At 43.1% G+C, this 71,333-nt stretch overlaps 4 protein-coding genes and 1 long non-coding RNA gene across 7 annotated transcripts; 1 reads left to right on the plus strand and 4 right to left on the minus strand.

Annotated features, from left to right (window-relative positions):
* Positions 1–7,630: 7,630 nt before the first annotated feature.
* Positions 7,631–17,325, minus strand: LOC120035258 (zinc finger protein 883-like). Its single transcript, XM_038982052.1, has 4 exons — positions 17,086–17,325; positions 13,069–13,488; positions 12,226–12,406; positions 7,631–10,070 (listed from the first exon to the last, which is right to left on the minus strand). The coding sequence occupies exons 2-4, from the start codon at positions 13,477–13,479 to the stop codon at positions 8,638–8,640; spliced, it is 2,025 nt and encodes a 674-aa protein (XP_038837980.1). The 5' UTR covers positions 13,480–13,488; positions 17,086–17,325; the 3' UTR covers positions 7,631–8,637.
* Positions 17,326–21,529: 4,204 nt separating this feature from the next.
* Positions 21,530–33,166, minus strand: LOC120035253 (zinc finger protein 708-like). Its single transcript, XM_038982045.1, has 4 exons — positions 32,993–33,166; positions 24,418–25,147; positions 23,953–24,157; positions 21,530–23,749 (listed from the first exon to the last, which is right to left on the minus strand). The coding sequence occupies exons 2-4, from the start codon at positions 25,141–25,143 to the stop codon at positions 22,014–22,016; spliced, it is 2,667 nt and encodes an 888-aa protein (XP_038837973.1). The 5' UTR covers positions 25,144–25,147; positions 32,993–33,166; the 3' UTR covers positions 21,530–22,013.
* On the plus strand, positions 26,324–28,296 carry LOC120035267. 2 transcript variants are annotated; one of them, XR_005474133.1, is made up of 4 exons: positions 26,324–26,373; positions 27,044–27,188; positions 27,498–27,680; positions 28,038–28,296. It is a non-coding gene; the product is annotated as an uncharacterized LOC120035267 (long non-coding RNA). The 2 variants fall into 2 exon arrangements; XR_005474132.1 differs by having other exon boundaries at positions 27,044–27,680.
* An 8,938-nt stretch (positions 33,167–42,104) lies between the features above and the next one.
* On the minus strand, positions 42,105–45,394 carry LOC120035257 (zinc finger protein 431-like). Its single transcript, XM_038982051.1, has 3 exons — positions 45,102–45,394; positions 43,648–44,433; positions 42,105–43,432 (listed from the first exon to the last, which is right to left on the minus strand). The coding sequence occupies exons 1-3, from the start codon at positions 45,250–45,252 to the stop codon at positions 42,339–42,341; spliced, it is 2,031 nt and encodes a 676-aa protein (XP_038837979.1). The 5' UTR covers positions 45,253–45,394; the 3' UTR covers positions 42,105–42,338.
* An 11,880-nt stretch (positions 45,395–57,274) lies between these two features.
* LOC120035263 (zinc finger protein 239-like) lies at positions 57,275–68,998 on the minus strand. Of its 2 annotated transcripts, none has more exons than XM_038982059.1 (3): positions 68,757–68,998; positions 59,166–59,559; positions 57,275–58,962 (listed from the first exon to the last, which is right to left on the minus strand). In XM_038982059.1, the coding sequence occupies exons 2-3, from the start codon at positions 59,551–59,553 to the stop codon at positions 58,187–58,189; spliced, it is 1,164 nt and encodes a 387-aa protein (XP_038837987.1). In that variant the 5' UTR covers positions 59,554–59,559; positions 68,757–68,998; the 3' UTR covers positions 57,275–58,186. The 2 variants fall into 2 exon arrangements, with proteins under 2 accessions (XP_038837987.1, XP_038837986.1); XM_038982058.1 differs by having other exon boundaries at positions 59,166–59,562.
* Between the last annotated feature and the right edge of the window lie 2,335 nt (positions 68,999–71,333).

The raw sequence follows: 71,333 nt of genomic DNA on the forward strand, positions 1-71,333 counted from the left end.
CTATATCCTAATCTGATTTTGGTGCAAATTATCTTGTTCTTCACGTTACCATCTCTGGTAAACACACACTATATCAAATTAAATCTATGTTTATTTGTCACATGCGCAGGATACAGAAGGTGTAAACGGTACGGTGAAATGGTTACTTGCATAGTGGATTCTTTTGTTTATGCATGTAGTTAGCTAGCTAGCTAAACACTGAACCATAATCCCAACTCATAATACCACACACCCAACTCATAATACCATACACCCAACTCATAATACCATACACCATGCTTGAATCTGCAGGTAGCTAAAGCTTACCAACCAGGTTCAATGTTAGTGGTGCATTAGCCAGCTTCTCTCAAAATCAGGCAAATAGACCTTCTAACAACGTCAAAGCGGGGTGGTTGGTCAATAGGAATGTCCAATACACACAATAGACTGACAGGGAAGGTGATTTACCACAGTTACAGTTCCACAATAAGATCTACGACGCTGATATATTTTGCAAACTCTCCATAACTGTAATCTGTGGGCGTCACTGAGTGGGCTGATACCCCATTTCATGGAACAAATCAAATCAAATGTATTTATATAGCCCTTCTTACATCAGCTGATATATCAAAGTGCTGTACAGAAACCCGGCCTAAAACCCCAAACAGCAAGCAATGCAGGTGTAGAAGCACGGTGGCTAGGAAAAACTCCCTAGAAAGGCCAAAACCTAGGAAGAAACCTAGAGAGGAACCAGGCTATGAGGGGTGGCCAGTCCTCTTCTGGCTGTGCCGGGTGGAGACTATAACAGAACATGGCCAAGATGTTCAAATGTTCATAAATGACCAGCAGGGTCAAATAATAATAATCACAGTAGTGATTACCGTTACTGTATTAGGTTAAAGCATTCAGACCAGCCTTACTGATTGAACTTTCAGAAACTACAATTCTCTATCACTGTGTTTTATTATGTGGAACTAAATAGGTAAATATATGGGGGGGGGGGATAGGTTGGTAGACGTTTTTCCATCTACTCCTGGTTGAATGATGCCTGAGGGCTGTTCTAACAATATGTTCACATGTTTCTAATGTATCAATACACTGGAAGACGAGTCAATACATATTTGTTTGCAACTTTATTTTTTTAATTATTAGAATGATCTGTATTATTTATTATTAAATTAATCTAAAAAGCTCCACAAAACGGTGATCGATAAAATCTGAGCTTTTACACGAATAAAAATGAGCCGTATTCCAGGGTGGGGAAAGGGAAGTCATATTAGACCTATGTTGGGTTTATTTATATAAATATATACTCGACTGCTCTGGCGGGGGGGGGCAGAGTGTCAAAGCAGACGTTATTGCCTCGCTAAAAAAGTATAACCTTCTCTACCGGAGGACTCAGCTCTCAAACTACAAAGTACAGCTCAAACTACAAAACCCAGGACAACTAACTGAACGTCGTGAAGGATCTAGCTACGCACGGTAGTTATTTGATACGTGGAACGTCGGACAGACTTGCTAGTAGCTACATAGCTAAATATAGCCATGGATCAGGTGAGTTAGCTAGCTTGCTGTCTAACCATAGCTAAATACAGCCATGGATCAGGTGAGTTAGCTAGCTTGCTATCTAGCAATGTTACTCGTTTATTCTGTTGTGGGTTCTGCTCTGACGATAGATTTACTTTAATGAAAAGTTGCAGTGTCAAAATAATCACCCATAGTTAGGGTAGCTATCTTATCATTAATCGCCATTTTATGCATCCGACCGATTTACTAGTTATCTCGGCATTTAGCTTATACCCCTGGAATGTGGAACAGATCCTCACTCACTGTCTGGCCTAGTGGCAAAGACAGAAGCCCCATTTAGTTCAACTATTTATTTTCTTAAAATCAGAAAAAAGCCTTAACCACACTGCTAACCCTAACCTTTAATTAAAGGCGCTACACCTAATGTACCCCCTATGTGGAAGTTAGGTGAATTACAACAGCACGAGGCTTCATTCAAAACAAATCTCCTCCCTTTTCCCCTGTAACATGGCGGAGACTTGCTCTTGAGCCTTTTCTTTTCGGTTTTGGTCCACCAGCTTCAAACATCTGTTATTGAAAATATATTTCACAGCGATTTCGATGGTGCAATGATTCCCTACGTTATTCAGTGCTTGTATTCACGCACAAACTGAAATTGAGTAAACAGTGTTGAATTTTACCAACCAGGAAATTACTATTTCTACACATTGGGCGCTTGACCCGATTTCCACTATATAACACAAACACAAAACAGCTTTCCCATTTTGACAACAGATGCAGGACGGGTGGGAGAAATTAATAGGCGAATATCACAGCCAATCACAACACTGGCGGGTAAGTAATACTGTGAAACACAATCATTCCACTATTACTGCAGATATACGAAGGACGTTTTCAGAAATTAGAATGCAAAAAAATAAATATGCGTAGCTCCTTTTTAAAGACCAAAACACAAATGTTTGTTTTCATACATTTCTATGATCTACCCTTTGACTTTGCAGCTTGGCCATCTAGTGGGAAAGGGAGAGGCTATACGGACACGCCTGCTGGCCCAAATTAATGACGTATGTCGTGCAGCTGAAAAGTCGTGGAGACGATTGGATTCCGGTTCAGTCAGGCGTCCTGAAGAGCCCTTCCCCACTTCCCAGCAAGCTAGTTTCTGCTCGCTAGCTGGCAACAACAACAACAACAGCAGCAGCATGGCGCTAGTTAAAACTTGTCACAGAAAGTTATGTTTATTTTGATGGGTGAGGGAGAAATAGCTTGTGGTAGTAACCATCTGGGTGTCACCATGACCAATTAGCTAATGTAATGGCAAGCCGGTGTGAATCAGTAGCGCAATGGAGGTGCTTGATAGCAGCTTACATGAGAAATAACTTGTAATATTGGTAGTAAACCATCTGTATATCACCGTGATAGTCTACTGCGCAGTCGGGAGAGTTTGTGTTGTCGTGCTACCGGCTTGCAACGCGTGTGAGAGTGTCCTGCTGACCGCAGTAAGGAGAGGGAGGGAAGTAGTTAGATACTGTAGCCAATATCAGGCCAGGGTGAAGTGCATTTATTTTAATGATTTTCACAGAAAATGTAAAACTACGGAAATAACGTCTTAAAATAAATAAATGCTAACAATTACTCCGATTAAAAACGGAATGATCCTGAACACGCTGCCAAATCCCAACTTCAACAGACAAGTTTCAAATTCTGGCAGACGTTGCTACCCACAACTATAAACTAGCTAGCTGGGAAGGGCTCATCAGGACGGCGGACTGAACGGAATCTGTTTGTCTCCACTCAAATCTCGCAGTAGAAACGCGAACGTCAAATAGACTTTTGTATAACTCACGACCACTTTAGAGCTCCGTTTTGTCCCACAGTGCTACAGTCAGTAGAATACCCCTAAATGGCCGCTCGAAAAATGACTCTAATTACAACCAACCTTTTGTTTGGCTACAGTATCATCAAAGATGGTTTCGTATGAAGATATGTAGAAACTGCTTCTCCACTAGAAATCCCTGATCATGCTTATAGACGACGTTGGCTACCTAAGCTCATGCGCAGAAGCACATCATCAAAGCATTGAGATGCAGTAAATTCTGTGGTGAGTGTCCAGTGGGCTGTATGGAATGTGAATTATCGTTAAACATTCGTCCCCTCCTGTGGTTTCCAGGACAACGCTAGCCCGCACCCCTCCGCCCTCCCGGAATCCCCGGGTCGTGCCTCTCCTGGTAGCGCCTTACTGATGGGTCTGAAGAGGGTGTCTGTGCGGTTGGTCGACTGCAGGAAAACAACGGGGCTGAGTGGAACTACGAGACAAGGAGGAAGAGGGAGATTTGACTGATCAAAGTAAAAGACTGCTGGGTCTGAAGAGGGTGTCTGTGCGGCTGGTCGACTGCAGGAAAACAACGGGGCTGAGTGGACCTATGAAAGGAGGAGGAGGAGAAGAAGATGACGAGGGAGATTTGACTGATCAAAATAAGTAGGAGGTTTATGTAGCCACAGAATGTGTTTACTTTGGACTTCAACCTACACATTAATACTATGAAGAAGAAGCAGCTGCAATCCTACCAGGAGCATGAGAAACGACTCATCTCCTGGCAGCATGCAACATTTAAAATAAAATGTTTTTATAATAAATATTCTGCACTAGCATTTGAACAAAATACAAATATTCTGACCATTATGAATAACTTCATTGTGTAGTAGATCTTAAATAATCCTTAATCGTGATTAAGCTGAATGGTGCTCCTTTAAAACTTCTTATGGCTGAAGGGGCAGTATTGAGTAGCTTGGATGAAAGGTGCCCATATCAAACGGCCTGCTCCTCAGTCATAGTTCCTAATATTTGCATATTATTATTAGTATTGGATAGAAAACACTCTAAAGTTTCTAAAACTGTTTGAATTATGTCTGTGAGATTAACATAACTCATATTGGCAGGCAAAATCCTGAGTTGAAATCAAAACAGGAAGTCAGAAATCTGAGCCTGTGTGTATTCACCAGAGTCCCTAAAGAAATCCACTCGAGCTATTAATGATGTTGCACTGCCTAGGGGTTCCACTAGATGTCAACCATCAATAGAAATTTCAATGAGACTTCTATGATGTTGTGGGAGAGAATGAGAGCAGAATCAGTCAGGTGTCCATCAAGCAGCCATTTCCTGATCATGCTTTTTCTTCATGGGAGCCACTGACGTTCCATTGCTCAGGAAGAGAACAAAGAATACTCCGGTTGGAACTTTATTGAAGCTATATGTTAAAAACATCCTAATGATTGATTCAGTACTTAGTTTGAAATGTTTCTTCGACCGGTAATATCACATTTTGAAGTTTTTGTCCGATATAACGCTGACCAGAATTAGCGTTTGGATATGTAAACCAGACGCGCTAACAAAAGAAGGTATTTGGACATAAATAATGGATTTTTTCAAACAAAACAAACATTTATTGTGGACCTGGGATTCCTGGTGTGCTTTCTGATGTAGATCATCAAAGGTAATGGAATATTTATCATGTATTTTTGTGTTTATGGTGACGCCATCTTTGCAGCTGTGGTATGCTATTTTTGAGCGCCGTCTCAGATTATAGCGTGCATTTCTTTTTCCGTAAAGCTTTTTTGAAATCTGACATAGCGGTTGCATTAAGGAGAGGTATATCTATAATTCAATGTGTATAACTTGTATTATCATCTATATTTATGATGAGTATTTCTGTTGAAACGATGGGCTATGCAAAGTCACTTGATGTTTTTGCATTTAGTGAATCTAGTCGCCTCAATGTAAACTCAGATTTTTTGATATAAATATGAATTGAATCAAACAAAACATGCATGTATTGTGTAACATGAAGTCCTGTGAGTGTCATCTGGTGAAAATAATCAAAGGTTAGTGATTCATTTTATCTCTATTCTGGTTTTTGTGAAGCTATCTTTAGCTGGAAAAAATGGCTGTGATTTATTGTGGTTTTGTGGTGACCTAACATAATCGTTTGTAGTGCTTTCGCTGAAAAGCCTATTTGAAATCGGACACTTTGGTGGGATTAACAACAAGATTACCTTTAAAATGATATAAGACACATGAATGTCTGAGGAATTTTAATTATGAGATTTCTGTTGTTTTGAATTTGGCGCCCTGCACTTGGACTGGCTGTTGTCATATCGGTCCCGTTACCGGGACTGCAGCCATAAGAAGTTATTAATTAATGAAGATAGATCACAGCTGAATGGTGCTCCTTTAATAAAGTTAGATCACAGCTGAATGGTGCTCCTTTAATAAAGTTAGATCACAGCTGAATGGTGCTCCTTGATGAAGTTAGATCACAACTGAATGGTGCTCCTTTAATGAAGTTAGAGCAAAGCTGAATCCATGTCTGCAAGATCACATTATGATACACAGCAGTAGGCTTTGGTACAGTAACACCATCTGCTCTAAAATTCACTGTACATAATTTAAAACACCACTGTACATAACTGCATGGATGTTTTACCCATAAAACTTGAAGAATTATAATACCAAATATACACAGGCTGAAACCAACCATCTTGTCAGTTCCAATCCCAGTTACAACGTTTGTTTTCCAACCATATCGAACATTCTTATCTAATCCCATGTCAAATCTACCTCTGTTCTAATCAACCTTCTGACTGGCGCTGGGATAGGGAGGGTAAGGTCACAGGTGTGGAGCCTCCCTCGTGCTAGGAGGTGGACTAATCTACCTTCTGACTGGCGCTGGGATAGAGAGGGTAAGGTCACAGGTGTGGAGCCTCCCTCGTGCTAGGAGGTGGACTAAACTACTAATCTACCTTCTGACTGGCGCTGGGAAGATCACAGGTTATAATCTTGCTGATGCCCAATCTCAAAACGATTTGTCAGACACATTTCACTCATATTGTTAGTCAATGTCTTTTTTTTATTGACAACTTGGGAGTAATAGATAACTGAATAACTCTACTTGTACACCGGCACAGTAATAAAGAAAATGTTGTCTTTTGATGAAACCCAAAATGACAAGATACTATTCCCATAGGACTCTGGTCAAATGTAGTGCACTATATGTCCTAGAGAATAGGCTTCCATTTGGGACTACAACTGTAGCTTTGTATATATGTCCTGGAGAATAGGGTTCCATTTGGGACTACAACTGTAGTTTTATATATATGTCCTAGTGAATAGGGTTCCATTTGGGACTACGACTGTAGCTTTATATATATGTCCTAGTGAATAGGGTTCTATTTGGGACTACGACTGTAGCTTTATATATATGTCCTAGTGAATAGGGTTCTATTTGGGACTACGACTGTAGTTTTATATATATGTCCTAGTGAATAGGGTTCCATTTGGTATTACGACTGTAGCTTTATATATATGTCCTAGTGAATAGGGTTCCATTTGGGACTACGACTGTAGCTCTATGTATAAACATACACTACTGTTCAAAAGTTTGGGGTCACTTAGAAATGTCCTTGTTTAAAATAACATCAAATTGATCAGAAATACAGTGTAGACATTGTTAATGTTGTAAATGACTATTGTAGCTGGAAACAGCTAATTTTGTATGGATTATCTACATAGGTGTACAGAGGCCCATTATCAGCAACCATCACTCCTGTGTTTCAATGGCACGTTGTGTTAGCTTCTATTCTGGTTAGGGCCAGAATAGAAGTTCTGTGAAGGGAGTAGTACACAGTGTTGTACGAGATCTTCAGTTTCTTGGCAATTTCTCGCATGGAATAGCCTTCATGTCTCAGAACAAGAATAGACGGACGAGTTTCAGAAGAAAGTTTGTTTCTGGCCGTTTTGAGCCTGTAATCAAACCCATAAATGCTGATGCTCCAGATTCTCAAATAGTCTAAAGGCCAGTTCTATTGCTTCTTTAAATCAGGACAACAGTTTTTAGCTGTGCTAACATAATTGCAAAAAGGTTTTCTTATGATCAATTAGCCTTTTAAAACGATAAACTTGGATTAGCTAACACAACATGCCATTGGAACACAGGAGTGATGGTTGCTGATAATGGGCCTCTGTACGCCTATGTAGATATTCAATTTTTTCTTGTAACAGCCGTTTCCAGCTTCAATAGTGATTTACAACATTAACTGTCTACAGTGTATTTCTGATCAATTTGATGTTATTTTAAAAATGGACAAAAACAAGGACATTTCTAAGTGACCACAAACTTTTGAACAGTAGTGTACGTCCTAGTGAACAGGGTGGCATTTGGGACTACGACACAGATTTGTTGTATACTTGGTTCTAATATAACTCTGATTGTGCCCACATTTTCAGACATACGTCTACACATGGTATTAAAATGTGTCTCTTATCCGTCCACTGTGTCCACATTCTGACCAGATTTCCTGGCCCCTACCTGAATGCAAGTTATTTGACAGGTACTCTTTCATAATAATATTTTAAAACACATCGATGCTGCCTACTTGAGTTATTTGACACATTGATGCTATAAGTCAATGCTGACACCGGTCAATGATTTTAGAAGGTCGGAATAATTATGATGTTTTAAAAATGGTTCCACTGTCCAGATCCAACAGCACAATGTGTGCTTGAATACCTCCGGGGGTAGGCAGGAAGATCCGATCGCAATGGTGTCCTTTGATTGTTTACACCCGTCTTAAAATGTGGTCACAATCAGAATGTGGACAAGATCAGGACAAAAGGATGCATGTCAGAACCTGGTATAAAACAGATATTTAGAAACATCCTAAATGTATAATCAAGTCAACAACATAACAATTCAGCTTGTAAATGCTGGGAGCGGGGGAGTATCTAACAAATCAGGGTCAACACATTCTGAAATCATTTCAAGAAATATAGCACAAATACAACACTCAGCAACGAACCCATAATAATAACAATATAGAATAATAATACTAACAATATTATTATATGCCATTAACCCTTTACACTCATACCCGTATACAGGTTGAAATTGGAACGCAATGGCTGTTCAGTAACATGTTATCAATGTGGCCTAAAGTACAGAAAATATCAAATCAACAGTAATATTTGGATTCAGTCTTGTGTCAGGTGAACTGTTGTGCCCTCAACGTTTTTCTTTCAATTGCTACCATGCTGTTCATATTTTACCCTAGGCCTGGTGTGATTGGTTGATGGATAGGTCATTCAACCCCGAGGGCTAGGGTGATTGGTCGCTCGAGGGCTGGTGTATCTCCTACATGTGTTTTCATGTGTTTCACCAGGCACCTATGATAGGAGAACCTCTCACCACATGGATCACACCTATAGGGCTTCTCTCCTGTATGTGTTCTCATGTGTGTAGCCAGAGTATCTGACCTGGGAAACCTCTTCCCACACTGACCACAGCTGTAAGGCTTCTCCCCAGTGTGTGTAAGCTGGTGCTTCTTCAGTGCCCCGGAGCGAGCAAAGCTCTTCCCGCACTCAGAGCAGTGGTAAGGTTTTTCCCCGGTGTGCGAGCGCTGGTGTAGAGTCAGGCTTCCCGATTCGGCAAAGCTCTTCCCACACTGGTCGCAGACGTACGGTTTCTCTCCTGTGTGTGTCCGCTGGTGTGTTTTGAGCTGAGTCAGGGTGAGGAAGTTCTTGGGACAGTCGGCGCAGTGGTGAGTCTTCTCCCCGTTGTGTGTTCTCATGTGTGCATTGTAGATGTCTAGAGAGTAGTAGCCCTTACCACACTGCGGGCAGAGGTGAGACCTCACTTTAGCATGCGTCTGTTGGTGTACTTTCAGGTGGCCCATTTGGGAGAAACTCCTCCTGCACTGGGAGCATTGGTAAGGCTTCTCTCCAGTGTGAGTCCGCTGGTGTGCTTTAAACGTGGCCCTGTGGCTGAATGTCTTCCCACAGTGGGAGCACTGGAAAGGTTTCTCTCCTGTGTGAATTCTCTCGTGGCTTTTCAAGCCCGATCGTTGGCGGAAGCGCTTCCCGCACTGGGAGCAGAGGTGAGGTTTCCCTCCGGTGTGGATTCTCTGGTGAGTTCTGAGGTCTGCCGACGAGGTGAAACTCTCCTCACACTGATCGCAGTCATAATTTGTTTCTCCAGTGTGGACCCGCTGGTGTAATTTCAGACTATATTTTGACGAAAATCTTTTCTCACACAGTAAGCAGCTGTAAGGCTTCTCTTCTGTGTGGGTTCGCTTGTGCAATAACAGCTGACTTGAGGTACAAACGCTTATGCCACAGTCTGAACAGCTATAAGGCTTCTCGCCTGTGTGTCTCTGCAGGTGTACTTTAAACTGGCTTGAATAACAAAAACTCTTTCTACATTGATCACAGTTATAAGGCTTTTCTCCTGTGTGTGTTCTCTGGTGTACTTTCAGTTCTTGTAACTGAGCAAAACTTTTCCTACACTGGGAACAGCTATAAGGCTTCTCTCCTGTATGGATTCTCTGGTGTTTTTTTAGTTCTGATGAAGATTTGCAACTCTTCTTACAGTCAGAGCAGCGGTGATGTTTCATCCCTGTGGGTCTCCATTCATGTTTCTCAAGGTGTTCTGATCTGGAGAGACTTTTCTCTGCCTTGTCAGCATCAGGATGTTGTTGAGGCGCCCCAGAGGATCCAGGATAGTCATGTCTCTCTCCTGTGTAAACAAAACCATTTATAAAACAGTGAATACAGTGTAAGTCTTCATCATAAACTATCAGTCCTAGAGAAGTTGAATCACACAGCTGTGTTGTCAAAACAATATTACTTCCTCCTACAGACCACATTATTAACGCACCAACACACCCCTTAACCCTCCAGGCCACATTATTAACACATCAACACACCCCTTAACCCTCCAGACCACATTATTAACACATTAACACACCCCTTAACCCTCCAGACCACATTATTAACACATCAACACACCCCTTAACCCTCCAGACCACATTATTAACACACCCCTTAACCCTCCAGACCACATTATTAACACATCAACACACCCCTTAACCCTCCAGACCACATTATTAACACATCAACACACCCCTTAACCCTCCAGACCACATTATTAACACATCAACACACCCCTTAACCCTCCAGACCACATTATTAACACATCAACACACCCCTTAACCCTCCAGACCACATTATTAACACATCAACACATCCCTTAACCCTCCAGACCACATTATTAACACACCAACACACCCCTTAACCCTCCAGACCACATTATTAACGCATCAACACACCCCTTTACCCTCCAGACCACATTATTAACACATCAACACACCCCTTAACCCTCCAGACCACATTATTAACACACCCCTTAACCCTCCAGACCACATCAACACACCCCTTAACCCTCCAGACCACATTATTAACACATCAACACACCCCTTAACCCTCCAGACCACATCAACACACCCCTTAACCCTCCAGACCACATCAACACACCCCTTAACCCTCCAGACCACATCAACACACCCCTTAACCCTCCAGACCACATCAACACACCCCTTAACCCTCCAGACCACATCAACACACCCCTTAACCCTCCAGACCACATTATTAACACATCAACACACCCCTTAACCCTCCAGACCACATTATTAACACATCAACACACCCCTTAACCCTCCAGACCACATCAACACACCCCTTAACCCTCCAGACCACATTATTAACACATCAACACACCCCTTAACCCTCCAGACCACATTATTAACACATCAACACACCCCTTAACCCTCCAGACCACATCAACACACCCCTTAACCCTCCAGACCACATCAACACACCCCTTAACCCTCCAGACCACATTATTAATGCATCAACACACCCCTTAACCCTCCAGACCACATTATTAACACACCCCTTAACCCTCCAGACCACATTATTAACACACCCCTTAACCCTCCAGGCCACATTATTAACACATCAACACACCCCTTAACCCTCCAGACCACATTATCAACACACCCCTTAACCCTCCAGACCACATTATTAACACACCAACACACCCCTTAACCCTCCAGACCACATTATTAACACATCAACACACCCCTTAACCCTCCAGAACACATTATTAACACACCCCTTAACCCTCCAGACCACATTATTAACACACCAACACACCCCTTAACCGTCCAGACCACATTATTAACACATCAACACACCCCTTAACCCTCCAGACCACATTATTAACACATCAACACACCCCTTAACCCTCCAGACCACATTATTAACACACCCCTTAACCCTCCAGACCACATTATTAACACACCCCTTAACCCTCCAGGCCACATTATTAACACATCAACACACCCCTTAACCCTCCAGACCACATTATCAACACACCCCTTAACCCTCCAGACCACATTATTAACACACCAACACACCCCTTAACCCTCCAGACCACATTATTAACACATCAACACACCCCTTAACCCTCCAGAACACATTATTAACACACCCCTTAACCCTCCAGACCACATTATTAACACACCAACACACCCCTTAACCCTCCAGACCACATTATTAACACATCAACACACCCCTTAACCCTCCAGACCACATTATTAACACATCAACACACCCCTTAACCCTCCAGACCACATTATTAACACATCAACACACCCCTTAACCCTCCAGACCACATTATTAACGCATCAACACACCCCTTAACCCCCCAGACCACATTATTAACGCATCAACACACCCCTTAACCCTCCAGACCACATTATTAACACACCCCTTAACCCTCCAGACCACATTATTAACGCATCAACACACCACTAAAACCTTCTACTTACTTTGATCAGTCAAATCTCCCTCTTCCTCTTCATCTCCTTCTCTCACAGTTCCACTCAGCCCGGGTGTTTTCCTGCAGTCGTCCAGCCACACAGACGCCCTCTTCAGACCCCGAAATAAGGCACTCCTGGGAGAGGTACAACCCAAGGACTGGAGGGAGGAAGGTGGCGAAGTAGGCTTGTCCTGGAAATCCAAAAAATAGAGACAGAAATAGAGACTAGATGAAGCAGGGAGGGAAACACTCCTACTTGTAAAGCAGTGGTCACCATGCCAACGATAAAGCCTTGCACTCCTATTTATTTAAAGAAGTGGTCACCATGCCGGTACCATCAGTCAAGTAAAATAAAAAAAGCACATTATTTCAATTTATGCTCAGCTCTGCCTCGCAAGTAATACATCAACTGATCTATTTTATCATAGCTCAAGTTTTGAAATATGATATGGTCTGAGAAGAACAATATTGGCAGGCCAAACATAGCCAATATTCTGTGATAATGTATTAAGTCTACTGCACAGACTACAGAACTGGTCTTACTAGGTTCATGTTGCACAGGCGGACATTTTTCTTGGGTATGTTTAAAAAAAAATCTGAGCGCTATTTCTCGGCTGGCATTTTAGCACTGAACGTGATCTTGACAAACTGAATTTTGAAATCTCAAGTCTTTCCTTGATTCCTCAATCGGGCTATTCTGCCTCCTCAAAAAGCATTGGAGGAGAAAGTCCAAGAGAAGGAACCTCAGATATTCTCCTCCAATGTATGTACAGTATAGAAGGAGTCTGAATCAAGAAGAATCCAAGACAGACTGTTGAGAACCAGAAACACTTTCTGACTGGGATGTACTCACACCACTCTCCCTCTGCTCTGGGGTGTGGCTCTCTGGAGATGACTCCGCCTCCAGCCCGTTGCTAGGAAACCAATCCTTGTCCTGCATGTCCCATTCCTCGCCGCAGGTTGTAGCATCGTCATCATCAGACTGGCTGGGACTCATGGGTGCCACAGTAGATTCTATATGTATCTTTCTGATGTCATCTTTCAGTTGGAGTAACCAAGACATTCCATGCTCCTCCGAATTGACTGAATCTGCATTTACCCACATTTCCTCCATGATTTTACGTCGCAATGAGCGATGGTGCTTTCCTTTAACTTGGGAGCCATCAATTCCACAACGTTCACACAGGTAAAGTATATTGTCCTTAGTTAGAGTAAATAAACTCTGTTCGATTTCATCCAACAATGTTTCCCTCTCTCCACTCATGTTGTCCTGCTGTTGGGAACAACAACAATGCAGTCAATGGCAAGACAGCAGTTAGTCCATACACTTTAGATGACCTGTAGTAGAAGAAGACAGCAGGAAGTCCATACACTTTAGATGACCTGTAGTAGAAGAAGACAGCAGGAAGTCCATACACTTTAGATGACCTGTAGTAGAAGAAGAAGATAGCAGGAAGTCCATACACTTTAGATGACCTGTAGTAGAAGAAGAAGATAGCAGGAAGTCCATACACTTTAGATGACCTGTAGTAGAAGAAGACAGCAGGAAGTCCATACACTTTAGATGACCTGTAGTAGAAGAAGACAGCAGGAAGTCCATACACTTTAGATGACCTGTAGTAGAAGAAGACAGCAGGAAGTCCATACACTTTAGATGACCTGTAGTAGAAGAAGACAGCAGGAAGTCCATACACTTTAGATGACCTGTAGTAGAAGAAGAAGACAGCAGGAAGTCCATACACTTTAGATGACCTGTAGAAGAAGAAGACAGCAGGAAGTCCATACACTTTAGATGACCTGTAGTAGAAGAAGATAGCAGGAAGTCCATACACTTTAGATGACCTGTAGTAGAAGAAGACAGTAGGAAGTCCATACACTTTAGATGACCTGTAGTAGAAGAAGACAGCAGGAAGTCCATACACTTTAGATGACCTGTAGTAGAAGACGACAGCAGGAAGTCCATACACCTGTAATAGAAGAATGATACATTACAACACAGTATTGACAGTGTAATATGATTATTTACGGCATTTACCAGTGTTCTCTTCTCATCACCTAATGCAACTACTGTAGATCTAGGTGTAGGCTGATCCTAGATCAGCCACAAGAGGCTTCCACTATTTGTGAGATCCAGATGTTTGGTTGGAATTTTTTGATGGCGTCGCAAAATGACAATTAAGAAGAAATTCCAAGTTTGTCGACTACACAACGAAGGGACTTGTTTAATACATTTAGATTCTTCATGTCAAGGTAAGTGAGTGTCCAAGGCCCCTTTATAAGAGAGAGCAGTATTTCCTTAGTCTGTATGTTTATGTAATGTTTTCATTATTAACGTTAGTCTCCTAGTCCACAAGAACCGTTCACCAGCTACGTTGATGGGATCCTCCTCTTTTTAATAGTCCATCAAAACTGTTTTCTCACGCAATTACATAGCCTATAGAAATGTTGCTCAACATGAAGTGTTTGATTAGATTTTCGATCACATTTGCATTGATGTCAGAGTGATTAGAGGGACAATAGAGTGCTGAGTACCAGGGAGTTCAGAAGTTTGGTAGGCTACTAAATGACCCTCAGCAGTATCAGAGCTCGGAGAAGCCTAATTACTGTGACTAAACGGTCACGTGGAATTTAACTGGCATCGTGACCACCGGTGTGGGGGTAATAAGATCACCGTAACAGCCCTACTCACACCCATCTGTTCGATGTCTCAGGTAGCCCCGGCGAAAGCCAGCATGGATAGAATGCACTCCCATAGATCTGAAATAATTGGATGGTGAAACTTGCATCCAGCCAATCAGAAAAAAAGCAAGGTAAAGCAATTCAGATATTCTTGAAAGTCAGGACAATACTTATCCTGCAAAGAAAATGTTTTATTAGTTACAATTAAAAATGTGGAGTGGAGCTTATAGTTACACGATGACATCACGTACCTTTAAATGTATACGGCAATCATCAATTATTCATCATCATTTGTCACAAATAAAGTTAGGCAAAAGACAAATCCTATATCTGCAGTTTCCATCACGCATGTCAAATCCTATATCTGCCGTTTCCATTACGCATGTCAAATCCTATATCTGCCGTTTCCATTACATGTCGCAATGATTTGCCTACTGTTGCGAAATTTAACGACTATGTGGCTATATTTAGGGAGTGTTCAGAACCCTCCAGTTGACTTTTATTGGTAAACGGTGCTAGCGACAAATTCAACTACAGTTCAGGCTGACTTTGAAGATTTCTATGGTTGGGATAGCATTTAGCGAGTTCTCCCACTCAATTCTGCCGCAAACGATAGCTGGAGAAGCAGAAAATAACAAATGGGGTTGGGTAGAAAACGCTCCGTCGGGGAACGCAGTTGTGCTGCAATAAGGCAAATTGGTTCTGTGACGTCACCGCGGCAACGTTAAAACGCCATCTAGCGACTAATCAAAGAGCCAATAGTCCGGCACAGTGGACACGTTAAAATAACCATAAAAACACAGAAATGGCTCCAATAGTTTTTCCGCCATTCAGTTTCCATATGGTGAATAAAAAATAAAAGGCTCAACTTGGCATGACGCTTTGATAGCCGTGTAATTATCTTAGGGCAAGGTGAATTTTATCAAAATATTTGCCTCAATTTGCTCTCCAAAAGTAGCAATGCTAATCATTGATAAAAGTGACTTTGTCCATTAGAGATTTGTGAGGTTATAAAAGGTCACGCAAGGGTAAGACTACACAAAGTAGTTCTAAAATCCCAGATGCACAAATTCATGGTGAAAAAAATATTAAACCATTTCCGGGTTTTATGACTATGAGTGCCACAGTATGAGTCATAATACCCAGAAAACCTAATTATCAAACAGGGAAATGGTTCCACTAATTTTCCCCACAGGGGATTTTAGAACCACTTCAAATAAGGGTTGTGTTTGTGTAGACTTACCCTGACGTGACGTTTTGATAAGTGTAAATCTCTCTAGGACAAGGTGACTCATCAATATAGTCGCCTGTATTTACCCCCTAAAAATGTAACGATAAATGTGGCTATCATAAGGAACTATAAATGCCATGATGATCTGGATGAGCCTGCCGAATTGAGGCAAAAGTAATAATATTTGGATTAACTAATGCTAGCTAAATGTAGTAATTAATCAATTGTAATTTCTTTAAATTGACAATTCTGTGAACTGTCTTGTGCAGGTTTTAAATTGACACAATACCTGTTGGCAGAGGAGTCAGCTAGCTATGACATGAAGTTAGCTTGCAGGCACTTGTAGTCCTGCATATCTACTTTGATACAAATTATTATTTGAAACTAAGAGTAAATAGAGCAGAATATATTGATAAGTCATCTTGTCCTAAAGAGAGTTACACGGTTATCAAAATGTCACGCCAGGGTACGCCTACAAGAAACAAAGCCCTTATTTTAAGTGTTTCTAAAAATCCCTTATGGGAAAAGTGAATGGTGGAAAAACTTCCTTGTTTGACCGCTAGGTTTTATGTGTATTGTGACTCATACGGTGGTACTCTAGCTAATCTTACTTAAAAATAGTTGGCAACACCCATGTCAGGTCAATATTGCCGCAACCAAATCAACTGCTTTCGGCATTTCACAACGTCGTTTAAAGGCATCGACATGAAAATAAAACTGTATGGTTGATTTGACCTACTCGTCTTTGCAACGGCGCATTATCTGGCTAGCTAACGTGTAAAGCTAAGTTCACCAAGGACTAGTTAGTAACAACAATGTTTGTGTGACAGTCACACTGCCGTGTTTATTTGCGCGTCACAAAACTGGAATTAGTATCGTCATATGAACGCTGAAAACCCAGCTAGGTCGTTCATAGGTGCACAAAAACATCCGCTTGTAGAACATAAGTTACCAACTTACCAGGTACCTTGTAGAAAACAGCTAACGTTAGGTAGCTACCAAGCGTCTGCCCACCGTTTTTTTCAAACATGGAAAAGATAAATAGCTAGCTACCCATATCTCTTCAGTTTCAGCTAATGATCCTTTACGTCAAAACAAAGTTGACCTGTGGATATTGTATTTAGTTTATTAAGAGAATAATATATCGCTTGAAGGCTACATGCGTAGCACGACTCTGTCAGCTACCATCTTTAGCAGCCACTTCCGCTTTGACTGACGTTATTACGTTCAGTCACGCAGGCCACAGCAATCGAGTATCGACATAGTTTTTATATTCTATTTTGAATAAATACATGGATGACGCTTCGTGTAACTGTAATCTTACACTTCAGGTAAAACTTGATGCATTTTTATTTGTTCACTTAAGAATTAGTGAAGTAAAGTAAAAAGGAATTCCAAAGTTCATAAGAGATTTGTATTTGATCTTATTATAAAGTGGTATGTATTTACTATAATCATATGTAATCCATTTGAATTAAAACATGGACTATTAATATAACATTGCTAAAACACTGGCTCCGTTCAAGTAAAAGAGCCGGCTCATTTGGCTCGCAAACAGCTCTTCTCTCAAAATACTTAAAAATCAACCTAGAACCATAAGATTTTTTTATCTCCAACGTAAAGCGCAAAAAAAGTAGGCTACCATTATGTCAGATCATGAAATGCGCCTTCAAATACATTTTTTCCCTGGACTAATTAGATCTCTTTTTAAAGCACTACAAAAATCAGCTTGTCGCACTCTCCCCACTATTTGTTTCTGCATTGAGGATTCACCCTCTTTATATAAATATTTAGTAAATTATCTGCAGATAATTGTTCTGAGCTCCTAAAGGAGTAGCAGCAGTATGCAAACCAGGGAGCCAAATGAACATATCTTTCACCTATGCGATTCGGTTCCCGACGTTCATCATAATGTTGCATGCGTCAACCAATGGTTGTGTGCATGTCATCGACTGGAAGATTGCTGTAGAGTGGAGTCTACAGTGTCCAGAAGCAACTTCACCATTCATTTTCTAGATTCAGGTTCATTTAAAACATCGGTTTAAAACCTCTTAAGGATCGGACCCTTTTTTTTTTTTTTCCTAAAATGACATACCCACATGTAACTGCCTGTAGCTTAGGACCTGAAGCAAGGATATGCAAATGTTTTGTATAATTTAACTAGGCAAGTCAGTTAAGAAGTATGCGTGTGCCGAGCCTTTCGTCAAATCCTGAGGTGGAGTAACTCTGCAAGATCACGGTCGAACCAGGGGCTGAACCGGTTTTTAATTCTAATTTTCTTTATGGGGACATGTTTGTTAACAATACCACTGAAAATATAAAAAATGTCCAAGCGTCTTCAAGAGAGGGGATCAAGCTGATTCTATACCATTCCACAGAGGCCAGTTCATGAAGGAAGGCTTGCTCATTAAAAGTTTTTTAGCAAGCGTCTATGACAACTCAACACAGGTCGTTTCACTGAGCAGCCATTACAAACACAGGCTGTAAAACAGTGATCACTAAGGTCATTACAGAAAACACCAGACTGATACCTATCAGGATTATTTGTGAGGACAACGTTGAGTAGAGTAGCATTTTCTGGGTGTTTGGAGTCATACCTTGTGGGATTGGTAATAATCTTAGAAAGATGTAGGGAGTCCCATTGCTTTAGGATTTGGTCAGGTGGTTTAAGCATGACCCAGTTTAGGTCAACTAGCAGGACAAATTCAGACTTAGTGTAAGGGGCCAGGAGAGACCTTAGGGCAGGTAGGGTACAGGCCGGTGCTGATGGAGGATGATAACACCCAGCAACAGTCAACAAAGAGCTATTTGAAAGTTTAATGCTTAAAACCAGCAAATCAAATTGTTTGGGGACAGACTTGATGGAGACAACCGAGCACTGAAGGTGATCCTTGGTAAAGATTGCCACTCCCCTATCGTTGGAAGATCTGTCGTGCCAAAAAAGGTTATAACCAGAAAGGTTAACATCAGTATTCAAAACACTCCAACTTTTTTTTCTATTGTGTTATTGACAGTATGTTTGTTTATTCCATGTGTAACTCCGTGTTGTTGTTTGTGTCGCACTGCTTTGCTTTATCCTGGCCAGGTCGTAGTTGTAAATGAGAACTTGTTCTCAACTAGCCTACCTGGTTAAATAAAGGTTAAATATATATATATTTTAAACACATCTGGATTGGAGCTGTGGAACTGCACTTTCAATTGATCCATTGTAGGTAATAAGCTTCTAGTGTTAACGTGCAGAAAACCCAGGCTTTTACGAGAGCAGAAATCAGTGAATCAGATATCAGAGCACAAGTCAGAATTGGGCCTAGCAACAGTAGAGGGGCCAGGCTGTACATGCACATTTCCAGATATCATCAACAGTAATACAATCAAGGCACCACATAGTACAGGGAGAGCTCTGCAGTGTTGATTTATAACATTTGAATGTGCATCAGATGGCAACAAGATCATATTGAACAGAAATTTCATCAGGTAACATGAATACAAAGCCGGTGAGAGGTGATTAGAATAGGATGGGAGGCCAAAAGTCTGTGTAACCAATAGAGAGTCAGAGTCCTGAGTGTGGGAACAAACAGCCTGTCCCACAGTTGGGTAAAGAAAGTTTGTAGTCAACAAAGTATGCAGGAGTCATGAGGCAAATAGCAAAATGCACAATAAAAAATATATATATATAACGACTTGGGGCAGATTCAAAGAAAGTTGAAAAGCATTTATTGTTTTGTTGAATAGTCATGACTGGTTCGAACCATCCGTCGTGTTTTATTGCAACTTAAAGCAGAGCTAAGATCAGTTTAAAGATCCACCGGCGTCATTGACGTAGGGGTTTAGCTGGACGTTACTGACTGGTCTTGGAACTGTGACAACGGGCAGCCTCTCCCTACATGGCACGATGGGATATGCAGTGATTTTGCCAACACAGCCACCAGATATGTAAACAGTCTTGGACCCTTAACCTTTAAAAAAAAAAAATGGACCATCGTATTTGTTGATTGAATCAGACTTCATTAATATAATGAGTAATCCAGGAATGTCAAGTTCATTGAGAAAACTTGAGAAAATAGCAACTCTACAGAGTGCGGCTAAATTACTTCAGGACACGGTCTGCAGAGCTTCTCCTCGCCAGGCTATAACAATATGTGGTTAGCTGATAGGTGAAATACCTATCCAGGCATTGTAAGAGCTGATAGGTGAAATACCTATCCAGGCATTGTAAGAGCTGATAGGTGAAATACCTATCCAGGCATTGTAAGAGCTGATAGGTGAAATACCTATCCAGGCATTGTAAGAGCTGATAGGTGAAATACCTATCCAGGCATTGTAAGAGCTGATAGGTGAAATACCTATCCAGGCATTGTAAGAGCTGATAGGTGAAATACCTATCCAGGCATTGTAAGAGCTGATAGGTGAAATACCTATCCAGGCATTGTAAGAGCTGATAGGTGAAATACCTATCCAGGCATTGTAAGAGCTGATAGGTGAAATACCTATCCAGGCATTGTAAGAGCTGATAGGTGAAATACCTATCCAGGCATTGTAAGAGCTGATAGGTGAAATACCTATCCAGGCATTGTAAGAGCTGATAGGTGAAATACCTATCCAGGCATTGTAAGAGCTGTCAGTAGTCAGCAACGTCTAAGCATAGGAACACACCCCTATTGCATGTTTCAGCCATTATAGATCACCGATGTCATGACCTCATCTGGAATATATTGCCCCTCCCCTCCCAACAGAGTTCCCAGTTATCTTGAAAGCACCATGTTGATCCGTTTGTACATGTTCAGGTATGTCACACACGATCTCCGACACCACTGGCCCGATTTTGACAAAACTTGGGTGAATGATGCGTCCTGCCCTTTAGAGATCACACTGATTGACCAGACGGTGGCGCTATAACAAGAGATTGAAAATGCAAACTTTGAAAGATCGCGCCCTTCACCCCGTTTGACCTAAAGTCATGAAATGCAGGATATAGATCCTTCTACTCACAAGGAACACATTTGCGGGCCTCCCGGGTGGTGCAGTGGTCTAGCTAGCTGTGCCACCAGAGATTCTGGGTTCGAGCCCAGGCTCTGCCGCAGCCGGCCGTGACCGGGAGGCCCATGGGGCGATGCACAATTGGCTCAGCGTCGTCCGGGTTAGGGAGGGTTTGGCCGATGCAGTCTCATCGCGCACTAGCGACTCCTGTGGCGGGCCGGGCGCAGTGCACGCTGACCAGGTCGCCAGGTGTACTGTGTTTCCTCCGACACATTGGTGTGGCTTCCAGGTTGGATGTGCGTTGTGTCAAGAAGCAGTGCGGCTAGGTTGAGTTGTGTTTCGGAGGACGCATGGCTCTCGATCTTCGCCTCTCCCGAGTCCGTACGGGAGTTGCAGCAATGAGACAAGACTGTAACGACTACCAATTGGATACCACAAAATTGGGGAGAAAAAGGGGTAAAAAAAAAAAGGAACACATGTGCCTCAGAGAACCATAAGGGCCGCCATGATGGATTTTCTGCCACTTTGAATTGAGTGAAAAACCCTTAAAACGTTACTCCTCTGCAACCGAATGACCGAATCTGCAGGAAACTTGATAATGGTGTCCCTCTATGGACAAAAGTCTCATAAGGCAATATATTCTAGGCTAGTAATTTAAAACATGGCCACTTTAAAACAAAACATAGCCACCAATAAACATTCCCGGTGGACATGGTCAGGCACAAACGCATATTAAAATCACTTACGGATATTCGTATTGTAACAAAATACTAACCAATATTACTTGAGGGGGACTGTGTCATACATATCCAGCAGCACTTCGTCCTCTGCCGCCTCCATGCAATGTACACTGTATATGGAATACAAAGTGGGCTATTTTACCCAGAGTCTACAGAGGGATCCTGTGATGTTTACCCAGAGTCGACAGAGGGATCCTGTGATGTTTGCCCAGAGTCGACAGAGGGATCCTGTGATGTTTGCCCAGAGTCGACAGAGGGATCCTGTGATGTTTGCCCAGAGTCGACAGAGGGATCCTGAGAACTGATGCCTGAGAGGATGGAGGTGTGGAGGTGATTCAGTCCTCTGTCTGAATGACTTCTCTCTCCACCTGTGCGGGTTCTCTCTCCGCCTGTGCGGGTTCTCTCTCCGCCTGTGCGGGTTCTCTCTCCGCCTGTGCGGGTTCTCTCTCCGCCTGTGCGGGTTCTCTCTCCGCCTGTGTGGGTTTTCTGATGACTCTTCAGGTTTCCTGACTGAGCAAATCTCTTCCCACATATGTCACATTTATAACGTTTCTCTCCAGTGTGTGTTCTCTTGTGTACAGTCAGCAGTCCTGACTGAGCGAATCTCTTCCTGCATAGATCACAGCTGTAGGGTTTCTCTCCAGTGTGCACTCGTTGGTGCATTTTCAATTCTACTGGCTGAATAAAGCTCTTCCCACATTGATCGCAGCGGTAGGGTTTCTCTCCTGTGTGCCTACGCATGTGTACATTCAGGGATCCCATGTGTGTGAAGCTCTTCCCACATCGATCGCACAGGAAAAGAGAGTTCTCTCTGGGGTGTACAAGCTGGTGGGTTCTCAACTCTCCTTTGGAAATGTATCTCTTCTCACACTGTTCACAACTGTAAGGTTTCTCTCCGGTGTGTATATGCTTGTGTTTAGTCAGGAATCCCGATGAAGCAAAGCTCTTCCCACATTGATCACAGACATATGGTTTCTCGCCTGTGTGTATACGCTTGTGTATATTCAGGTTTCCCGAACTAGAAAAACTCTTTCCACACTGATCACAGACATATTGTTTCTCGCCTGTGTGTATACGCTTGTGTATATTCAGGTCTCCAGAACTAGCAAAACTCTTCCCACATTGATCACAGACATGAATACCCTCCCACATGTGTTTTCTCTGGTGGTGTCTTGCTAGGTCTTCTGAATGAGCAAAACTCCACTCACAGTGCTTACAGCTGTATATAGCACAGCTACGAGGTTTCTCTCCAGTGTGTGTTGGCTTATGTAAAGTCAGTGTTCCTGAGTTAGTAAATCTCTTCCCACATTGATCACAGACAAATGGTTTCTCTCCTGTGTGTGTTAGCTTGTGTTCAGTCAGGGAATAAGCTCTCGCAAAACTCTTCCCACATTGATCACAGCGATAAGGTTTCTCTCCTGTGTGCGTTTGCTGGTGCCGTTTCAACTTCACTGATGTAGGGAAGCTCTTCTCACAGTCTGAGCAGTGGAACATCACGCCAGTGTGTGTTCGCTTGTGTTCAGTCAGGGAACAAGCTTGAGTAAAACTCTTCCCACATTGATCGCAGCTATAAGGTTTCTCTCCAGTGTGTGTTCGCTTGTGTATAGTCAATTGTCCTGATGTACGGAAACGCTTTCCACATATAGGACAGCCATATGGTTTCTCTCCTGTGTGTGTTCTCTTGTGTCTAGTCAGTGTTCCTGACATACGGAAACTCTTTCCACATATAGGACAGACATATGGTCTCTCTCCTGTGTGTACTCTTTGGTGCCGTCGTAGGTTTCCTGATTGAGTGAAACTCTTCTCACATACATCACAGCTATAAGGTCGCTGGATCACTTTCAACCCTGGAGCCTTCCCAGATGATAAGTCCTTCCCACTGAGCGAGCGACAGTTAGGGTTGTCCCCTGTGAAACAAAGACATGAAGTTAAGGTTCCTCACATGTACCAAAGTATTTCACAATGACCTAGTGTTGAAGTATCTTCCCCATCCAACACAGATGAGCTGCTATACAACACTGAATAGTTACGTTTAGCAAATATGGCTCAATAAATAAATATTGATCCATCAATGAACTGTTACAGAAGCAGATTGTAGTCTAATACACACCATTGTTCCTACTTGATGACATCGAATCTGAATCTCCATATCCCTTCTCTTCTCCTCCTACTCTCGTAGTTCCACTCAGCTCCAGTGTTTTCCTGCAGTCAACCAGCCGCACAGACACCCTCTTCAAACCCAGTAGTAATGTGCTAGCGGGAGAGGCAGGACCTGGGGACTCGGGGAGAGGGGAGGCGGGTGGTAGAGACGTGTCCTGAAAACCACAAAAAAGAGAGCCAGTATAAAATCAGGAAGGAAACACTCTCCTACTGGTCAAGGAATTTAGAATCCTCAAAAGTCTCAGCAGTATTTCCGTGATTCCTCTCATTCTCTGGACCTCCAAATATAAAATGCATTAAGGAGACTACCTGAGCTTCCTCCTTGGCCTTTCTCCTCCAATGAATTTATAACATGAGGTCCAGAGAATGAGAGGAATCAAGGAAATACTGCTGAGACTTTCTGGGAAATACTCACACCCCTCTGCCTCTGCTCTGGGGTGTGGTCCTCTGGAGCTGCCTCCAGCCCGTTGCTAAGAAACCAATCCTTGTTTTCCATGTCCCATTCTTCATCACAGTCTGTAGCATCATCATCAGACTGGCTGTGACTCATGGGTGACACAGTAGATTCTTCCTGTATCTTTCTGATGTCATCTTTCAGTCGGAGTAACCAAGACATTCCCTGCTCCTCCGATTTGACCGAATCTGCATTTACCCACATTTCCTCCAAGATTTTACGGCGCAACGAGCGATGGTTCTTTCCTTTAACTTGGGAGCCATCTATTCCACAGCGTTCACACAGGTAAAGTAAATTGTCCTTGGTTAGACAGTTTAAACTATGTTCGATTTCATCCAACAAAGTCTCCTTCTCTCCACTCATGTTGTCCTGCTGTTGGGAACAACAACAATGCAGTAAATGGCAAGACAGCAGGAAGTCCATACACTTTAGATGACCTGTAGTAGAAGACAGCAGGAAGTCCATACACTTTAGATGACCTGTAGTAGAAGAAGACAGCAGGAAGTCCATACACGTTAGATGGCCTATAATAAAAGAAGACAGCAGGAAGTCCATACACTTTAGATGACCTGTAGTAGAAGAAGACAGCAGGAAGTCCATACACTTTAGATGACCTGTAGTAGAAGACAGCAGGAAGTCCATACACTTTAGATGACCTGTAGTAGAAGAAGACAGCAGGAAGTCCATACACCTGTAATAGAAGAATGATACATTACAACACAGTATTGACAGTGTAATATGATTATTTACCAGTGTTCTCTTCTCATCAGCTAATTCAACTACTTCTAATCAGCGAGAAAGAATCTTTCAAATAAAAAATGCTACACTTCCTGTAGCAGTTTGTCACAGATCCATACGCTGTTTGTGCCTCCAGCTGAACTACACTTCCTCCCCAGCTAATTAACACAGGTGTTCAGAGCACGTTAGACAGCTAATTAACACAGGTGTTCAGAGCACGTTAGACAGCTAATTAACACAGGTGTTCAGAGCACGTTAGACAGCTAATTAACACAGGTGTTCAGAGCACGTTAGACAGCTAATTAACACAGGTGTTCAGAGCACGTTAGACAGCTAATTAACCCTTTCATGCGTGAGTTCCAAATATCTCTAACGGTCGCCCCAGCGTGAGTTTTTTTATGCACGTGATGTTAGAATGTTCTCTCCATTCCAGAATGTGATTGATACGTAACAGTACATTTTATCCGCGCTGCCCTCAAACCAAAGCACGCAGCCTGTTTATATTTATAGGCTGTTTCAACTTCAATTTCAAATTATTTTCTAAAAACAGTTTGAATTTAGGTGTGTTCCGCCTCCTCATTCATTCACATAAAAATAGTAATTTTTACTTTTGCGGACAATTACATTTTTGGGACATTTCTGACACGGACAAAATTCCCCCAAGCACTTCCCAATTGTTTGTGCAGTTCACGTCTGCAGACATTTGCTCATCTCCCGTCAGAACATGATCTGCACACGTGTTCACATTTTCTATCTGTTGCCCTCATTGCAGTCATTGTTTTCGTTAATAATAATAACTTTGGAAATGTGTGCGTTTCTATCAAAGTAAGTGCATTATTACGTTGTAATAGTTTCTGTATGTCGTTTCTATTGTAGCGTACTGTATGTATGGAGCGTAATATATTTGTGTATATTCTTTATAACCGCGGACACGTGAGGTAACGTTACTCATTTTATAACCTTTATGGTGTTATAGTCAATCGTGCTTATGTAGCTACATTATTCTATTAGCTCTGTAAAACAATGCTAATTGCGTCAGAAGTACTATCTTGTGTTGTATTTTGAAGCTACATGGCCTTATGACTCCCAAGTGACGCAGCGGTCAAAGGCACAGCACATCAGTGCTACAGGCGTCACTACAGACTCCCTGGTTCAAATCCAGGCTGCGTTTCTATCAAAGTAAGTGCCTTATTACGTTATAATAGTTTCTGCTGTAGCTCACTGTATGTATGGATCATAATATATTCCTTATAACCGCGGACACGTGAGGTAACGTTACACATTTTATAACCTTTATGGTGTTATAGTCAATCGTGCTTATGTAGCTACATTATTCTATTAGCTCTGTAAAACAGTGCTAGTTGCGTCAGAGAACTATTAGCTTGTGTTGTATTTTGAAGCTACCCTGACTTTATGACTCCCGAGTGGCGCAGCGGTCTATGGCACTGCATCTCAGTGCTAGAGGCGTCATTACAGACACCCTGGTTCAAATCCAGGCTGTATCACAACTGGCTGTGATTGGGAGTCCCATAGGACAGCGCACGATTGGCCCAGCGTTGTCCGAGTTTGGCCGGTGTAGGCCATCATTGTAAATAATAATTTGTTTTTAAATTACTTGCCTAGTTAAATAAAATAAAAAATATGACCATGGTTTGTTTATTTGGTCTATTCAGCATAGCTCTGTTCTGCCCTGCCTTGCCCCCCTGTGGAGCTCAAAAGTTAGTTTCTTAATGCAATAAACTATTTTTTATAGCAGTGTTTATTATGTTACTTCTTTGTAGTATTGTTTTATTGCTATATCCTTATATTGTATTCTAATTAATAATTCCTCTTTCTTCTGTACTTTCAGAAACCACAAACATTATTTGCCAATATCATAACTGGAGCTGGACATCTTTGGAGCAGAAGAATGAGGACAGCTTTTGTATGCTAACGTACACTCCTTAACAGTCTTACTGGATGAAAAGACAGCAAGAAAACACATATGCCAATATGTAATAGTCGTCTATTTTATTGCAGTATTGGTAGTTGGTTCAACAACATACTAGAGGACAAAAAACTGAAAATGCATAACCCATATTTAATATTCATGCAGTGACTGAACAACAACTGCATTTCCACCCCCCCACCACCTCTGAAGGCATAGTATCATGGCAGTCAGTCACTTATTGCTGCAGATGTGCTCAATAATGCTTGAGCATGTGATACTCCTCAAAGCATGGTGAAATACATAGAGGTGTATCACAAGCTAAACACATGTATTTTGTCATCTTCCTCTGCTTACTTCTCCTGGTGCCAGACAGGCAGACTTTGCAGTGCCTCCTTGTGCGACTACCTTGAGCAGCAGTTTGAGGGACTTTGCAGGGAAAATGCCGTGCAGTAAGGCGTAGGGGATTGTTTACAGCAGGACGACCCCCAGTGGATGGGCGCCGAGGGGTGTGGTGCTCCTCCAGCAGCTCTCTCATTAGGTTCTCTCTGTATTTTTGGTAGGTAATTACTTTACCTAAGAGGGAGTGGGGAGGATGAAGAAAGTTAGAGGATGATGAGGCAGTGGGTTGGTGGGTGAGATATTGTCACTATAATTGCATAATGGATTTGTATGTGAACTGTACATCCAATTACAAAAATAGCTTGTTCAGTAATCAACTCACCTGTTAGTTGGCGGTGAACTATGCTGCCATTGAGGGCAGCAGTGTCGATCAGATGGAAAAATATCTTCTTGTACCACTTGGTTGTTTTCCGAGTGCATTCCACAAAGCTGTTTATCATGTCTGCCTTATCCACTGCCCCCATTTTGAGGTTATAGTCGAGCACACAATCTGGTTTGATCTTTCTCTCTCCAGTCAGGTGATCCACCTTCCCTGTGGCCGACATGGTTGCTGTATGGACAGTGGAGAGGACATGGACATCTCTTTTGTCATGCCACTTTACTGCCAGCTGTTGACCATTCTCCTGGAACTCCACCTCCCCTCTCTGCATCTTCCTGCATCCGAATACTGGCATCCCCTTCCTGTTCGACCTGACTGTGCCACAGGCCCCTGTGCTGTTGGAGAGCAGATGCTGGAAGAGTGTGGGACTGCTGTACCAATTGTCCACGTACAAAGTGTGTCCCTTGCCGAGATGAGGAGCCAGCATGGTCATCACTACGGACCCGGACACCCCAAGCCCCTCATAATGTTTGATGTCAGTGGTGGACCCTGTGTAAACTATAATATCCTGGACAAATCCTGTCTTCACGTCGCACATGACAAAGAACTTGACTCCAAACCTGTGCCTTTTGGAGGGAATATATTGACGGAACGCCAGCCTACCTTTCCATAACATCAGGGACTCATCAATGCATAGGTCCTTGTATGGCACAAAGACCCGACCAAATGCTGATGTCAGGCTGGTTAGAACATTTCTTATTTTGTATAACGGGTCACTTAAGATGGCAGTAGCATTGTTGACGAAATGCAGGCATCGCAGCAGAACTAGGAAGCGGTCTTGGGAAAAGAGGGTGGCAAAGAAGGGAGTTGCAAACATAGGATCTGTGCTCCAGTATTCTCTTAGGGAGTTCTTCTTTACTATCCCCATGAGGAGGACTGTCACCAGGAAGGTATACATTTCACTAATTGTGGTTGTCACCCATTTAGCGAGTTTCCCCCTCACTCCTGGCTCTCTCTTCTCCTGTAGCTCCAAGGCATAGCGATTGGTCTCCTCTACTATGTCTCCCACCAGCTCCTCTGTCAGAAACAACTTGAAGCACTCTGCCTCAGTTGGAAATGGCAAGGGGCGTTGCACTCCAGACTGGGACTCGTCAAAGCAAACAGCAGGGCCAGGAGGGGTGAAATTACTGGTGGCCTTCCAGCTACCACAGAACTCCTGTACTTCATCCACTGTCGGTCTGCCTCCATCACCACCAGCATCTTCAAAGGGAACTGGTACTTCGTCAGTGGACAAGGGAAATTCAGATTCAGGGTTCTCAATGGCTACAAGGTTGGAGGGCAGCTCCTCACTGTCACTGTCAGAATCTGATTCCTGACTTTCATACTCAGACTCATTGTCAGAATTTAAAAAAATCTCCAGAATTTCCACATTTGTGAGTTGTCTCCTTTTGAAAGACATTGCTAATGCTACAGCTTAGCTCACTAGCTACATACATAAACAACAACACTGAATGGCTCAGAGGAATGGCTCAGAGTGAGAGGGTACGTGTTTGACTACCGGCACGCGCCACTTGTATCAATAAATCACTATCAGAAAATGTTTCGTGTGGCAATTATTTGTGTATTTACGGTTTTATTCACGTTTTCAATTCTAGGTGACAAATCATGCATTCCGATTCTTGCACAGATTGTAATGGGCACATATTATGTGTGTAAAATAATTTTTTTGAAGGTTGTACTGATTATGATGAGCTAAGCTAATTCCAGCTGTGTAGCCATGTTTGTTGACATACAATGCATTCTGGGTTTCACGTAATCGTCTGTTTGACCAAAGATGTTATAACAAAATGAGGTGAGTAAGAGTTCACAAATTCTTTGAGGACTTCCGGAAATGAATGGTGGGATGTGAACGACGGTAGATGACACACCCCTTCAACATGCATACTATAAACAGACCAAACTCATCTCGTCTTCTCTTATTATCTTCGGTTTCTGTGAGGAAAAATGCATGGCTGCGCGCTGAAACTAATCATCGGATTACTTTCGATTTCTATAAAGTGTTTTACCTAATTATTTCGATCAATGGTGAGCTCACCCGTGATGTGATTAATTATACATAGTAATTGCTATTAGCTAATTCATATTGTAGTTTATGTCAGCCTAGAGTTAGAAAATATGACTGCTTGTGTTGGGTCAATCTTTCCTCAGTTAGCGCTAGGACTATTGTAGCCTACATTTTCCCGGTTAGGATGATTGTGTTATGCTATATATACTTCTGTGAATATCTGAACATTGAATCCAAAAAATAAACTGCTCACATTCTGGACATAACTTTGTAAGGACTGTGTTTGTGTAAATAGTTTCTGAAAAAAGTGTGGCCAGCTCAAACGCTGATTGTTGCGTCATTCGAAACTGGCCGTTCTAAACGAGCGTTCTAAATGAGTGTTCTAATCACACGGGTGTGATCGTACGCTTCAGGGACCACTGTAGAACGATCACACCCGTGTGATGGTACGTGTGAAAGGGTTAACACAGGTGGCCACCTATGTCTTCAGTCAACAAGCGATGTAACATGAAGACACGGCCGCGTGGGAACCCTCAGTCAACAAGCGATGTAACACGAAGACACGGCCGTGTGGGAACCCTCAGTCAACAAGCGATGTAACACGAAGACACGGCCGTGTGGGAACCCTCAGTCAACAAGCGATGTAACACGAAGACACGGCCGTGTGGGAACCCTCAGTCAACAAGCGATGTAACATGAAGACACGGCCATGTGGGAACCCTCAGTCAACAAGCGATGTAACATGAAGACACGGCCGTGTGGGAACCCTCAGTCAACAAGCGATGTAACATGAAGACACGGCCGTGTGGGAACCCTCAGTCAACAAGCGATGTAACATGAAGACACAGCCGTGTGGGAACCCTCAGTCAACAAGCGATGTAACATGAAGTGTTAATGTTTACAGCAAGTAGTGTTAATGTTTACAGCAAGTATTGTTAATGTTACCAGCAAGCGATGTGTGTTAATGTTTACAGCAAGTGTCAGGCCTCTTAAACACTCCCCCAGTCAGAAGATCCTATTGAGGATAGTTTGTTATCAATAAAACATCACAATACGGTACAGAACGATTCCATTTGGCTGCTGTGGGGCAAGGGGACCCCCAGCTCCACTAAAACCCTTGACAACTACGTGCCGTTTTCAGGGGATTGTTAAATAAATGTTGGTTTTAATATCATGACCTCTTTTAAGCGCCTAGTCAGAACTACACATTTCTGATTATTCCACATGTATCTCTATCAGAGTTATACAGCAAGTAACGGCATGCTTTTCATGATCAGTAAACATCAATGGATCATGTATTTTCAGATGTGAAGGTAGCCAGATCCATTTGGCATGTAGCTAGCTAGCCATGTAAACAGCATGTGCCATTTGTAGTGAGATGTCGCGAGGCTACCCTCAAGTATCTGAAATTACATGATCCATTGATGTTTACTGCTGTTGCCTATCTCGATTGATGATAAAGCAAACGGACGGCCAAACCCTCCCCCTAACCCGGACGACCCTCCCCCTAACCCGGACGACCCTCCCCCTAACCCGGACGACACTCCCCCTAACGACGCTGGGTCAATTGTGCGCTGCCTCATGGGTCTCCCAGTCGCAGCCGGAGCCCGGTATCGAACCAGGACCTATAGTGATGCAGCTAGCACTGCGATGCCTTAGACCCCTGCGCCACTCGGGAGGCCTAATGGCGCCCTTTTCTTGAGCGCAAAAAAAATCACATTTCTTGCCCCCATTCATTTAACGCGGAGCACCAGCAGAAACAACAATTATCACAAGACCACTTCCGGTTACCTTCACCGATTCCACAGCACCCAACTCTGTTTGCACCCACCCTGAAATTACAAATGGATCAGCCAAAAGGCAAGAGTCCACTTCTTCCAAAAACTTCACTCCTACTATCACAGACTCATCGTTATCCTGACCCCCGGTGCAAGCCTCGTGCTCCGAGAACTTCACCACACCGACCACCTCTGATACTACGCCCTCATTCACTTCCATTTCTCCTCCGGTCTTCAGCTCACTCTGCTTACACTTTCTATCATTCTTCTTTAACAAACCATCTCCCTTTTCCCCACCATTTTTAACCAACTCAAGCTCACCCTCCCTCTCAAACCTCCTGCCTCTCTTTTCCCCCTCCATATTCCAAGTATAAGTCTCCTTATGATAATACTGCACTTTTCCTGACACATCTTCAGTGTTTGACAATCAGCACAGATCGAAAACGATAACACTTCATGAGGAAACAAAATAGCAAAATGAAGCATTGCAATTGATTTATCGAATTTGATCGTCAAAATTCTAATGATCAGTCTTAAACCACAGAGTATGGAAAAGCATTGTCAATTGAGAATCATTTTTCTTTTTGTCACAATTCATGCTATCACAACAAGGAAATTAAATGGCAAACATGACAAATGATTTGTCATTTAAGCATTTACATTTTAAATGTATCAGTGTTGTACTGGATAGTACCATGGAACTTAAATATCAAACACACTTCGCTATTTATTTTGTAAATTGGCAGACAATATGCATACTCAACCATGAAAATATCAATTTAGGAAATGCATACCCAGGTAGGAAAAGGAATTGCAAACATGATATTGATTTATCATTTGTCCATTTGCAATTCCAATTGAGTTTTGGCAGCTAAACGCTTCCATACATTCGCCCGACGTAAATAACTGAACTCAGGCCGACTAATGACGCCATCAACATGGCCGCAACCTAATCATCTACAAAACTTCCTCCGGTATTATTTTTGGAGCAATTCCTAACGTCGTTTAAAAGGTATCGACATGAAGAAAAAATAACGTTATGGTTCATTTGAGCTATTTATATTTTAAAACGGAGCAATATCAGACCAGCTAACGTTAAAGGTTTTACAAATATATACCTTAACCGACGACTAGTTGTGCATAAACTTCCGTGTCATACTCACAAACTGCCGGGTTTGTTTGGACCTCACAAAACTAGAATTTGTAACATTATCGTCATAATTAGACTGTAAACATTCCTCGTTCATGAAGGTACAAAAACATAAATCCGGCTAAAGCTGTTGTTGAACAAAAGCTAGCCAACTGACCAGATTCCTTGTAGAAAAGCCAACTACGTAGTTAGCAAGTCTCTGTCCCCCGTTTTCTTCCACGTGGAAAGGCAGGTAGGCTGTATCTCGTCAGTTGCGACTAATGGTCCTTTTCTACGGCGCTGTATTGTTTTATATTGAGATGAATATCTTGCTTGAAAGCTACTAGCTCGACTCTTAACTGGCTACCATCTTTAATAGCAGGGCAGCAACTTCCGCTTTGTCTGGTTTTGTTGCGTTCAGTTACAGGCTAGAGCAATCGAGTATCGACAGAGCAGAGACAGAAGAGGAAGCGAGACATCCCATTCGCTGTTTGTTTTTTTGGGACTCTTAAACACGCCACTTCTATACAGCTACGACTTTACGCAGCAGGTTAGGATAATTAATGTAGCAGGTTATGAAAATGCTTTACTAACCTGCTACGAAGTCACTTAAATTGAAGTGGGGTGTTTTTAGGGAGTCCCGTTTTTTTCTGGTTCAATGAAAGTCCATGAGTTAAGTAGATCATTACTGATCATTTTCCCCCAATGGTTTTCAATGGAAAACAGAGCCTGAGTGAACTCGATCCACCATATTTTATATAAGTAAACGTATTTTTCAGTGGGGTTTATTGAAAGTTGGTATCCAACGTTAATAGTGTATTATCACCACCTACTGTACTGGAGGTTGGGCCAGAGAACCTGCCAGCCTAATTTGTCTTAAAAATTATATTAAAATATTGGCGATTGTAAAAGTATGTTATACTCAGTAAACACTTAACTCAATTTCTAATTCTCTCATTCTGAAAATTAACTACATACTTTAGAGGGAAAACATCAGTTCACAGATAGTTAGTTCGTTAGCTAGTTAACATTTCACAGATTGCCAGGGTCCAGTAATCAACTAACGCGTTATAACTTGAGGAACGGCAAGTAGTCTATACCAGTTACTATAGCGGATTGGTTAGGTTACTAACGTTAGCTCGTCTGATGTTGTAACGTTAGCTAGCTGTCTGACTTTATTAGCCAGCTAATTTCATAAACTCAAATATTTGTTAAGTTTGCTAATGTTGCTCAACATTTCTCTGGCTAGCAAGATACTTAACAACATGACTAACCATTTGAGATACTGACTAAATACTTTTTTGCCCCACTGTACCTGCTGGAGCACGTGCTACAGGTGGGTGCTGCTATGGTGACCAGTGAGCTGAGATAAGGGGGGACTTTACCTAGCAGGGTCTTGTAGATGACCTGGAGCCAGTGGGTTTTGCGACGAGTATGAAGCGAGGGGCAGCCAACGAGAGCGTACAGGTCACAGTGGTGGGTAGTATATGGGGCTTTGGTGACAAAACGGATGGCACTGTGATAGACTGCCTCCAATTTGTTGAGTAGGGTATTGGAGGCTATTTTGTAAATTACATCGACGAAGTCGAGGATCGGTAAGATGGTCAGTTTTACGAGGGTATGTTTGGTAGCATGAGTGAAGGATGCTTTGTTGCGAAATAGGAAGCCAATTCTAGATTTATCTTTGGATTGGAGATGTTTGTAAACTCTCCTTCCAGACTCACATCAGTCTAACCAGACACCCAGGTATTTGTAGTTGTCCACATATTGTAAGTCAGAACCGTCCAGAGTAGTGATGCTGGACACGCGGGCAGGAGCAGGCAGCGATCGGTTGAATAGCATGCATTTAGTTTTACTTGTATTTAAGAGCAGTTGGAGGCCACGGAAGGAGAGTTGTATGGCATTGAAGCTCATCTGGATGGTTGTTAAGTGTCCAAAGAAGGGCAGGAGTATACAGAATGGTGTCGTCTGCGTAGAGGTTGATCAGAGACTCACCAGCAGCAAGAGCGACATCATTGATGTATACAGAGAAGAGAGTCGGCCCAAGAATTGAACCCTGTGGCACCCCCATAGAGACTGCCAGAGGCCCGGACAACAGGCCCTCCGATTTGACACACTGAACTCTATCAGAGAAGTAGTTGGTGAACCAGGCGAGGCAATCATTTGAGAAACCAAGGCTATCGAGTCTGCCGATGAGGATGTGGTGATTGACAAAGTCGAAAGCCTTGGCCAGGTCAATGAATACGGCTGCACAGTAATGTTTCTTATTGATGGCGGTTAAGATATCGTTTAGGACCTTGAGTGTGGCTGAGGTGCACCCGTGACCAGCTCTGAAACCAGACTGCATAGCGGAGAAGGTGCGGTGGGAATCGAAATGGTCGGTAATCTGTTTGTTGACTTGGCTTTCGAAGACCTTAGAAAGGCAGGGTAGGATAGATATAGGTCTGTAGCAGTTTGGGTCAAGAGTGTCCCCCCCTTTGAAGAGGGGGATGACCACAGCTGCTTTCCAATCTTTGGGAATCTCAGACGACATGAAAGAGAGGTTGAACAGGCTAGTAATAGGGGTTGCAACAATTTCGGCAGACAGTTTTAGAAAGAAAGGGTCCAGATTGTCTAGCCCGGCTGATTTGTAGGGGTCCAGATTTTGCAGCTCTTTCAGAACATCAGCTGACTGGATTTGGGAGAAGGAGAAATGGGGAAGGCTTGGGCGAGTTGCTGTGTGGGGTGCAGTGCTGTTGACCGGGGTAGGGGTGGCCAGGTGGAAAGCATGGCCAGCCGTAGAAAAATGCTTATTGAAATTCTCAATTATAGTGGATTTATCGGTGGTGACAGAGTTTCCTATCCTCAGTGCAGTGGGCAGCTGGGAGGAGGTGTTCTTATTCTCCAAGGACTTTACAGTGTCCCAGAACTTTTTTGAGTTTGTGTTGCAGGAAGCAAATTTCTGCTTGAAAAAGCTAGCCTTGGCTTTTCTAACTGCCTGTGTATATTGATTTCTAACTTCCCTGAAAAGTTGCATATCAGAGGGGCTGTTCGATGATAATACAGAACGCCATAGGATGTTTTGGTGTTGGTTAAGGGCAGTCAGGTCTGGAGAGAACCAAGGGCTATATCTGTTCCTGGTTCTACATTTCTTGAATGGGGCATGCTTATTTAAGATGGTGAGGAAGGCATTTTATTTAAATAACCAGGCATCCTCTACTGACGGGATGAGGTCAATATCCTTCCAGAATACCCGGGCCAGGTCGATTAGAAAGGCCTGGTCGCTGAAGTGTTTCAGGGAGCGTTTGACAGTGATGAGTGGAGGTCGTTTGACCGCTGACCCATTACGGATGCAGGCAATGAGGCAGTGATCGCTGAGATCTTGGTTGAAAACAGCAGAGGTGTATTTAGAGGGCAAGTTTGTTAGGATGATATCTATGATGGTGCCCGTGTTGACGGCTTTGGGGTAGTACCTGGTAGGTTCATTGATAATTTGTGTGAGATTGAGGGCATCAAGTTTAGATTGTAGGATGGCTGGGGTGTTAAGCATGTCCCAGTTTAGGTCACCTAGCAGCACGAGCTCTGAAGGTAGATGGGGGGCAATCAGTTCACATATGGTGTCCAGAGCACAGCTGGGGGAAGAGGGTGGTCTATAGCAGGCGGCAGCGGTGAGAGACTTGTTTTTAGAGAGGTGGATTTTTAAAAGTAGAATTTCAAATTGTTTGGGTACAGACCTGGATAGTAGGACAGAACTCTGCAGGCTATCTCTGCAGTAGATTGCAACACCGCCCACTTTGGTCGTTCTATCTTGTCTGAAAATGTTGTAGTTAGGGATGGAGATTTCAGAGTTTTTGGTGGTCTTCCTAAGCCAGGATTCAGACACGGCTAGGACATCCGGGTTGGCAGAGTGTGCTAAAGCAGTGAATAAAACAAACTTAGGGAGGAGGCTTCTAATGTTAACATGCATGAAACCAAGGCTATTACGGTTACAGAAGTCATCAAAAGAGAGCGCCTGGGGAATAGGAGTGGAGCTAGGCACTGCAGGGCCTGGATTCACCTCTACATCACCAGAGGAACAGAGGAGGAGTAGGATAAGGGTACGGCTAAAAGCTATGAGAATTGGTCGTCTAGGACGTCTGGAACAGAGAGTAAAAGGAGCAGGTTCTGGGGGCAATAAAATAGCTTCAAGGTATAATGTACAGACAAAGGTATGGTAGGATGTGAATACAGTGGAGGTAAACCTAGGCATTGAGTGATGATGAGAGAGATAGTCTCTAGAAACATAATTGAAACCAGATGATGTCATCGCATGTGTGGGTGGTAGAACTGAAAGGTTGGATAAGGTATAATGAGCAGGGCTAGAGGCTCTACAGTGAAATAAGACAATAAACACTAACCAGAATAGCAATGGACAAGGCATATTGACATTAAGGAGAGGCATGCTTAGCCGAGTGATCATAAGGGTCCAGTGAGTAGTGAGGTTGGTTGGGGTCATGGCGATTCAGACAGCTAGCCGGGCCATGGGTAGCAAGCTGGCAGAGGATGGAGGTCTGTTTTTAGCCACCTCGTGCGATTCCGTCGGTAGATTAGTGGGGTTCCGTGTGGTAGAGGGGACCAATCCAATTGGCAAAATAGATAGTTTTAGTGACCCAAGAAAATTGTCCAATAGACCTATTCAGAAAGCAGCCGATAAGACAGCTAACGATTAGCGGGCCGCAGATGGGCGCTCAGGTTACGTCGCGACGGAGGGGCCAGTTGGATAACTCCCTCGGGCAGATAACGTTGGTAGTCCAGTCGTGAAGGCCCGGTGGGGCTCCGTTTCGGCAGTAAAACGGGTCCGGATATGTGATTGTAGCCCAGGAGTGGCTGATGGAACTCTTCAGCTGGCTAGCTCCGGAATAATTGATGTTTGTTCCAGGACCGACGTAAGCCAATAGTCACTCGGATAGCAGCTAGCTAGCTGCAAGATCCAGGTGTAAATGTCCAGAGCTTGCGGTAGAAATCCGGGGATATGGAGAGAAAAATAGGTCCGTATGCTCTGGTCTGAGTCGCGTTGTACAAAACTGGCGATAGCTTTTCGAGCTAAAGGATAGCTGATGACCGCCAACCGTGGTTAGCTGAATACTAACGTTAACCAGTGAGCTGGCTAGCTTCTGGCTAGCTTTTGTTGTGGATTTCAGATTTGAGGCGAATAATACTTCTTTTTTTTTTTTTTTATTGGTGAGGCGGGTTTGCAGGAGAGTGTTTTGAAGTCGAGTTTTAGAAGAAAAATATATATATAAAAATGGTGATGGTTAAAAAAATGGTTAAATAGCTATTGGAATTTGAACATTTTGATTTGTCACTATGTTGACAGTCCCTAACTGCTGTTGGTGGACGTAAGGAAAACTACAGGCGAATATCCGTTGAATATCCAACCTGAAACGGTCTTTACCTCGGTCTTTTTCATTCACCTAAAACTTTCCAAATGCCAGTTGTTTTTCGGTTACAGCTCATGAAGTACGCTTTCATCACCTTCTCACCCCCGTGGTCAGGCTTCTCACCTACAGTACCTCTTCGTTATCATTCAGGGGACGCACTGCTGTAACTGACAAACTGCCTTTCTACTCTCCCGATGCCTTTCCTACTCTCCCGATGTCTTTCCAGAGAGCCGATGATGCTATAACTAGCACATTGGTTGTCTCTTCTCTCTTCAGTCGTGTGTTGCATTATGTTATGTGAATGATTGGCTGAGCCTTGGATACAGACAGTATTGCTCCAAACACGCATCACTCGTTCGCTTACAGCCATTAGTGATCCCCCGCTTACATCCAGTAGTGAACCCCCAGCTTACAGCCATTAGTGAACCCAAAGCTTACAGCCAGTAGTGATCACCCAGCTTACAGCCAGTAGTGATCCCCCAGTTTACAGCCAGTAGTGAGCCCCCAGCTTACAGCCAGTAGTGAGCCCCCAGCTTACAGCCAGTAGTGAGCCCCCAGCTTACAGCCAGTAGTGATCCCCCAAGCTTACAGCCAGTAGTGATCCCCCAAGCTTACATCCAGTAGTGATCCAGTAGTGATCCCCCAGCTTACAGCCAGTGGTGATCCAAAGCCCCCTGCTTACAGCCAGTAGTGGTCCCCCAGCTTACAGCCAGTAGTGATCCCCCAGTTTACAGCCAGTAGTGATCCCCCAGCTTACAGCCAGTAGTGATCCCCCAGCTTACAGCCAGTAGTGATCCCCCAGCTTACAGCCAGTAGTGATCCCCCAGCTTACAGCCAGTAGTGATCCCCCAGCTTACAGCCAGTAGTGATCCCCCAGCTTACAGCCAGTAGTGATCCCCCAGCTTACAGCCAGTAGTGGTCCAAAGCCCCCAGCTTACAGCCAGTAGTGATCCAAAGCCCCCAGCTTACAGCCAGTAGTGATCCAAAGCCCCCAGCTTACAGCCAGTAGTGATCCAAAGCCCCCAGCTTACAGCCAGTAGTGATCGGAAGCCCCCAGTTTACAGCCAGTAGTGGTCCCCCAGCTTACAGCCAGTAGTGATCCAAAGCCCCCAGCTTACAGCCAGTAGTGATCCAAAGCCCCCAGCTTACAGCCAGTAGTGATCCAAATCCCCCAGCTTACAGCCAGTAGTGATCCAAAGCCCCCAGCTTACAGCCAGTAGTGATCCAAAGCCCCCAGCTTACAGCCAGTAGTGATCGGAAGACCCCAGCTTACAGCCAAGTAGTGGTCCCCCAGCTTACAGCCAGTAGTGATCCAAAGCCCCCAGCTTACAGCCAGTAGTGGTCCCCCAGCGTACAGCCAGTAGTGATCCAAAGCCCCCAGCTTACAGCCAGTAGTGATCCAAATCCCCCAGCGTACAGCCAGTAGTGATCCAAAGCCCCCAGCGTACAGCCAGTAGTGATCCAAAGCCCCCAGCGTACAGCCAGTAGTGATCCAAAGCCCCCAGCTTACAGCCAGTAGTGATCCAAAGCCCCCAGCTTACAGCCAGTAGTGATCCAAAGCCCCCAGCTTACAGCCAGTAGTGATCCAAAGCCCCCAGCTTACAGCCAGTAGTGATCCAAAGCCCCCAGTTTACAGCCAGTAGTGATCCAAATCCCCCAGCGTACAGCCAGTAGTGATCCAAAGCCCCCAGCTTACAGACAGTAGTGATCCAAAGCCCCCAGCATACAGCCAGTAGTGGTCCAAAGCCCCCAGCTTACAGCCAGTAGTGATCCAAATCCCCCAGCTTACAGCCAGTAGTGATCCAAAGCCCCCAGCGTACAGCCAGTAGTGATCCAAAGCCCCCAGCTTACAGCCAGTAGTGATCCAAAGCCCCCAGCTTACAGCCAGTAGTGATCGGAAGACCCCAGCTTACAGCCAGTAGTGGTCCCCCAGCTTACAGCCAGTAGTGATCCAAATCCCCCAGCGTACAGCCAGTAGTGATCCCCCAGCTTACAGCCAGTAGTGATCCAAAGCCCCCAGCGTACAGCCAGTAGTGATCCAAAGCCCCCAGCGTACAGCCAGTAGTGATCCAAAGCCCCCAGCTTACAGCCAGTAGTGATCCAAAGCCCCCAGCTTACAGCCAGTAGTGATCCAAAGCCCCCAGCTTACAGCCAGTAGTGATCCAAAGCCCCCAGTTTACAGCCAGTAGTGATCCAAATCCCCCAGCTTACAGCCAGTAGTGATCCAAAGCCCCCAGCTTACAGCCAGTAGTGATCCAAAGCCCCCAGCTTACAGCCAGTAGTGATCCAAAGCCCCCAGCTTACAGCCAGTAGTGGTCCAAAGCCCCCAGCTTACAGCCAGTAGTGATCCAAAGCCCCCAGCTTACAGCCAGTAGTGATCCAAAGCCCCCAGCGTACAGCCAGTAGTGATCCAAAGCCCCCAGCTTACAGCCAGTAGTGATCCAAAGCCCCCAGCGTACAGCCAGTAGTGATCCAAAGCCCCCAGCTTACAGCCAGTAGTGATCCAAAGCCCCCAGCTTACAGCCAGTAGTGATCGGAAGACCCCAGCTTACAGCCAGTAGTGGTCCAAAGCCCCCAGCTTACAGCCAGTAGTGGTCCCCCAGCGTACAGCCAGTAGTGATCCAAAGCCCCCAGCTTACAGCCAGTAGTGATCCAAAGCCCCCAGCTTACAGCCAGTAGTGGTCCAAAGCCCCCAGCTTACAGCCAGTAGTGATCCAAAGCCCCCAGCTTACAGCCAGTAGTGATCCAAAGCCCCCAGCTTACAGCCAGTAGTGATCCAAAGCCCCCAGCTTACAGCCAGTAGTGATCCAAATCCCCCAGCTTACAGCCAGTAGTGATCCAAATCCCCCAGCGTACAGCCAGTAGTGATCCCCCAGTTTACAGCCAGTAGTGATCCAAATCCCCCAGCGTACAGCCAGTAGTGATCCAAAGCCCCCAGCTTACAGCCAGTAGTGATCCAAAGCCCCCCACCAGCCCCAAACCTTTGTCATCGGATCTACATGAATCACGTTGGTCACCTATTTTGGATTCAAAAACTGCGAAACCTGTAGAACACAGCCAGTTACATTTGAGTGTTGCATTTTGATTCAAGTGGGTCGCCAGCGCGATAAGTGTAACAACACTTTTTTGTTAATTACTCCTATCGACATCACGTTGAAATCAAACTAACACTATTCAAAGGCCAGACGGACTATGAGAATAATTTTTTATTTCACTGGTTAGAAGAGAATTTGCTGAAGACAAGTCACCTACATTTTTGAAACATGGGATGGAGATTCTGGAAGGCTGCTGAAACAGGGAAGGAAAACCAAATCAGTTGCTTTTTGTTATTTAACTTGTTTAATTCTACATAGGATCAGTATAGAAAGTAGTCCCATAGTGACTGTGCAGCAGCCCGTTCATTAGACTTCCCCAATAGGAGATATAACACTTTAGTTAAACACATGATGCTTTGTGTCGCTGTAATCTTACTTCAGGAAACAACTTGCTGCATTTCGTCTTGTTCTCTGAAGAACAGGTCAAGTCAATCAATCAAATGTATTTATAAAGTCCTTCATACATCAGCTGATGTCTCAAAGTGCTGTACAGAAACCCAGCCTAAAAGCCAAACAGTAAGCAATGAAGATGTAGAATCACAGTGGCTAGGAAAAACTCCCTAGAAAAGGCCAGAACCTAGGAAGAAACCTAGAGAGGAACCAGGCTATGAGGGATGGCCAGCCCTCTTCTGGCTGTGCCGGGTGGAGATTATAACAGAACATGGCCAAGATGTTCAACTGTTCATAGATAACCAGCAGGGTCAAAGTGAAGAAAAAGGAATGCCAAAGTTCATAACAGCTATTTATAAAGGATCTTTGTATTTAATTTTATTAAAAGTAAAATAAAGTGGTATGTATTCACATATGGATTCAATTTGAATTAAATAGAATTAAAAACATGAACTCTTACTATAACAATGTTAAAATATTCTACATGATTTAATTGACAATGAGCCCATGAAATAAGATACAAATAAGCTAAGTTCATACAACATAGATCACAGCTGTATGGTTTCTCTCCAGAGTGAACACGTCTGTGCTTAGTCAGGTTTGTTGACTGAGTAAAGTTCATACAACATAGATCACAGCTTTAGGGTTTCTCTACAGAGTGAACACGTCTGTGCTTAGTCAGGTTTGTTGACTGAGTGAAGCTCTTCCCACACTGGTCACAGCTGTATGGTTTCTCTCCGGTGTGTACTCTAATGTGTATTTTCAAATCACCTGGATGAGCGTATCTCTTCCCACATTGATCACAGCTGTAAGGCTTCTCACCTGTGTGTCTGCGCATGTGTACTTTCAGGGTGCTTCGTCGAGAAAAACTCATTCCACAGACATAGCAGGGGAAAGGTTTCTCTCCTGTGTGTGTACGCATGTGTTCATTCAGGGCCGTGGCATCTTTGCAGCTCTTCCCACATTGAGCACAGCTGTAAGGTTTCTCTCCAGTGTGTAGACGCTTGTGAATAGTCAGGGCTCCCAAACGAGCAAAGCTCTCCCCACACTGATCACAGCTGTAAGGTTTCTCTCCAGTGTGTACACGCTTGTGTTTAGTCAGGGAATCCGAACAAGCAAAGCTCTTCCCACACAGACCACACCTGTAAAACTTCTCTCCTGTGTGTACACGCTGGTGTTTAGTCAGGGAACCTGAACAAGCAAAGATCTTCCCACACAGACCACACCCGTAAGGGTTCTCTTCTGTGTGTGATCGCTCGTGCTCTTTCAACTTTGCTGGTGTATAGAAGCTCTTCCCACAGTCTGAGCAGAGGTAGGGCTTCTCTCCTGTGTGTGTTAGCTTGTGTGCAGCCAAGCAGTTAGGCCGAGTGAAGCCCTTTCCACATTTATCACAGCTATGAGGCTTCTCTCCAGTGTGTGTTAGCTTGTGTTCGGTCAGGTAATCAGTTCGAGCAAAACTCTTCCCACATTGATCACAGCGATAAGGTTTCTCTCCTGTGTGTGTTCGCTTGTGTATAATCCGTTGTCCTGATGTACAGAAACTCTTCCCACATTGATCACAGCCATATGGTTTCTCTCCTGTGTGTATTATCTGGTGTCTCTTTAGGTCTCCTAAACGTGGGAAACTTTTCTCACATACATCACAGCTATAAGGTCGCTGGATCACTTTCAACCCTGGAGCCTTCCCAGATGATAAGACCCTCCCACTGAGCGAGCGACCGTTAGGGTTGTCCCCTGTGAAACAAAGACATGAAGTTAAGGTTCCTCACATGTACCAAAGTATTTCACAATGAACTAGTGTTGAAGTATCTTCCCCATCCAACACAGATGAGCTGCTATACAACACTGAATAGTTACGTTCAGGAAATATGGCTCAATTAATAAATATTTACCAATCAATGAACTGTTACAGAAGCAGATTGTAGACTAATACACACCATTCTTCTTACCTGCATCATCATCAGACTGGCTGGGCCTCACGGGTACCACAGTAGATTCTTCCTGTATCTTTCCTGTGTGGGTTCCCTCTCCACCTGCCTGACTTCTCCCGCCGCCGGCCTCGTTTTTCTCTCTGACTGTGTGGGTTTTCTGATGACTCGCCAGGTTTCCTGACCGAGTGAAGTTCTTCCCACACTGGTCACAGCTGTATGGTTTCTCGCTGGTGTGAATGCGTCTGTGTTTGGTCAGGTCCGTTGACCGAGTGAAGCTCTTCCCACATTGATCACAGATGTAAGGCCTCTCTCCTGTGTGTCTGCGCATGTGTACATTCAGGTTGCTTTGTCGAGAAAAACGAATTCCACAAACATCGCAGCTAAAAGGTTTCTCTCCTGTGTGTGTACGCATGTGTTCATTCAGGGCTGTGGCATCTTTGCAGCTCCTCCCACATTGATCACAGCTGTAAGGTTTCTCTCCAGTGTGTAGACGCTTGTGAATAATCAGGGCTCCTGAACTAGAAAAGCTTTTCCCACACTGATCACAGCTGTAAGGTTTCTCTCCAGTGTGTAGACGCTTGTGAATAGTCAGGGCTCCTGAACTACAAAAGATTTTCCCACAATGATCACAACTGTAAGGTTTCTCTCCTGTGTGTACTGTTTGGTGTCTTCGTAGGTTTCCTGATTGAGTGAAGCTCTTCTCACATACATCACAGCTGTAAGGTCGCTGGATCCCTTTCAACCCTGGAGACTTCCCAGATGATAAGACCCTCCCACTGAGCGAGCGACCGTTAGGGTTGTCCCCTGTGAAACAAAGACATGAAGTTAAGGTTCCTCATATGCACCAAAGTATTTCACAATGAACTAGTGTTGAAGTATCTTCCCCATCCAACACAGATGAGCTGCTATACAACACTGAATAGTTACGTTCAGGAAATATGGCTCAATTAATAAATATTTACCAATCAATGAACTGTTACAGAAGCAGATTGTAGCCAAAAAGAATGTTGCTTCTTGACCCACCAATACAGATGTATTGAGTCACAACCAACCAATAAGGGTTGAGCAGTGAAAACATATACACACACATTGCCATGGAACTGAAAGAACATGTTGCAGTTTAAGATCATTTGCTACAATTCTACCCATTGTGACATGGCTAATGCTGTATTCTTATGCTCAAACATTAGAACCCTATCAAACGGCCTGATTGTCTGGGAGCTTTTTCTCTTTCAAAGTTCTTCATAGATTACAGCCTATTATTCAAAAGTATATATATATATATATATATATACATATATATATATGTCTCCATTCTTTTTTTCTACATATTTTATTTGGTTTCAGTCATTTACACTGACAGCGCTCTTACATCCCAGAATTCTATTTATAAAATGTATTTTTATTTTTTATCATTGCTATTTTCATCCTGTGACCCACACGGGCCCCTGCCCCAACCCCATTCTTCTTACCCGTTTCGTCATCATCCGACTGGCTGGGACTCATGGGTGCCACACTAGATTCTTCCTGTATCTTTCTGATGTCATCTTTCAGTCGGAGTAACCAAGACATTCCCTGCTCCTCCGATTTGACCGAATCTGCATTTTCCCACATTTCCTCCATGATTTTACGTCGCAACGAGCGATGGTGCTTTCCTTTAACTTGGGAGCCATCAATTCCACAGCGTTCACACAGGTAAAGTAAATGATCCTCCGTTAGAGGGTGTAAACTCTGTTTGATTTCTTCCAACAATGTTTCTTTCTCTCCACTCATGTTGTCCTGCTGGTGGGAACAATGACAATGCAGTCAATGGCAAGACAGCAGAAAGTCCATACACTTTAGATGACCTGTAGTAGAAGAAGACAGCAGGAAGTCCATACACTTTAGATGACCTGTAGTAGAAGAAGACAGCAGGAAGTCCATACACTTTAGATGACCTGTAGTAGAAGAAGACAGCAGGAAGTCCATACACTTTAGATGACCTGTAGTAGAAGAAGACAGCAGGAAGTCCATACACTTTAGATGACCTGTAGTAGAAGAAGACAGCAGGAAGTCCATACACGTTAGATGACCTGTAGTAGAAGAAGACAGCAGGAAGTCCATACACTTTAGATGACCTGTAGTAGAAGAAGACAGCAGGAAGTCCATACACGTTAGATGGCCTGTAATAAAAGAAGACAGCAGGAAGTCCATACACTTTAGATGACCTGTAGTAGAAGAAGACAGCAGGAAGTCCATACACTTTAGATGACCTGTAGTAGAAGAAGACAGCAGGAAGTCCATACACTTTAGATGACCTGTAGTAGTAGAAGAAGACAGCAGGAAGTCCATACACCTGTAATAGAAAAATGATACATCACAACACAGTATTAATACACAGTAAGGCTGGGTATGAGGTTCTCATCTATCAACAGGTATATATATGTAGTATACCCAAGATTGTGTTGGTTTGTCTTTTAGAAGAGAGCAAATGGTAGGTGCTGCCACAGCTATTGTCCCAGTTTCATTGATTTCAATACAATATTGATGCGAGTGATTAATTTGTGCGCACTATAGATTACATTAGAAAAAGCTAATACATTTCAGTCTGGAGTGACCGCTTGGTAAATGTTGGTGCGTGAGTTTTATTTATTTATTTCACCTTTATTTAACCAGGTAGGCAAGTTGAGAACAAGTTCTCATTTACAATTGCAACCTGGCCAAGATAAAGCAAAGCAGTTCGACACATACAACAACACAGAGTTACACATGGAGTAAAACAAACATACAGTCAATAATACAGTAGAAAAAATAAGTCTACATACAATGTGAGCAAATGAGGTGAGATAAGGGAGGTAAAGGCAAAAAAAAAGGCCATGGTGGCGAAGTAAATACAATATAGCAAGTAAAACACTGGAATGATAGATTTGCAGTGGTAGAATGTGGAAAGTAGAAATAGAAATAATGGGTTTGGCGACGAGTATGAAGCGAAGGCCAGCCAACGAGAGCGTAAAGGTCGCAGTGGTAGGTAGTATATGGGGCTTTGGTGACAAAACGGATGGCACTGTGATAGACTGCATCCAATTTGTTGAGTAGGGTATTGGAGGCTATTTTGTAAATTACATCGCCGAAGTCGAGGATCTGTAAGATGGTCAGTAATAAATAATGGGGTGCAAAGGAGCAAAATAAAAAGAAATACAGTAGAGGAAGAGGTAGTTGTTTGGGCTAAATTATAGATGGGCTATGTACAGGTGCAGTGATCTGTGAGCTGCTCTGACAGCTGGTGCTTAAAGCTAGTGAGGGAGATAAGTGTTTCCAGTTTCACAGAGTAGTGAGAGTAGTTCAGGGAGTAGTTAAGATACTTGTATTTTGTTATGTCGTAACTAAAATACAAGTAATCTGAGCACAAGAGTGACACGTGTTTGTAGGGAGTCATCTTTATGTCTTGGTCTTCAACATATCACGACTCATTTCAGCATATTGACGATGAATTTGGACATTTAAAACCAGTGTTTTGACACTTTGCTATAATTACAGGAAGCAGCAACAGTATGAATATCAACTTGTTTTTTTCAACAGGATTCTACTTAATCAGGTAAAAAAAACTGCGATGATTTATTGACTTTGATGATATTAGTGAAATCGTGAAAATGTTCATCTTGAGACACCTTCTCCAGAAGAAGAAAATTTAAAAAAATTGTAAAGGAGGACGAACGCCCAGGCTGCTGTGTAGCCACTATGACAACTTTCTAGAGCTCCTGGTTAAAAATGGCTCAACTCTCCAACCAAAATGGTTAGAGTTTCATTCAAGTACACCATCCAAAGTGTGATTAATAACTTCACCATGCTCAAAGGGATATTCAATGTCTGCTCGGGTTAGTCGAGGTAATATGTACATGTAGGGAGGAGTAAATTGACTAATGCATAGATGATAAACAGTGAGTAGCAGCAGCACAAAAAAGGGGGTTAATGCAAATAGTCTTGGTAGCCATTTGATGAACTGTTCAGGAGTCTTATGGCTTGGGGGTAGAAGCTGTTCATGAGTCTGATGGCTTGGGGGTAGAAGCTGTTCATGAGTCTTGATGGCTTGGGGGTAGAAGCTGTTCAGGAGTCTTATGGCTTGGGGGTGGAAGCTGTTCAGGAGTCTTATGGCTTGGGGGTGGAAGCTGTTCAGGAGTCTTATGGCTTGGGGGTGGAAGCTGTTCAGGAGTCTTATGGCTTGGGGGTGGAAGCTGTTCAGGAGTCTTATGGCTTGGGGGTGGAAGCTGTTCAGGAGTCTTATGGCTTGGGGGTGGAAGCTGTTCAGGAGTCTTATGGCTTGGGGGTGGAAGCTGTTCAGGAGTCTTATGGCTTGGGGGTGGAAGCTGTTCAGGAGTCTTATGGCTTGGGGGTGGAAGCTGTTCAGGAGTCTTATGGCTTGGGGGTAGAAGCTGTTCAGCAGTCTAATGCCTTGGGGGGGGGGGGGGGGGGGGGGGGTAGAAGCTGTTAAGGAGCCTTTTGGACCTAGACTTGGCGCTCCGGTACCGCGCGGCAGCAGAGAAAAGTCTATGATTTAGGTGGCTGAAGTCTTTAATTTAAGACCTTCCTCTGATACAGCCTGGTACAGAGGTCCTGGATGTGCTGTGCCATACGCACTAACCTCTGTAGTGCATTGCGGTCGGATGCAGGTCTCTGACCTCATCCCTATCGGCCGTCTCATCGTTGTCGGTGATCAGACCTACCACCGTTGTGCCGTCGGCAAACTTAATGGTGTTGGAGTCGTGCTTGGCCACAAGGAGTACAGGAGGGGACTAAGCACGCAACCCTGAGGGTCTACCATCAGCGTGGCAGATAGGTTGTTGCTTACCTTTACCACCTGTGGGCGGCCCGCCAGGAAGTTCAGGTTCCAGTTGCAGAGCTGTTTAGTCCAAAGGTCCTTAGCAATGAGCTTTGAGGGCACTATGGTGTTAAACACTGAGCTGTAGGTGTGAAAGGTGTGAAAGGGCAGTGTGGAGTGCAATAGAGATTGCGTCATCTGTGGATCTGTTGGGGCAATCCTTTCAAAGCTACTGACATGGGTGCTACGGGTTGGTAGTCATTTAGGCAGGTTACCTTGGTGTTCTTGGGCACAGGGACTATAGTGGTCTGCTTGAAACGTGGAGGTACAGACTCGGTCAGGGACAGGTTGAAAATGTCAGTGAAGACACTTGCCAGTTTGTCAGCGCATGCTCCGAGTACACGACCTGGTAATTCGTCTGGCCCTGCGGCCTTGTGAATGTTGAACTGTTAAAAGGTCTTACTGATATTGGCTACAGAGAGCGTGATCACACAGTCATCCGGAACAGCTGGTGCTCTCATGCATGCTTCAGTGTTGCTTGCCTCGAAGCACACATAGAAGTCATTTAGCTCGTCTGGTAGGCTCGTGTCACTGGGCAGCTCGCAGATGGGCTTCCCTTTGTAATACGAGCGTCAGAGCCGGTGTAGTAGGATGAAATCTTAGTCCTGTATAGACGCTTTGCCTGTTTGATGGTTCGTCGGAGGGCATAGCGAGATTTCTTGTAAGTGTCTGGGTTAGTGTCCAGCTCCTTTAAAGCAGCAGCTCTAGCCTTTAGCTCATGCGGTTGTTCCCTGTAATCCATGGCTTCTGGTTGGGATATGTACGTACGGTCACTATGGGGATGACGTCAACGATGCACTTATTGATGAAGCCGGTGACTGATGTGGTATACTCCTCAATGCCATCGGGTGAATCCCGGAACATATTCCAATCTGTGTTAGCAAAACAGTCCTGTAGCTTTGCATATGCATCATCTGACCACTTCCGTATTGAGCGAGTCACTGGTACTTCCTGCTTTAGTAGGATAGAATTATGGTCAGATTTGCCAAATGGAGGGCAAGGGAGAACTTTATAGTTTTAAGTATAACAGAATTGAGTTTCCCTGCATTAAAGTCCCTGACCACTAGGAGCACCAATTCTGGATGAGGATTTCTTTGTTTGCTTATGGCCTTATACGGCTCATCGAGTGCGGTCTTAGTGCCAGCATCGGTTTGTGGTGGTAAATAGACAGCTACAAAAAAATAGAAATGAAAACTCTTGGTAAACAGTGTCGTCTACAGCTTATCATGAGGTACTCTATCTCAGTCGAGTAAAACCTTGAGACGTCCTTAATAAATCAGAGATCGCGCACCAGCTGTTATTGACAAATACACAGTTCACCACCCCTCGTCTTACCGGAGGTAGCTGGTCTGTCTTGCCGATGCACGGGAAAATCCAGCCAACTGTATATTATCCATGTCGTCATTCAGCCACGACTCAGTGAAGCGTAAGATATTACAGTCCCGTTTCGTAGGATAGTCTCGAACGAAGTGCATCCAGTTTATTCTCCGATAGGACGAATGGTAGAGGCGGTTTACCCACTCGCCGAAGGACTCTCACAAGACATCCGGATCTGTGGCCCCTGTATCGGCGTCTCCTCTTCATGTGAATGAAGGGGATTTGTGCCTGGTCCGGGCAGAACAGTAAGTCCTTTTGCGTACAACTCACCTCCAGTTCGAGGTGAGTAATCGCTGTTCTGATAACTATAAGCACTTTATGGTCATAAGAGCTGGTGGCAGAAACAATATTTACAAAATGTGTTGAACAAGCCGGAAGAAAATACTACAAATGGTTAGTAGTCCATAAACGGAAGCCATCCCCTCCGGTGCCATCATTATCATTTTTTTAGATAGCAAATTGTATGTTTAGGTTTTCAATATATCACGAACTGTTCCTGCGTATTGGTTATGGAGTGATATTAAAACTGTGTTATGACATTAGGCTATTTATCAAAATGTCTCGTGAACAGGAAGCAATGACAGCATCATTTTCAACTTAAGTTTTATAAATATAAATGCAACTTTCAACATTCATTGCCAATGGTAACGTGCTTTTTAAATCAGATAAAAACTGCTGAATGATTCCAAAAACGTGATTTATTTATTTTGATGATAACCAGATATCTCCAAAACGGGTTTGTCTTGCTTATATTTAGCCAAATTAGGGAACTCTGAGATCTTGACTAATGACGTAATTTCAACATGAACGCAACCAAATCAACTACAAAACTCTTTGGTATTTTGGCAGGAATTCATAACGTAGTTTAAAAGGCATTGACTGGAAAATAAAACCATATGGTTGATTTGAGCTATTCATCTTTTATTAAAAGGGAACAGTATCAGACTAACATGCACCGACGACTAGTTGGGCGGGAACATAACTTCCGGGTGATAGTTGCACTGCCGTGTTTGTTTGCACTTCACAAAACTCTAATTAGTAACATTGTCGTCATAAATAGATAAGGGCGACTAATGTTTGCAGTCTAAGTGCACAGAAACTGGCCAACTCACCAGATTCCTTGTAGAAAATCCCAGCTAGCTTTCTAAAGTATTTTTCCACGTGGAAAATGAGGTAGCTAGCTAGCTATATCTATTCAGTTAAGGCTATTGGTCCATTACGACTTCCAAACAAAGTTGTCCTGTGGCTGATGTATTTCGGAGAATCAGATGATATCTTGCTTAAAGGCTAGTACCTGCACGACTCGTTCAGCTTCCATATTTAGCAGGGTAGCAACTTCCGCTTTGACTGCTGTTGTTGCGTTCAGTCACACAGGCCAGAGCAATCGAGTATCGATTTAGAAAATCCACTATCTATTCTACACTTATACAGTGCCTTCAGAAAGTATTCACACCCCTTGACTTATTTAGTTGTCTTGCAGCCTGAATTAAAAATGGATTAAATATATGTTTGTCTCACCCATCTACACACAATAACCCATCATGACAAAGTGAAAACATGTTTTTAGCAATTTTAGCTAATTTATTGAAAATTAAATACGGAAATGTCAAATGTACATAAGTATTCACACCCCAGAGTCAATGCTTTGTAGAAGCACCTTTGGTGGTGATTACAGCTTTGAGTCGTCTTGGGATGTTTGGATCAGCTTTGAGTCGTCTGGGTATGTCTGGATCAGCTTTGAGTCGTCTCGGGTATGTCTGGTTCAGCTTTGAGTCGTCTTGGGTATGTCTGTATCAGCTTTGAGTCGTCTTGGGTATGTGTGTATCAGCTTTGAGTCGTCTTGGGTATGTGTATATCAGCTTTGAGTCGTCTCAGGTATGTCTGGTTCAGCTTTGAGTCGTCTTGGGTATGTCTGTATCAACTTTGAGTCGTCTTGGGTATGTGTATATCAGCTTTGAGTCGTCTTGGTTATGTGTATATCAGCTTTGAGCCATCTTGGGTATGTGTGTATCAGCTTTGAGCCATCTTGGGTATGTGTATATCAGCTTTGAGCCATCTTGGGTATGTGTGTATAAGCTTTAAGTCATCTTGTGTATGTGAGTGTAACGGATGTGAAATGGCTAGCTAGTTAGCGGGTACGCGCTAGTAGCGTTTCAATCAGTTACGTCACTTGCTCTGAAACCTAGATGTAGTGTTGCCCCTTGCTCTGCAAGGGCCGCGGCCTTTGTGGAGCGATGGGTAACGATGCTTCGTGGGCGACCGTTGTTGATGTGTGCAGAGGGTCCCTGGTTCGCGCTCGGGTCGGGGCGAGGGGACGTACTAAAGTTATACTGTTACATTGATGCTGTTGACCCGGATCACTGGTTGCTGCGGAAAAGGAGGAGGTTGAAAGGGGGGTGAGTGTAACGGATGTGAAATGGCTAGCTAGTTAGCGGGTACGCGCTAGTAGCGTTTCAATCAGTTACGTCACTTGCTCTGAAACCTAGATGTAGTGTTGCCCCTTGCTCTGCAAGGGCCGCGGCTTTTGTGGAGCGATGGGTAACGATGCTTCGTGGGCGACTGTTGTTGATGTGTGCAGAGGGTCCCTGGTTCGCGCCCGTGTCGGGGCGAGGGGACGGTTTAAAGTTATACTGTTACATGTGTATAAGCTTTAAGTCGTCTTGTGTATGTGTGTATCAGCTTTGAGCCATCTTGGGTATGTGTATATCAGCTTTGAGTCGTCTTGGGTATGTGTGTATCAACTTTGAGTCGTCTGGGTATGTGTATATCAGCTTTGAGTCGTCTTGGGTATGTGTGTATCAACTTTGAGCCGTCTTGGGTATGTGTATATCAGCTTTGAGTCGTCTGCGTATGTCTGTATCAGCTTTGCACATCTGGATTTGGGGATTTTCTCCCATTCTTCCTTGCATATCTTCTCAAGCTCTGTTAAGTTAGATGGTGCACAGCGTGAACAGCAAGTCTGGGCTTTGGCTGGGCTAGTCAAGGACTTTTACATTCTTGTTCTGAAGCCATTCCAGCATTGCTTTCGCTGTATGCTTGGGTCATTGTCCTGTTGGAACGTAAATCTCCACCCCAGCCTAAGGTCGTTTTCACTCTGAAGTAAGTTCTCATCAAGGATATGCCTGTATTTGGCTCCATTCATTGTCCCTCTATCCTTACCAGTTTTCCAGTCCCTGCTACTGAAAAGCATCCCCATAGCATGATGCTGCCACCACCATGCATCAAGGTATGGATGGTGTTAGATGGGTGATGAGCTATGCCTGGTTTTCTCCAGACATGAAGAGTTACATTTTTGTCTCATCAGACCACAGAATATTTTGACTTATGCTCTGAGTCTTTCTTTCAAGTGCCTTTTTGCAAACTCCAGGCCTTCTGTCATGTGACTTTTTCATTTTTCTCAGGAGTGGCTTCCATCTTCAGGAGTGGCTTCAATCTGGCCATTCTCCCATAAAGCCCAGATTGGTTGAGGTGCTGTAGAGACTGTTGTCCTTTTGTCAGGTTCTCCCATCCCAGCAAAGGAATTCTGTAGTTCTGTCAGAGTGGTCATTGGGTTCTCGGTCACCTCCCTACCCACATGGAAACTGGAGATATTTTTTTACATCACTGGTTAGAGGACAACCTGCAGAAGACAGGCAGGATGCATTTCAATGTGTTGCATTTTGATTCAAGTGGGTCCACATCACGATAAGTGTAACGCTACACTTTTTTGTTCATCACTCCTATCAATATCACCTTGAAATCAAACTAGCACTACTCAAAAGCCACACGGAATCTGAGAATAACTTTTACATCACTGGTTAGAAGAGAATTAGTTGAAGACAGTCATCTAAATTCTAGAATGTCGGATGGAGATTCTGGAAGGCTGCCCGAAATGGGGGGAGGAAACAAATAAGTTGCTTTGGTATTTAACTTGTTTAATTTGACATGAGATATCAAAACCGACAAGGGTTGGGAAAGTACAGTGCCTTCGGAAAGTATTCAGACCTATTGACTTTTTCCACATTTTATTACGTTACAGCCTTATTCTAAAATGGATTAAATAAAATTTAAAAAATCAGCAATCTACACACAATACCCCATAATGACAAAGCAAAAACAGGTTTTTAGACATTTTTGCAAACAGAAATATCTTATTTACATAAGTATTCAGACCCTCTGCTATGAGACTCAGAATTGAGCTCAGATGCATCGTGTTTCCATTGATCATCCTTGAGATGTTTCTACAACTCGATTGGAGTCCACCTGTGGTAAATTCAATTGATTGGACATGATTTGGAAAGGCACACACCTGTCTATATAAGGTCCCACAGTTGGCAATGCATTTCAGAGCAAAAACCAAGCCATGAGGTCGAAGGAATTGCCTTTCTGCAGAGAAGAATGGGAGAAACTCCCCAAATACAGGTGTGCTAAGCTTGTAGCATCACACCCAAGCCTCGATGCTGTAATCGCTGCGAAAGCGGCTTCAACAAAAGTACTGAGTACTTATGTAAATGTGATATTTCATCGCTGCGAAAGCTGCTTCAACAAAAGTACTGAGTACTTATGTAAATGTGATATTTCAGTTTAAAAAAGAAAGTAGCAAAAGTCTAAAAACCAGGCTTTGCTTTGTCTATTGGGGCATTGTGTGGAAATTATATAAGGAAAAAAACTATGTAATCCATTTTTAGAATAAGGCTGTAACATAACAAAATGTGGAAAAAGTCAAGAGGTCTGAATACTCTCAGAAGGCACTGTATTTGAGTGATAGTTTATAATATAAAACAATCTAATATGTACAAATAAATCAACATTTTCAATTTAGGATGATAGTATTATGTTACCCACTTTACAGAAAACATCTATATCTCACGAGTTTAACCGTTTGCAGAGTTTAAAAAAAATAATTGCTTGTATGCACAATTTAACCGGGCGCTGTAGACAGAGCTCCCATAGTGACTGTGCAGTCCGTTCATTAGTCTTTCCCCAATAGGAGATACGAAACTATTGTGTGTCTACGTGGATGATGTTTCGTGTTGCTAATCTTACTTCAGGTAAAACTTGTTGCATTTTTAGTTGTTCTCTAAAGTAAGTGGAAAAAAAGAATGCCAAAGTTCATAGGAGCTTCGTATTTATTCTCATTAAAAGCAAAAATACAGTGGCATGTATTAAACTAAAAGCACATATGCGTTAAATTTTAATTACATTGAATTAAAAACATGAACTCTACCGATTGAATTACAACATGAAAACTCCTACCTATAACATTGAATTCCAACATGAAAACTGTACCTATAACATTGGCAAAACATTCTACATTATAACATCATTTTAATTGACAATATGAGCACACAATATGAACCCGTTTTTAAAGTGACTGTCTCTCCGCCATCTTAAGATGAAAGCACTAACAGTAGGTCGTAAAGTAAATATAACCCCTCAGTGTGAAACCCTCAACATGCCATCAAACCAACACACCTTACTTCTTCTCTATGTTTACAAATTATTTGCCATTTGTCTTACAAGAAGCTAAAATGACGATGTATTGCTGACGACTGCAGACTCCACACATCAGCACCAACAGCCAGGGAGCTCACGGAGACTCTTAGCAAGGACTTACAGAATACACTGGACTTAAATACATCTAAAAGCATTGTGTTTGGCTCAAACCTTTCTCTCTTAGACCTAAACCTCAACTGGGGTTGTTGCGTGAAGGGTGTGTATCCATTGAACTAGTTGAAGTTAACATGATCTAGTCATATTGACTAAGTTGTTGTGAAGATGGGGAGAAGTTATCATGGTCAAGTCATATTGACTAAGTTGTTGTGAAGATGGGGAGAAGTTATCATGGTCAAGTCATATTGACTAAGTTGTTGTGAAGATGGGGAGAAGTTAACATGGTCAAGTCATATTGACTAAGTTGTTGTGAAGATGGGGAGAAGTTAACATGGTCAAGTCATATTGACTAAGTTGTTGTGAAGATGGGGAGAAGTTAACATGGTCAAGTCATATTGACTAAGTTGTTGTGAAGATGGAGAGAAGTTAACATGGTCTAGTCATATTGACTAAGTTGTTGTGAAGATGGGGAGAAGTTAACATGGTCAAGTCATATTGACTAAGTTGTTGTGAAGATGGAGAGAAGTTAACATGATCTAGTCATATTGACTAAGTTGTTGTGAAGATGGGGAGAAGTTAACATGGTCTAGTCATATTGACTAAGTTGTTGTGAAGATGGGGAGAAGTTAACATGGTCTAGTCATATTGACTAAGTTGTTGTGAAGATGGGGAGAAGTTAACATGGTCTAGTCATATTGACTAAGTTGTTGTGAAGATGGAGAAAATATGTTCTGTGTTTCTGACACAAAGATCAACTGTACTAGTTGTCCAGACTCTGGTCTTGTCCCATCTAGATGACTGTCTGCTCATATGATCAGGTGCAGAAAAGCCCCAGCAAACCTTGCCCTTAACAAAGCAGCACGCCTTGCCCTTTAACTACACGCATATATAACTAACATCAACAACATGGATGATAGTCTTGTATGGTTGATAGTTGAGGAGAAATGGACTACTTCTTGTCTTAAGAAATATTTGTTTGTTGAAAACACCTAACCACTTGAATAATGTATTTGTATTACACTTCAGAACAGAAAGTATTCTGATCCCTTGATTTATTCCACATTTTGTTACGTTACGGCCTTATTCTAAAATTGATTCAATTGTTTATCATCATCAATCTACACACAATACCCCATAATGACAAAGAAAAGCCTGATTTAAAAAAAAAAATTGTTGCAAATTTATAAAGTAAAAAACTAACATCATATTTACATAAGTATTCAGACCCTTTAATCAGTACTTTGTTGAAGCACCTTTGGCAGCGATTACAGCCTTGAGTTTTCTTGGGTATGACGCCAACTTGTATTTGGAGAGTTTCCCCCATTCTTCTCTGCAGATCCTCTCAAGGTCTGTCAGGTTGGCTGGGGAGCGTCGCTGCACAGCTATTTTCAGGTCTCTCCAGAGATGTTAGATCGGGTTCAAGTCCGGTCTCTGGCTGGGCCACTCAAGGACATTCAGAGACTTGTCCCGAAGCCACTTCTGCGTCGTCTTGGCTGTGTGCTTAGGGTCATTGTCCTGTTGGAAGGTGAACCATCGCCCCAGTCTGGGGTCCGGAGCAGGTTTTTATCAAGGATCTCTCTGTACCTTGCTCCGTTCATGTTTCCCTTGATCCTGACTAGTCTCCCAGTCCCTGTTGCTGAAAAACATCCCCACAGCATGATGCTTGTTTCTCATGGTCTAAGAGTCCTTTAGGTGCCTTTTGGCAAACTCTAAGCGGGCTGTCCGTCTGGACGTTCTACCATAAAGGCCTGATTGGTGGAGTAGTGCAGAGATGGTTGTCCTTCTAGAAGGTTCTCCCATCCCTACAGAGGAACTGTGGAGCTCTGTCAGAGTGACCATCGTGTTCTTGGTCACCGCCCTGACCAAGGTCCTTCTCCCCCGGAGTCTGAATACTTTCCAAATAGACTGTAGATACCCCAGCAGACACACCACTGAGTTTCTTCACTGTACCAAAACCGTGAAGAATGGGGATCCAAAATCCTGTAGCTAAATGGGGATCCTAATAAACTAAACTCACAGCAGACCACACATCTGTAATGTCTCTCTCCAGTGTGTGTTCGCTGATGCATCTTCAACTGTGAGTGTGTGTGTTCAGTCAGGTAATCCGCTCGAGCAAAACTCTTCCCACATTGATCACAGCCCTCTCCCCTGTGTGTTAGCATGTGTCTAGTCAGTTGTGTAATGACTGACGGAAAACTATTTCCACATATAGCACAGAGGTATGGTTTCTCTCCTGAGATTTCAAGAAGTCTCATGTTGGTGTAACTCTTTCCAAACAGAGCATTGGAAAGGCTTCTCTCCAGTGTGTGTGTTAGCTTGTGTAAAGTCAGTGGGCGGATTGGATCATGCTAAGCCGCGCGCCTCCCCTCGTCTATGGCCCGTGACGTAAAACGGGCGAAAGCGTTGGAGGAGCGCCCTTCTGAAATGTAACAGTAATCTGCATCGCTCGGTCATGTTGTCAACAAGCCAGCACGGGGCATCAGAAACATACATATCTTCTCCATAAAAAATATCAAATGAGTTTTCATTGAGAAGAGGCAGATAAAATCATCTTATCAATCACTTCTTGCTTTTGAAAACACAGTCATTACTCCACGAGCTTAAATCTATGTCACTTTTGTTTTGAGACGACTTTGCCATGGGCTTTCCTGGTTCCAAAACGAACGCAATCCACCTTTCACCAGATGCAAACACTTTGCACCGAGGCGACCCAGGCGAGATGATCGAATCCCCTCATTGATCAAAGCTTCTATAAGATTTCTCTACCGTGTGTGTTCTCTTGTGCCTTGTCAGTTGTACCGTTTGACGGAAACTCTTCCCACAGACAGCACAGACATATGGTTTCTCTCCTGTGTGAATTCTCTGGTGTATAGTCAGTGTTCCTAAGGTAGTGAAACTCTTCCCACATTGATCACAGACATATGGTTTCTCTCCTGTATGTGTTCGTTTGTGTTCAGTCAGGGAACCAGCTTCAGCAAAACTCTTCTCACATTGATCACAATTAAATGGTTTCTCTCCTGTGTGTGTTCGCTTGTGTATAGTCAGTTGTCCGGACTGACGGAAACTCTTTTCACATACAGCACAGACATAAGGTTTCTCTCCTGTGTGAATTCTCTGGTGTATAGTCAGTGCTCCTAAGGTAGTGAAACTCTTCCCACATTGATCACAGACATAAGATTTCCTTCCTGTGTGTGTTCGCTTGTGTTCAGTCCTGGAATCAGCTCGAGCAAAACTCTTCCCACATTGATCACAGCGAAAAGATTTCTCTCCAGTGTGTATTACCTTGTGTTTAGTCAGTTGCCCTGGCTGACGAAAACTCTTCCCACATTGACCACAGCCATATGGTTTCTCTCCTGTGTGTATTCTCTGGTGTCTCTTTAGGTCTCCTAAATGTGGGAAACTTTTCTCACATACATCACAGCTATAAGATCGCTGGATCTCTTTCAACCCTGGAGCCTTCCCAGATGATAAGACCCTCCCACTGAGCGAGCGACCGTTAGGGTTGTCCCCTGTGAAACAAAGACATGAAGTTAAGGTTCCTCATATGTACCAAAGTATTTCACAATGAACTAGTGTTGATGTATCTTCCCCATCCAACACAGATGAGCTGCTATACAACACTGAATAGTTACTTTCAGGAAATATGGCTCAATAAATAAATATTTACCAATCAATGAACTGTTACAGAAGCAGATTGTAGTCTAATACACACCATTGTTCCTACTTGATGACATCGAATCTGAATCTCCCTCTTCATCATTGTCCTCCACGTTCCATTCTTCATCGCAGTCTGTAGCATCATCATCGTCATCATCAGACTGGCTGGGACTCATGGGTGCCACACTAGATTCTTCCTGTATCTTTCTGATGTCATCTTTCAGTCGGAGTAACCAAGACATTCCCTGCTCCTCCGATTTGACCGAATCTGCATTTTCCCACATTTCCTCCATGATTTTACGTCGCAACGATCGATGGTTCTTTCCTTTAACTTGGGAGCCATCTATTCCACAGCGTTCACACAGGTATCGTAAATGATCCTCCGTTAGAGGGTGTAAACTCTGTTCAATTTCTTCCAGCAATGCTTCCTTCTCTCCACTCATGTTGTCCTGCTGGTGGGAACAATGACAATGCAGTCAATGGCAAGACAGCAGGAAGTCCATACACTTTAGATGACCTGTAGAAGAAGAAGACAGCAGGAAGTCCATACACTTTAGATGACCTGTAGAAGAAGACAGCAGGAAGTCCATACACTTTAGATGACCTGTAGAAGAAGAAGACAGCAGGAAGTCCATACACTTTAGATGACCTGTAGAAGAAGAAGACAGCAGGAAGTCCATACACTTTAGATGACCTGTAGAAGAAGAAGACAGCAGGAAGTCCATACACTTTAGATGACCTGTAGAAGAAGACGACAGCAGGAAGTCCATACACTTTAGATGACCTGTAGAAGAAGAAGACAGCAGGAAGTCCATACACTTTAGATGACCTGTAGAAGAAAAAGACAGCAGGAAGTCCATACACTTTAGATGACCTGTAGAAGAAGAAGACAGCAGGAAGTCCATACACTTTAGATGACCTGTAGAAGAAGACGACAGCAGGAAGTCCATACACTTTAGATGACCTGTAGAAGAAGAAGACAGCAGGAAGTCCATACACTTTAGATGACCTGTAGAAGAAGACGACAGCAGGAAGTCCATACACTTTAGATGACCTGTAGAAGAAGATAGCAGGAAGACCATACACTTTAGATGACCTGTAGAAGAAGAAGATAGCAGGAAGTCCATACACTTTAGTTGATAAATGGCTACTACAGGTTGTCATCTATCAACAGGTATGGAAGTATTCCAAGTTCGTTGTGGTCAGTCTTTTTAGAAGAGGACAAATGGCAGATGTTTCCGCGGCTATTGTCCCATTTCCATTGATTTCGATGTGAGTGATTAATATGCGCGCTATTTATTACAGTAGAACAAACTAATCCATTTCAGTCTGGAGTGACACGCTTGGTAAATATTGGTACGTGAGCAGTTTTTAAAAAGGTAGTATTTTAGCAAAATACAGGTAATCTGAACAAGTGTGACGTGTGTGTGTGTGTGTATAGAGAGGAATGTGTATGTCTTGGTCTTCAAGATAATCACAACTAATTTCAGCATATTGATGAATTTGGACATTTAAAAGCTCTGATTAATGATTCATTAACGAGATGTGGTCTATAGCGTTGGGGAAACGGTCCAATGACTGTAGACTGCCTGCTAACACTTAGCCTGTTGTTTTATGGCACAATCATACATTTTATTTTGCGTGCCGGGACGGACATGAAAGCTGGGCCCTTAAAAAACGTGTCAGTCAGGCCAGTGGATCTCATCAGTCACTCGCACGACAGGGCCAGTAACTTCTCCGCGCATTTTTGCATTCCAGTTCAACATTTTCCTGCTCTGATGCAGTCTACCATTGAAGACTACACACGTAAATGTCATGCTATTTGTAGTTGAGCAATATGATTGGCCGTTCATTCAAGCACCACCATAATCCCGCGAGTCACAACTTCTGGAGCAGAGTACACGAGTTGATGCCTCCACACAGCACACGCCACACTGCCTGTATATAGCTCCACATTGATCTGGTACTGGTACTCCCTGTATATAGCTCCACATTGATCTGGTACTGGTACTCCCTGTATATAGCTCCACATTGATCTGGTACTGGTATTCCCTGTATATAGCTCCACATTGATCTGGTACTGGTACTCCCTGTATATAGCTGCACATTGATCTGGTACTGGTACTCCCTGTATATAGCTCCACATTGATCTGGTACTGGTACTCCCTGTATATAGCTCCACATTGATCTGGTACTGGTACTCCCTGTATATAGCTGCTCATTGGTCTGGTACTCCCTGTATATAGCTCCACATTGATCTGGTACTCCCTGTATATAGCTCCACATCGATCTGATACTGGTACTCCCTGTATATAGCTCCACATTGATCTGGTACTCCCTGTATATAGCTCCACATTGATCTGGTACTGGTACTCCCTGTATATAGCTCCACATTGATCTGGTACTCCCTGTATATAGCTCCACATTGATCTGGTACTTCCTGTATATAGCTCCACATTGATCTGGTACTCCCTGTATATAGCTCCACATTGATCTGGTACTGGTACTCCCTGTATATAGCTCCACATTGATCTGGTACTGGTACTCCCTGTATATAGCTCCACATTGATCTGGTACTCCCTGTATATAGCTCCACATTGATCTGGTACTCCCTGTACATAGCTCCACATTGATCTGGTACTGGTACTCCCTGTACATAGCTCCACATTGATCTGGTACTCCCTGTATATAGCTCCACATTGATCTGGTACTCCCTGTATATAGCTCCACATTGATCTGGTACTCCCTGTATATAGCTCCACATTGATCTGGTACTCCCTGTATATAGCTCCACATTGATCTGGTACTCCCTGTATATAGCGCCACATCGATCTGGTACTCCCTGTATATATCTCCACATTGATCTGGTACTCCCTGTACATAGCTCCACATTGATCTGGTACTCCCTGTACATAGCTCCACATTGATCTGGTACTGGTACTCCCTGTATATAGCTCCACATTGATCTGGTACTCCCTGTATATAGCTGCACATTGATCTGGTACTCCCTGTATATAGCTCCACATTGATCTGGTACTGGTACTCCCTGTATATAGCTTCACATTGATCTGGTACTCCCTGTATATAGCTCCACATCGATCTGGTACTGGTACTCCCTGTATATAGCTCCACATTGATCTGGTACTGGTACTCCCTGTATATAGCTGCACATTGATCTGGTACTGGTACTCCCTGTATATAGCTCCACATTGATCTGGTACTGGTACTCCCTGTATATAGCTCCACATTGATCTGGTACTGGTACTCCCTGTATATAGCTGCTCATTGGTCTGGTACTCCCTGTATATAGCTCCACATCGATCTGATACTGGTACTCCCTGTATATAGCTCCACATTGATCTGGTACTCCCTGTATATAGCTCCACATTGATCTGGTACTGGTACTCCCTGTATATAGCTCCACATTGATCTGGTACTCCCTGTATATAGCTCCACATTGATCTGGTACTTCCTGTATATAGCTCCACATTGATCTGGTACTGGTACTCCCTGTATATAGCTCCACATTGATCTGGTACTGGTACTCCCTGTATATAGCTCCACATTGATCTGGTACTGGTACTCCCTGTATATAGCTCCACATTGATCTGGTACTGGTACTCCCTGTATATAGCTCCACATTGATCTGGTACTCCCTGTATATAGCTCCACATTGATCTGGTACTCCCTGTACATAGCTCCACATTGATCTGGTACTGGTACTCCCTGTACATAGCTCCACATTGATCTGGTACTCCCTGTATATAGCTCCACATTGATCTGGTACTCCCTGTATATAGCTCCACATTGATCTGGTACTCCCTGTATATAGCTCCACATTGATCTGGTACTCCCTGTACATAGCTCCACATTGATCTGGTACTGGTACTCCCTGTATATAGCTCCACATTGATCTGGTACTCCCTGTATATAGCTGCACATTGATCTGGTACTCCCTGTATATAGCTCCACATTGATCTGGTACTGGTACTCCCTGTATATAGCTTCACATTGATCTGGTACTCCCTGTATATAGCTCCACATCAATCTGGTACTGGTACTCCCTGTATATAGCTTCACATTGATCTGGTACTCCCTGTATATAGCTCCACATCAATCTGATACTGGTACTCCCTGTATATAGCTCCACATTGATCTGGTACTCCCTGTATATAGCTTCACATTGATCTGGTACTCCCTGTATATAGCTCCACATCAATCTGATACTGGTACTCCCTGTATATAGCTCCACATTGATCTGGTACTCCCTGTATATAGCTCCACATTGATCTGGTACTGGTACTCCCTGTATATAGCTCCACATTGATCTGGTACTCCCTGTATATAGCTCCACATTGATCTGGTACTGGTACTCCCTGTATATAGCTCCACATTGATCTGGGACTCCCTGTATATAGCTCCACGTTGATCTGGTACTCCCTGTATATAGCTCCACATCGATCTGATACAGGTACTCCCTGTATATAGCTCCACATTGATCTGGTACTCCCTGTATATAGCGCAATTCTTGTGTATTGTATTTTATTCCTCATGTTACCATTTTATTTTTAAAGTAAAGTCTACACCAGTTGTAATTACCACGTGACAAATAAAATGTGTTTTGATTGTTCAATTCATACCTACATTGCTCTACTCTTACAGAAATCCTTTAAAGGCCCAGTGCAGAATAAAAATGTTCCTGTGTTTTATCTCATATCATACAACAGTTGATGAAATTAACACTGTAAAACGTGTGAAAAAAATGTGATCAGTGTTATTCCCTGATAGTTGCAAATTGAAAATATAATCTGGCTTTAAAATGTACCAGAGGCCAACAAAATACGATTTGTTTTCACAAAACAAGCTGTAATTTACCCACCAAAATGATATTGATGATATTTAGTGAAATCGTGCAAATTAGTTTGTCTTGCTTAACATTAGCATCTTGGGGCTATCAGTCTCCTGATCTAAAGAAGGGAACTCAGATCTCGACTAATGACGTCATTTCAACATGGCCGCAACCAAATCAATTACAAAACTCTGCTGCTGTTTTTGCAGCTATTCAGAACGTAGTTTAAAGGCGACATGCAAATTTAACTGTGTGGTTGATTTGAGCTAATCGTCTTTTTAAAACAAGTCATTATCAGACTAACGTTCACCGACAAAGTTGGGCGGGAACTTTCGGGGGTAATAGTCGGTCCCAGCCCCATTAGCCAGGATTAGGCGGTCGACAAGTGTGGCTAATTGATGAGGGCGGTATATTCTGAGCTAAACTGAACAAGACGCACCTCCAACAACACATAACAGCTCACATAATTCTGCCCAAAAACAATGATATTTTCTGTCACCCAAGTGGTATATGGGCTATTTAAGTGAGCGCTGAAGTCACCCCATGATAAGCAGTGCCCATTTTTGTTACACAGTACCAGTCAAAAGTTTAAAAACACCTACTCATGCAAGGGTTTTTCTTTATTTTGACTATTGATTTGTTTAACACCTTTTTGGTTACTACATAATTCCATATGTGTTATTTCATAGTTTTGATGACTTCACCATTATTCTATAATGTAGAAAATAGTCAAAATAAAGAAAAACCCTGGAATGGGTAGGTGTGTCCAAACTTTTGACTGATACTGTATGTAGATTGATTTTCTTATTTTCTTTAAAACAACAATACAAATGGCTGCACACAGAGGGTCAGAGGGTGTTCTGGTCAGAGGGTGTTCTGGTCAGTGGGTGCTCGTGCCCCCACTCGCCCAGAGACATCGGCAAGGTCCCGCCCAGGCCCAAAGGGATTTTTCAAGGGCGGGACTTGGTACGCCCAGGCGGGCATGGATGTGAGCACACCCATAACTACCAGGACCAGCAGACACACCTCTCACAGCATGAATCTACCAGGACCAGCAGTCACACCGCTCACAGCATGAATCTACCAGGACCAGCAGTCACACCGCTCACAGCATGAATCTACCAGGACCAGAAGACACACCTCTCACAGCATGAATCTACCAGGACCAGAAGACACACCGCTCACAGCATGAATCTACCAGGACCAGAAGACACCTCTCACAGCATGAATCTACCAGGACCAGCAGACACACCGCTCACAGCATGAATCTACCAGGACCAGCAGTCACACCACTCACAGCATGAATCTACCAGGACCAGCAGTCACACCACTCACAGCATGAATCTACCAGGACCAGCAGTCACACCACTCACAGCATGAATCTACCAGGACCAGCAGTCACACCACTCACAGCATGAATCTACCAGGACCAGCAGACACCACTCACAGCATGAATCTACCAGGACCAGCAGACACCACTCACAGCATGAATCTACCAGGACCAGAAGACACCACTCACAGCATGAATCTATCAGGACCAGCAGTCACACCGCTCACAGCATGAATCTACCAGGACCAGCAGTCACACCACTCACAGCATGAATCTACCAGGTCCAGCAGACACACCGCTCACAACATGAAACAAAAACAGAAAACATAAATAGCTAAATGTAAAACATACAATAATCCCATTCCTACCCTAACCCCGATTGGAGGACCTCCATAATCCCATCCTTACCCTCACCCCTGATTGGAGGACCTCAATAATCCCACCCTCACACACGATTGGAGGACCTCAAACACTTATACTGTACACTTGCGTATATAATTTTTCCAACACTCATTAATTCCACTATTCAGACAGCATCAGATCAACCCATCTTTCCCAGTAAATCATCATTCTACCATTTCCTCTCGCAATACATCCTTCCATTCTCCCATGGTGTCTTACTAGGGACTTGAACCCCGCCATCTGCAATATTTCTGACCAAACGTCCCCAAAATAAACATTTAACCCAAGAGCACAATGATATTTCCTGTTGACTGACAGTGGTCCTTCAAGTCTCCCAGCAACACAGTGAGCAGGTCCAACCACACCCTGATATTATTCCTGAACCTGACTCCAGAAACTACACACCTACTGGACAGTAGGGCTGGGCGATATATCACATTAAATTTTATTTATTCTAATGTATGTTTTTGCGAAAGATTACAAATGCCTGTATTGCAGAATCAAGTTTATGTCCTCTTGTTCTCATCCTGTCTTTTTGGTCCTTCTCTGCTGTGTGCACTTTCCCCATTTACATCAGATATCTGTATATAATGACGAAATGCTCATGTCTCCTCCCTAACAACAGGAGTTGTTGTCCCAAAGTGAAGGCAGGCGACAAGCTTAGGTTCAAAATAAGCACATAGAAACACATTGGGCTTATTTTGGTCGAGAGTGAAACCTCTCTCTTGGCCTCTTTCTCCCAAGTCCCTACCACTCACAACAACAAAGATGAGAGATCACTTCTTCGTCGCTGACAAAGCAGTTTCAACTCGCTGTTTGGTCCAACACTCGGTCATATGGACACTGAAACACATGGAGACATTATGTTACTGTGATAGAGGAGAAGTTGACCTCTAACCCTGTTTGTGTTACAAATCCTCACATTTCAAGCAGATCAGACACTACTAAAACAGATGCAAAAATGCTAATTTTGTCGCGAGCGCTTTACAGTACCACGTACCGCTAGCAGCATTTCAGTCAAATAAAGACTGTTATACTGGCTGTTTAGTCTGTGTTTTATGAAAGTGCAATAAGAATAAAACAATTATATAAGGAATTGGCAAATCGTTCTCATTCTGAGAGATAAGGTAGGCCACTTGATTTCAACATGTGAACAAAGTGGACAGGCTAGCATGCTGTTCAAACAGCTGGAGACAGGCAGAAAGGCTGTGTTCATAACAATTCAACTGTTCTGCCTTGTTAGCTAGCAAATAGATTCAAAACTTGAAATATAAATATGAGCTGGCTACTCACTACTAGCATGTGGGCTTTGTGCTGGAGAGATTGTTTATGAGACCAGTGTTAATGTTCTATAATGCCTGCTACATTATTAGTGAATGTGCATTATGCATGGTTCAGGCTAAAGTTGTAACAAAAAGGGTATTTGTATAGACAGACCTGAAAGGCAGATCAGTGATAGCAGAAAAAACACACAAAAAAACAGGTACAACTATTTTGATTAAATTATTAGTGGGTCTTATGGTTGTGGAAGGCATATATTCAGCCTTGGTATAATTTCACTTGCTCGGAATTGATTAGATTATGGCTGACCGTTTTTAAATGCAGTGTATTTTACCTTGAAAATTGTACAAAAAAGTTTATTTAGAGAATAACATTTTTTAAAAATCAAGATATATCGTAAATCGGCAATAAATTTGGCGAACATAAACGGAGATATGAGTATTGAGGCATATCACCCAACCCTAAAGGACAGTACCAAAGAGACATGCTATTGAGCCATATCACCCAGCCCTAAAGGACAGTACCAAAGAGACACGCTATTGAGCCATATCACCCAGCCCTAAAGGACAGTACCAAAGAGACACGCTATTGAGCCATATCACCCAGCCCTAAAGGACAGTACCAAAGAGACACGCTATTGAGCCATACTGCCCAGCCCTAAAGGACGGTACCAAAGAGACACGCTATTGAGCCATATCACCCAGCCCTAAAGGACAATACCAAAGAGACACGCTATTGATTCTGTGTCCGCATGGCAGACTCTGCACCGGTCTGTCTGTTCAAAACCCCATATATACACTGAGAATTATTTCTGGAGAGAATTTTACATCATAACTTATATTTAAAAGAACGAAATGATGCATCTATTGTTGTTTTGTATAATAGCTCAAACCCGTTGCCATGGTATTGGGACATCGAAGATCTGTTTTATGCGGCTTAGTTGTGAAACTGACACATTTTAAGATTTATAATGAGTCATTTATGATTCTTACTGGTGGCAGACAAACTAATTAATTATTTTCGCAAAATATTTAGCTGGTCCGTGCTTCTCCAGGGTGCTGTTAGAGAGATGCACCGCTATGGCGCTCCATCAACGTTCCGTCAAAAAATAATCTACATAATCTATGACAATGTCGTGAAAGACACTTTTTACATCATGCATGCACGCTTCTCCGATCAAATAGTCTAAACAAAATTGAGGCAATAAAAAAAGCTATTCAGTGTGAATGACATTTTAACAAATACTACATCCTAAAAATCAGGCTACCCACACCTGCTGTCCAGCAGTTTCACCCTGCGGGCTAAATCATGATAATCAGTGATTACAAGTTTATATTCCTTAATGGTTTTTGACGAACTGATCATAGCAAAAAAAATACAATAGTTGAGCATTTCCTGCTGTGTAAATAGATTGACTCATTGCAAATAGGCTCACTGATAAAAATTGGGTAGCTGATATTCAGAGCTTAAACAGCCAAAATGATTAGTCACAGGAATCAGGACTAATAACACAATGGAAATGTATGTTTTACAAACGGTACCACGCAGACATTGACTACACTATTCTAGTTTTGCGGAGGGCGGCTTTTTTGTTGGTGTCTCGTCTAGGGCGGCAGAATGGCCAGGACCGGGCCTACACTGCTGTGTTTGTTCACGAACCACTCAACTGGAATTATTGACGATATCGTCATATCTAGACTGTCAACATTCGTCGTTCTTAAGTGCACAAAAATATTAATCCACCTACAGCTGTTGTTGAACAGAAGCTAGCTATTTAAACTCACCAAATTCCTTGTAGAAAAGCCAGCTAGCTAGCAAGCTAACGTAGCTAGCAAGTCCCTGTCCTCCTTTTTTTCCACGTGGAAAATGAAGTAGCTAGCTAGCTTTATCTCGTCAGTTTGGGCTAATGATCCTTTATGACTTTCAAACAAAGTTGTCCTGTGGCTGTTGCATTTTGGAGATTGAAAATATGATATATTTATAGTAGGCTACAAGCACGAACTTTTCAGCTACTCTCTTGCAAGGTAGCAACTTCCGCTTTGACTGGCATTGTTGTTGTTCTTCTACGTTATTATGGCGGTCCGCAAACAAATGTTAGGTGCATGCCGCCACCTACTGTACGAGTAGTAAACGATAGAAGAAGGAAAAAAACTCCATTGTTGGAAAATAAACATTAAAAACCTATCCTACTCCGTCTGTCACAGTCCAATTCAAGTCACATCCTGACAACGGCTCGGTGGCCTGTGAGGACAGAACATTCTCGTCGCCAAACCCATTGGTTCCAGGTCATCTACAAGACCCTGCTAGGTAAAGTCCCCCCTTATCTCAGCTCGCTGGTCACCATAGCAGCACCTACCCGTAGCACGCGCTCCAGCAGGTATATCTCTCTAGTCACCCCCAAAACCAATTCTTCCTTTGGACGCCTCTCCTTCCAGTTCTCTGCTGCCAATGACTGGAACGAACTACAAAAATCTCTGAAACTGGAAACACCTATCTCCCTCACTAGCTTTAAGCACCAGCTGTCAGAGCAGCTCATAGATTACTGCACCTGTACATAACCCATCTACAATTTAGCCCAAACAACTACCTCTTTACCTACTGTATTTATTTATTAATTTATTTTGCTCCTTTGCACCCCATTATTTCTGTCTCTACTTTGCACTTTCTTCCAATGCAAACCAACCATTCCAGTGTTTTTTTTTTTTTAGTTTTTTTTTTACTTGCTGTGTTGTACTCACTTCGCCTCCATGGCCTTTTTATATTTTTATTTATTTATACATATATCTGTTTGCCTTCACCTCCCTTATCTCACCTCACTTGCTCACATTGTATATAGACTTATTTTTTTATTTTTTTCACTGTATTATTGACTATATGTTTGTTTTTACTCCATGTGTAACTATGTGTTGTTGTATGTGTCGAACTGCTTTGCTTTATCTTGGCCAGGTCGCAATTGTAAATGAGAACGTGTTCTCAATTTGCCTACCTGGTTAAATAAAGGTTAAATAAAATAAATAAATAAAAATTCTGTGATAGGATTTCTTGCAAGGCCTCGGCTGTAAACTCCAGAGTCACAAAAGAACGTTCTGTATGCCCTAACAATGACTAAAATGTTCTCTGATTTCTTCTTTGTTATGTCCTGCGTAGTTTATGACGAGGCACTAAATGCTACAAAGACCAACTTTTTCACGTGCAAAATATCAGGATCCCTTGGTTGCCGAGAAACATTCACTGGTGCAGGCTCTATTACCATTGCGTCTTCAACGCCACTCGCCCCTTCCACTCTTCTCACCGCCTCCAGATAGGAGACACACTGGACATCCCTCACTCTTGCCACCTCTGTCTCCTTCCCCCTAACTGGACAATCCGGGAAATGAAGGTGCATGTTCGCCACTTACAGTTGTAGCATTACCTCAGCTGGCATACGATATTCTTCCCGTTTGCATACACTTGACACGTGACCAAATCTTTTTGCATTTATGACACTAGAGGGGTTTGTGCACAAAAGCTCTTACAGGATATTTCACAAATCCTAACTTTACATGAGAAGGGAGATACTTTTCATCGAAGAACAGTACTATGGATAAAGTCAATTTCCTTACTCCATCCACCATACCCGTCAGTTGACGTGCACCAACTTCCTTCACCTACTTCCTCGGCTAGGTAGCCTAGTGGTTAGAGCTTTGGACTAGTAACCGAAAGGTTGCAAGATCAAATCCCCGAGCTGACAAGGTAAAAATCTGTTGTTCTGTCCCTGAGCAAGGCAGTTAACCCACTGTTCCTAGGCCGTCCTTGAAAATAAGAATTTGTTCTTAACTGACTTGCCTAGTTAAATAAAGGTTAAATAAAAAAAATATAATCTGCATGCCACCCTAGAGATAACCTCCTTGACAGGTGCCCTGCTTTGGAAATCCGTGCACAAAACATTACATTCAAATGTCTTTTTGAGGTGCAAAGCACGCTTCTTCTGCCCCAGCGGACACACCCCAAAAATCTGAATAAGCCCTAGGAGTACATTCCCCCGTTGACCTAGTAACGCTCTCTCCCAGATCTATCAAAAAGGCTCTGATCTTACATTTAGCCTCACCTCTACCCAGTGGAGCCCGAAGATCTATTGCATCACGTTTTAGCGCCCTTTTTTTGGGCTATTTTAATTTGGACACTATTGCATTTGAAGAGATTTAATTTGGCAAAGTGTCAAATAAACCATTTAGCTGGTTCATAAAAGCCAACTCACTGACCTAAAACAGGATAAGCTTGTTACCTTTTTAGGTAGCATCTCTACCAAGAGAACTTAACAAGAACTGTGCTATTAACATAAGTAATGTACATGTATAAATGTCATGGGTATTAATGATAAG

This window comes from Salvelinus namaycush, unplaced genomic scaffold (assembly GCF_016432855.1).
Source record: "Salvelinus namaycush isolate Seneca unplaced genomic scaffold, SaNama_1.0 Scaffold10, whole genome shotgun sequence".
NCBI lineage: Eukaryota > Metazoa > Chordata > Actinopteri > Salmoniformes > Salmonidae > Salvelinus > Salvelinus namaycush.

Excerpts from the sequence above, each read along its gene's own strand:
- LOC120035258 (XM_038982052.1), bottom strand. The coding sequence starts at position 13,479 with ATGAGTGGAGAGAGGGAAACATTGTTGGATGAAATCGAACAGAGTTTA. Across the intron at positions 12,407-13,068 it reads CAGAGCAGAGGGAGAGTGGT|GACAAGCCTACTTCGCCACC; the intron begins GTGAGTACATCC and ends TTGGATTTCCAG. Across the intron at positions 10,071-12,225 it reads GGGAGATTTGACTGATCAAA|GAGAGAGACATGACTATCCT; the intron begins GTAAGTAGAAGG and ends TTGTTTACACAG.
- LOC120035253 (XM_038982045.1), bottom strand. The coding sequence starts at position 25,143 with ATGGACTTCCTGCTGTCTTCTTCTACTACAGGTCATCTAAAGTGTATG. Across the intron at positions 24,158-24,417 it reads CAGAGCAGAGGCAGAGGGGT|GACACGTCTCTACCACCCGC; the intron begins GTGAGTATTTCC and ends TGTGGTTTTCAG. Across the intron at positions 23,750-23,952 it reads GTCATCAAGTAGGAACAATG|GGGACAACCCTAACTGTCGC; the intron begins GTGTGTATTAGA and ends TTTGTTTCACAG.
- LOC120035257 (XM_038982051.1), bottom strand. The coding sequence starts at position 45,252 with ATGGAGGAAATGTGGGAAAATGCAGATTCGGTCAAATCGGAGGAGCAG. Across the intron at positions 44,434-45,101 it reads GTCGGATGATGACGAAACGG|GGGACAACCCTAACGGTCGC; the intron begins GTAAGAAGAATG and ends TTTGTTTCACAG. Across the intron at positions 43,433-43,647 it reads CCAGTCTGATGATGATGCAG|GGGACAACCCTAACGGTCGC; the intron begins GTAAGAAGAATG and ends TTTGTTTCACAG.
- LOC120035263 (XM_038982059.1), bottom strand. The coding sequence starts at position 59,553 with ATGAGTGGAGAGAAGGAAGCATTGCTGGAAGAAATTGAACAGAGTTTA. Across the intron at positions 58,963-59,165 it reads GTCATCAAGTAGGAACAATG|GGGACAACCCTAACGGTCGC; the intron begins GTGTGTATTAGA and ends TTTGTTTCACAG.